This window comes from Aethalodelphis obliquidens, unplaced genomic scaffold (genome assembly GCF_003676395.1).
Source record: "Aethalodelphis obliquidens isolate GAN/ISIS:26980383/991018 unplaced genomic scaffold, ASM367639v1 scaffold70, whole genome shotgun sequence".
Lineage (NCBI taxonomy): Eukaryota > Metazoa > Chordata > Mammalia > Artiodactyla > Delphinidae > Aethalodelphis > Aethalodelphis obliquidens.
The window spans coordinates 9,116,918-9,189,006 of record NW_020838014.1 but is presented as its reverse complement, the minus strand read 5'-3'; the positions used below and the strand labels follow the sequence as shown (position 1 = coordinate 9,189,006).

At 42.3% G+C, this 72,089-nt stretch overlaps 1 protein-coding gene across 1 annotated transcript; it reads right to left on the bottom strand.

Moving 5' to 3' along the window:
• Nucleotides 1-15,039: 15,039 nt before the first annotated feature.
• On the bottom strand, nucleotides 15,040-67,537 carry GJA8 (gap junction protein alpha 8). Its single transcript, XM_027091102.1, has 4 exons — nucleotides 67,481-67,537; nucleotides 66,730-66,791; nucleotides 23,492-23,547; nucleotides 15,040-16,684 (listed from the first exon to the last, which is right to left on the bottom strand). The coding sequence occupies exon 4, from the start codon at nucleotides 16,671-16,673 to the stop codon at nucleotides 15,315-15,317; it is 1,359 nt and encodes a 452-aa protein (XP_026946903.1). The 5' UTR covers nucleotides 16,674-16,684; nucleotides 23,492-23,547; nucleotides 66,730-66,791; nucleotides 67,481-67,537; the 3' UTR covers nucleotides 15,040-15,314.
• Between the last annotated feature and the right edge of the window lie 4,552 nt (nucleotides 67,538-72,089).

Genomic DNA, 72,089 nt, shown 5'->3' with positions numbered 1-72,089 from the left:
GTGGAGGCAGCCCTACTAAGGGAGAGTCTTCAACCAGAGAACTTTGTGTCCCTGGCTACATCTATCAGGGAAGCAGTAGCATCTGTGTAGGCATATGATGAGTTAAGACTGTCATCTATCAAGACTGTGGGATAGTGCAGAATGCTGGGTTAGCCTATCAAGGCAAACAGTTTACCTTGGTGGCTTACTGGAGTGCATGGTGGGGATCAGGGTCTCAATGAACCTGGCAGCAGAAAAAGGTATGCAATCTCATTGGCCCCAGGGCTGTGTAAAACCCTGAAAGACACCATTCAGGATTCTCCCTATTGTTAACAACTGTGTCCAGGTCAAGGACAGGCATGGGTGACCCAAAGAACCACTGCCCCCTGCTTTTGATGGAATGTCTCCAGAAAACCTTCACACTAGATTAACGTCCAATTGACTGTCCTTTCAAAGCAGGTCTCTTTCCTGGTGGTGGTGGACTCCGTCACCAAGATGGCTTGTCCTCTTACCCTTACCTCAGTACTGTTCTCCCAATTCACTCTAGCTGCTGCAGTCCTGTTCAACAGTGAGATCTGCTTCTGCCTCCATGGACTGTCAAGCCACCTGGGCTCTAACTGAGCCCCCTGTTTGTATCCATTTTCCAAGGATGCTTTCCAAAATAGTTCATGTTCATAGTTGCTGACCATTGTTTACCATTCATCTAGAGATTGACAGCCAGACAGCCACATAGATCTACTCTTAAAGAGTCTGCTGACAACATGACCAATCTGTGTCCCTTGGACCAGTGTTTGTTCACATCAATTTTTTGCACTCTTTTTCATAGAAGCTACAGCACCTATCTTCTCACACCGTCCATCACCATCCACATCCTGACAGCTAACTATATTCCCCTCTTCCTCCAAATTCATACAAAAGACTGAGCCTAGGAGCTGACACAAACACTAGATCCTTGGGAAACTAGCACCTCTTCTCCTGCCCATGCCAGTGGCTGGATGACTTCTGTTAGGAATTTTCATTTTAAACTTTTTGTTGTGATATAGTAGTAGATTCACATGCAGTTGTACTAAACGTACAAACGGATTTTTGAGATATATGACATCACCAATTCCATGGCATCCTACTCCAGTTGTCTCCCTCCATGTATAGCCATCCTACCATGTAGCTTTCCTTGCTATGTCAGGTTCACTGAGACCTTGAAGCCCACTCTATACCCCAGTAATCCACCAAGGTAGGCTGACCAGGAAACCCCAAATATTCAGAGAGGAGACACTTCCTTCCCAGTGGTCCCATGGACAGCATCTATACTTGGTACCTAAAAAGTGTATAGGTGCAGTTTTCTCAAAGTGTGGTGCTCTAGCTGCTTGGGAAGCTTGTTTAAAATGTAGATTCATAGGCCCTAAGGCAGACCTGTGGACTCAGGATTTCTGAGGGTGGCTCCCAGGAATCTGCATTTTTAACAGCTTCCATACACACTGACAGAACTGGGGGACTGGTTGTGAGACTCTGCTTCCCACCTCAAAGCCCTTCTTCAGTGGGGAAAGGTCAGCTCTGATTTGCCTGGAGAAAGGGGACCGAGGGCCAGAGTGTTTTTTGTGTGTGTGTGTTTTTAAATTGATTTATTTTATTTTTGGCTGTGTTGGGTCTTCTTTGCTGCACGCGGGCTTTCTCTAGTTGTGGTGAGTGGGGGCTACTCCTCGTTGCGGTTCGCGGGCTTCTCATTGAGGTGGCTTCTCTTGTTGTGGAGCACGGACTCTAGGCATGTGGACTTTAGTAGTTGTGGCACACGGGCTCAGTAGTTGTAGCTCACGGGCTCAGTAGTTGTGGTTCGCGGACTCTAGAGCGCAGGCTCAGTAGCTGTGGCGCACGGGCTTAGTTGCTCCGGGCATGTGGGATCTTCCCGGACCAGGGCTTGAACTCATGTCCCCTGCATTGGCAGGCAGATTCTTAACCACTGAGCCACCAGGGAAGCCCCTACTCATTATTATTATAATGAATTTACATTCACAGTTTTCCTTCATTATTACTCTGTTTAAACATATATTTAAAATTTCTGGTTGCCAATTATTCCTATTGGATTGAAAAGACTGATGATTGTATATCTGCCAAATTTGGAAAGACTCAGAGGCATTATTTAAAATATATAACATTAAATCTTTTCCCATTTATTAAAGCTAATTTGGGGATTCCTTATTAATATAAGTATAATGCAGAGTTAATTTGATCCATGTAATTTGTGAATAAAAGGGAAGAATATATAGAGAGGAAATTTAAAATTGAATATATAAATTGGAATTCATGAAAAAAAGTATAAGATGTGCATGCTTTTCCCATAAGAACTGTTGTGAATTTCTCCACACTTAAATTTGGGTTTCCTGTCCTCTGGGCCTGCACAGAGCAGAAAGCTTTCCTTATCTCCCCACCACTTCCTGCTCCAGGACTAACTTCTTCTCTGGATGACTAACATCAAGAACATTCCCTCGTTTTAGAGAAGCCCCCACCTTTCTCACTGGATTGTGATTTACCATCAGGACTTTGGAAAGACAAGTACCAAGGAGCTCAATCCTGGCATATTACCAAAGTCTGAGATATTCAGTCTTATTCTTGGTTACTTTGTTATATGCCCACCCTTATGCAGGTATAATTTTTCAGTTTTCCCACAATGGATACAATGAGCATGATATTTTGTTATATACTTTTTCCACTTAGAAATATATCATGAACATATTTTCTCATGCCAAAGATTTTACATTTTTCATTGATTCAATAACATTCCAATCATCTGATTACGCCATGATTTATTTAACCAGTATGCTTTTTTGTTTTTGTTTTTGTTTGTTTTCTGTAATAAGATAATAATGTGGTGAAGAATTTGGCCCACAAGAAACACTTACCCAAGCCCTCAAGTTTCCCTGGGCAAAGGGCAGTCACCATGTCTGTGACTCAGCAGATTTGGGGCCACACACATTAGCTCCTCTGAGGTTGGCTCCTGTGGCAGCCTGAGGTGGGCCTGCAAACTTCTGAAGACTGGTAGGTGGCTAATGACTAGTAAGATGTCAGGCTTCCCTCCAAGCAGGTGTTTCCCAGAAAAAACTCAGAGGTTTTCCTTGAACGCTTATTTGGAGGGGATGGGAGGGGACACATTACAGCTCTTTATTTTCATCTGACCACTCTCTTCAAAGAATGCCTTCACAATTAAACCTTATCATTCCCTTAAATAATCTAGAGCAGATGGTGGATTAAGGGTTGCAAGACCATTTGGGGGGGGGCCACCTTTTTTTTTTTTAATAGCAGTTCTGGAATGTTTTTGCTTTGTTTCACTCTTCAGAACGTATAGGCACTGAGCATTCATCGTCCTTGGTTCTGCAGCCTTGGCTGAAACTCTAAGACATAGGAAATATTCCATTTAACATTCTGTTACATATCCACTAAGTCGGACTTGTAAATTATATTCAGGTCCTCTATATTTTTGTGTTCTATTTATTTGTCAAGAACTGAAGGAGGCATGTTAAAGTCTCAAACTACTACTATTTTTCTGTCTATATCTCCTTGTATTTCTGAGGACTTCTTACAGATGCCGTATTTTACAGTGCAAAATGATCCATACTATGTCTTTGTTCCATGTTATATTTTATATCAATACAAATAAATATTTGGTTTGGTTTAATGATTCTGCCTTCTTGTTTTGTGTGTCTGTTGTTAATTTTTCTTTTTTCTGTTCTCTCTTTTTTTCTGTATGGACTATGTGTTCCTTAATTTTTTCCCCTGGTACTTTGGAAGGCATACATTTTGTTTTAAAATAACACACGCAACCCTATATTTTTCTAACTGCTAAAATAGAGAATAAAATAATATCTTTGTTAGTAAAAAATATCAGGGCACTCTACTTCCTCATATTTCTCCTTCTCCTTTACTCCTTCCACCTCACACAGTTCCCAAGTTTATGTTGGTATAAGCTGGGATTTTAAGCCTTACTGTTAAAAAATTACTATGTGTTAAGAATTATGTATGACATTTGTATTCTGTTTTGTAACTATTCTTACTACAGTTACATTTAATTTATTTTATGTTTAATGTCTTCAGTATTCATCACCAGCCTCTTTCATACTTGGCCTTCTTAAATTCTTTTTTAAAATTCTTTCTCTTTTGGCTTGAGTGAATCGTGAGATAAATTTTTCTTTAAAGAAGGGTTTGCAGGAATTTTGAGTTTTGGCATAATTGAGAATGCCTTTCAATTGCCTTTACTCAGGAATGCCATTTGGCTTGTTGTGGGGTTCCTGGCTTAAACTTTTCATCCTCAATATTTTACAGATGTTCTTTTCTGAAATTTAATATGTTATGGAGAAGAATGAAGCCAGCCTGATAGTTTCTTCCTTTTTAGCTAACTTAATAAATATCCTGTTAATCAAAGTTGGCTCCGGAGGGACTAACTCCACATTGGGAGGGATGAGATGGCTACAGTTGAGAGCCAAGAGTTTTGCTTTCTTGTCCTCACCCTAGCTTCTCTTTTCCTTTAGAGCTATCACTGATCCCCATGGCCAACAGTGGTCTCTGAGAGAGAGGGGAGATTTCTCCTTCTTATCGCTCTAGACCAAGTGCGCAAACCCTTCTCTTAAATCTCTGTATCCCAGTTGAGTCTAAGGTGTATCATTTAATAATAACACTATACTAAATGACAGTAATTAATCACATAGAAATAATATTTATGATAATGATAATAGCTAATACTTAGCAAGTGCTTACGATGAGCCAGGTAATGTTCTATGATCTTGACGTACTAAATCACTAACTCCCTAATTTAGTCCCTGACTTGCTTCTATATGGCACACGCCATTGTTCCTTTATCTGTTGGAAGTATATTGAGCACGTTGGAACTCTTTGGATTCCAGGCTTAAGAGAATGAGGGTCAGGCAGAGAAAGGAATTCCCTCTTCTTCCTATTTAAGGCTCACCTTCCAAGTCCTCTTTTCTCAACCAAGATCTTTCCCTTTCCAGGATTATACATTGAAATATATATTTTCTTCACAGGAAACCTCAGCTTCTATTGACAAGTTGTGATCCTACTCTATGTTCACAACTGGGCAAGAATGTGAAAACTTAACTGTTCATTAGCAGTACACAAACCACAGCAGAAGTTGTTTCTTATATTTCTAAAATTGTAGAATTATCTCTTTATACTTTCAGATCACAATTTATCTAGTTTTTTTTTCTGGGTACATGGTGAATTCCTTCCAATTTGTGGTTTCAGGTCTTTTATCAGCTCAAGGAAGTTTCCTCCCATTATGTCTTTGATGATTGTGGTTCTCTTGTCCTGACTCTCCTTCAGGAGAACCAATATCTATGTATTGGATTTCTATTGCCTTCTCTCCATATCGTTTATCTCCTCTCCAATAACTTTCATCTCTTTGTTCTTCCCCTGGGCATTATGGGAGAATTTCTGATGTTGACACTTTACAAAACTGATTTGGCTTTATGTGCTCTTAATTCTGCTCTTTATTCTTCTTAAATTCTACCATGACATTGTTTGCTAACTCTGCCAGCTCCTTTTCCAATCAGTTTGTTATCTTATTATCTTGTGTTTCATCTCTTGTTTTATGGAGCCCAGGTTTTCTTTACATCTTTTTGAGAGCATAAAATAGATTTCAAGATTATTTTTGTTTTCTTAAGTAAATATCTTTTGAAATTACTATATTCTTTTATTCTTGGTGACTGCTGTTTTCTTCTCATGTTTCCTATAGCTTTCATAGATTCTAAGCTGTTAGCTGTCTCTTTGTTGTTGTTTTCTTTGTCTGTTACTCATCTGTAAAGATGAGAGTCTCATCTGTCCCGGTCTATGTATAGGACCTAACTAGACACAGTAATTAGGTCAACAGGATTTTTTACAAGTCAAGAAGGGTCTTTGACTACTGGATAAGTATATAAAAAATATTTAAAGGGAGGACAAATAGTCTGTAATTCATGAAAGATAGAGTTGTCCTGGAAATTATTGCTTCATTCTGATACAATCATGAAAAAAGAAATTGGAGAAAGTTGAGGTTCTGGTCTGAGAGACATTAGAGATGTCCCTATTTGTTGTAATGTCATAAGAATGTCCCTTGTCATAATGTCTGCCTTAAAAATGTAATTGGGGGCTTTGTTGTTTTTGTTGTTACATTATATTCTGCTGGTTTAGCTCACGTGTGTTTATTTGATCTCATCCATTTTCTGCTGGTTTTATTAGCCTAACTCAATTCCGGAGGTGCCTTGTTCTTTCTTCCATCTACAGATCTAGCCAGTGAGGAGATGACAACTGTAGCAAATGAGAAAGATAGAAAAATGCATTTGGAAAACTTAGATGAATTAGAAAAGCTGAACAGTTTTCAGGAAAGCTGAACGTTAGAGAAGAACAGAAGCTGGAGGGGGAAAAAAAAGAACTCAAAACTCTGTCCTGGCCAAAAACATTATCCTTGGCTGAGGACTTCCCTGATGGTGGCAATTGTACTGTGGTCTGGGATTTGCATTATAGTTATCATTTATGATTCTGATCCTGCCTATTTCCAAGAAGCATTTGGAGACGATTACAATACATATCATATGTACAAGGAAATCATTAAAACAGAGAAAAAGGAGCCAAAATTGGCATCTTTATCTCAAATCTTGCTCCTCTCTAGTTTATTCTCTGTACAGTAATTGGAGCAGTCTGAGGGAAAGTGACTAATAAAATGCAGTGAAACTGATGGTATGTGACTTCCAAGCTTAGGTCATAAAAGGCATTGAAGCATTTGCCTTGATCTCCTGATTCAGTCGCTCTGGGGGAAACGAGACACCAGGTCATGAGGACACTCAAGCAGACCCACGGAGAGGCCCAAGTAGAGAGAGACCAACTTGCCAGCACCAACCTTCTGGTCAAGTAACCACGTGAGCGTGTGGATCCTACCACCTCAGTCAAGCCTCGGACGACTGCAGGTCCTGTCAAAATCTGACTGCAACCTCATGAGAGACCCCAAGCTGCTCCAGAATTCCTAACCCTCAGAAACTACGAGAGATAATACACGCTTATTGTTGTTTCAAGCCATTAAGTTTTGGAGTGATATGTTACCAAGCAATAGATAACGAATACACAAATCATCACAGGTGACATTTGTACTAAATATTTGCATGGTATAGCCTGAGGCTCTATCCTTGTAACCTTTGATTTTCATTTCTTCACCACTCACTGTTCAACTGTTAAACCAAAGCCACATAGTTTATGTTATAGCCACACCTAGCCTCAATTTCTGTCAACAGATGAGATAATGCTAGATCCTGTAACAGAGAAATCTTGAGAGCTCAGAAGATTAATACAATAAAAGTTTAGTTTTTGTTTCATGTAAAGTCCAAAAGTGCAATTAGTGGGAATTGGTAGGGGTGTCGGTGGGAGGGGGGCTGGTCCTCTAGTCTACAGTCATTCAAAGGCTCTGACTGCCATCGTCAACATATGGCTTCCAAGGCTTCTCTGGGAGATGACATCCAGCAACTCATGTGAAAATTTCCCTGCCTTCCTTTATTTATGATAAAGCAAGCCTGTCTGCCTTCAGCCTGGAACTCTTGGGACCTTCACGGAACCTCTTCCTCAGATATATTGCTATGTAGTGTCAGCCTGCTCTGGTGCTGGGGAGTGCTTAGCCAATTATCTCCTTCCTGCCCTGGGAGATGTCTGAGTAGTGTTCATTCATTCACCAAACATTGCTATGTTCTAGGCACTGTGCTAAGTACCGAATATTCAGAGATATATAGTATGAAATCTCTTTTTGAAATCACTTTTTTTTTTTTGCGGTACGCGGGCCTCTCACTGTTGCGGCCTCTCCCGTTGCGGAGCACAGGCTCCGGACGCGCAGGCTCAGCGGCCATGGCTCACGGGCCCAGCCGCTCCGCGGCATGTGGGATCTTCCCGAACCGGGGCACGAACCCGTGTCCCCTGCATCGGCAGGCGGACTCTCAACCACTGCGCCACCAGGGAAGCCCTGAAATCACTTTTGATAAGTGCTATGACAGAAGTGTACACAAATACTGAGAGATCACAAAGGAGGGAGCAACTCACTTTGTATAGGGAAGTTTGTGAAATTTCATAAAGAAGAAAACTGAGCTGAATCTTGAAGGATGAGAAAGAGCTGATTACAGAAAAAAGGCAGGACAGGGCAGAGTCCTGAAATACCATGGAATTTCTTCATCACTAAGTGCCAGGCTTGTCCATATTTGGGGACCAGCCAATGTTTTTTAAGGCTGGGACACATGCATATGTGGATGGATGTGGGAGATGAGGCTAGAAAGGTGGTGTACCTACCAGTCAGAGGCTTGTAATTAATAGAGACAATTTTGGCAACATTAAATTTAAAAAAAAAAAAAAAAAGGAACTCTGGGCTGGCTTAGAGAACTGAAGGAAGGCCGATGAACCACGATCTGAAGAAAGAGGAACTAAGCATCTCCCAGAAATCTAGGTAAGCAGGACCTAATTGTGAGTCTCTTTAAGGGCTTCTGTCAAGACAAATGAATCTCAACCAAGTTTCGGTCCCTCGGTTACTCCACTCAAGATTCATATTCCAGGGAGTGAGTGTATGGTTGGCCCATTTGAGTTAAAAGTAAAAAACAAAAAATAAAAACAAACAACAAGACCTGACTCTTGACCACGGGAAGTCAGGGTAAACATTACTAAGAGTCCCACCAAGACTATATCCAAATGAGGAAGAGTATTTCCCAATAGAAGATGTTATTATAGAAGAAGGGAGAATAGATTCTGGGCAATTAAAAATAGACCTCCTCTCTAGGTGGGTTGCAATCAGTTATAAAGGCTTTGTAAGTCATGTTAAGGAATTTAGAATTTTGGGGTAAGCAATTGAGTCATTGAAGGATTTTAAGCAGAGAAGTGACGTGATAAATCTCAGGCAGAATCTAATCTCAGGCTAATTTTATTTTATCTATTTTTATCTGTAATGAATAACTTTAACTCTTTCTACAGTTCTCAGTGACATGGAAGAGAACAAATCCTATTATTTTGTCCCTTCCCAAAGCACCAAAGAAGTATACTTCGATTTTTCCTGAGATTTGTGTAGAGAAAGAGAGGGGACAAACTGACCAAACCTCAATTGATAAGGAGAGTTTCATGTTCTTTCTAAATCAGATTCTCCTCCATTCCACCCAGCTGTGTGCTGGAGCTGGCTTGTACTGGCTCGTAAGAGCCATTTGCTAAATTTCTTGGGATTTTGTGAGGCAGTTTTAAGTGTACAGTCATTATTAACAATTAAACTACGTAAACTTAAAAACGAGACAAAGGTAATGCACAGAGTTCAATCACTTCTTAATTATTTTACTATTATCTATGCTCTTGAGGTTATTTATATCTATTGTATGGTGGAAATATTTATAATTTTATGCTACTGTACATCTCTTCTCATCTCTGTGTCTAGTGACATTATGTTGGTGGGTTGAAATTGGTGATGGTGGGAGAATTTATAGCAAGGAAATTGGCAAACACTACAAACCAGGGCCTCTTTACCCTGGAAAGATCTGGTTGTTACATGTTTACTAGCATATCACTGCCCCTCCCGGTCCCCCAGTGCTCTTGTCCCTCAACCCCTTAATTTCAAAGGAAGAACACCAGAAACTGCTCTTCACAGGGTAGCATGGCTGACAGGTCAAAAGAAAAAACAAAGATGGTGAAAAGTCAAGTTAGTTTTATTGTTTTGTAACAGTCTAACATGTAACTATTAGCTCTGACATAAAGATGTGGAAGGTTGGAGAATTCAGGACATGATCCCAATAATGCCTTTGCCAGAGATTTTCCCCAAGAAGTTTGTTGTGAACATATTTCTTAGCTGAGTCTTTACTAATCCTGTTTCATAGATGGAAAATTTGCAGAAAAAGGCAGTGACACCATCTACTTTTCCCTCCAGGAGACTTTATGAATTCTTTCATAATATACTTTGTCTGCCTGGGAGAACTTCCAGAATGCATGGGGCTGGAGGCCACAGTATATCCCATTGCTACCTCGTTGGCTGCAGTGGAGTACCACTCTCTCCTGGCTTTGGGAGCAGCAATGTCTAGGGCAGTGGAGATGACTTGTCTTTCATAAAAATCTTTCCTCTTATTTAACTGCTGAACCTAGAATTTTATTTCCTTTTTCTCCTTCCTCTCCAAATTACATATTTAGTTGTAATATGATAATTACAAGAAGGAAAACTCTCCGTGCCTATTTCACTATCACTTTTAGGTACACACCTACTTCGCTTTACAGATTGTATTTATGTTTTTTTTTTTTTTTTGCAGTACGCGGGCCTCTCACTGTTGTGGCCTCTCCCGTTGCGGAGCACAGGCTTCGGACGCGCAGGCTCAGCGGCCATGGCTCACGGGCCCAGCCGCTCCGCGGCATGCGGGATCTTCCCAGACCGGGGCACGAACCCGTGTCCCCTACATCGGCAGGCGTACTCTCAACCACTGCGCCACCAGGGAAGCCCCTGTATTTATGGTTAAGAGTAGTTTCCAACCAACCAGGCAAACGTTTTTCATCTACACTTTGCTACCTTGGGTTGTGTGATCATTTGTGCACAATATGCATAGAGGGGTAACTCAGGGTTAGAGGAAGGAGACAGGAGGAGGTGTGGGGGGATGGGGGGTGCTGTGTAGTTAGTATGCTCATTCTTACCTGGGCATGCCCCAGTGACCCTCCTCAGGAACTCAGGAAGAGCAGCTGTTTACACCTGTCTCGCCCCAGGCCTTCCCCATGTCTTGGACTAAAGAGCTGCTGTATGTAGCCCTTTCAGCCTCCATGAACTCCCTTCTGCCCTGAATCAGAGACTGTCTCAGGGACTGGTGCATCTCTATACACGAGCCCTAGTAAGCTGAGTCCCTGCAGCACCACTTTCAGCAATGAATTTCTTGCATGATTAAATATGTTCTTTTTTGGCACTATAATTCTCAGGAATTTAAAACGACATAAGAATTGACCTCCCCCCACCACTCCCATTTTCTCCCTTCACTTTACTCACTGGCTCACCTTTAATCAGTCTCTTAGTTAACAATCTGTGCAGTTTATGAAAGTGGTGGCTGTTATTGCTTCAGTATACATTTTACAAAAAGGACTTAACAACAGATTTGGATAACACCTTCTTCCCTTTCATTTCCAAATGAGTGAGTTAAAAAAAAAAATCACTTATTTCTTCTAGCATGCTCCTAGTGTTTCTTTTTTCTTTCTTTCTTTCTTTTTTTTTTTTTTTTTGGCAGTACGCGGGCCTCTCACTGTTGTGGCCTCTCCCGTTGTGGAGCACAGGCTCAGCGGCCATGGCTCACGGGCCCAGCCGCTCCGCGGCATGTGGGATCTTCCCGGACCGGGGCACGAACCCGTGTCCCCTGCATCGGCAGGCGGACTCTCAACCACTACGCCACCAGGGGAGCCCCTCCTAGTGTTTCTTGCATATCAATTTACTTGATCTATCTTGTGGAGGAGGGGCAGAAATTATTACCCACAATTAACCTAAGGAGAATTGTCATATCAAGCAGGTAAATGACATCTTGGGGTTCCCAGAGTCAGAGAGGTGCAGTCCACACTTCTGATTTGAACGTCAGTGTTCTTTGTGGGAAAATCTGATCCCCAGGTTGCACTGATCTTCAGGAATGTTTGTCTAATTCTGTGTTGCATGCTTTCTCCGTGTGCCAAGTAACAAAGTCATGATGAAAAGCAGATAGGCCTTTCTATGATGCCCCAAATATGAGGCCTAGGGATTACAGAGTCAAGTTTGAAACTTTCTAACTGAACTTGAGTAACTCTACCCCTCCTGGTCATAGATCTCCCCTGATGGAGGTGTTATAACTGCTACTAGGCAATTAGCCCTCTTATTCTGGAGAGAGCTGTGCTTTTGATGTCATGCTGTCCAGTGCTTTTTTTAAATTGGTAGATCCACATACTGTAAAGGTTTAATCTAACAGGGGAAGGACCAGGATTAGGATTTAAAGCTTGGACTTCATGGAGCCCAGGGGCGATTACCATCTTGAGTCAGTCATAATTATTTGCCTCAGAAGAGATACTGAGGGATCCAGCTGTACAGAGTAAGGTCCTCCACAGACACACCACTGCCTGTGAATGGAACCTGGCAGCAGTTGTGTGGCAGCTTAAGGTGAGGCATGAGGCGACATTTTCCATGGGTAGAAAGTAATTGCCCATCTGTCCCCAGTCATTTTTCAAGGTCAAATAGGTTCCTACCAATCATATGGTGTCAAGATTCTGTTTTGAGCCTTCTCTGAGAAAATGGATCTCCTGAGTGTCTATTCCACATTGAAAAACTCTCACCAGATAACTGCAAGGCAGGTTGGGAGAGTCAGATAGAAGCTACCCACCTGCCCTTCTTCCCAGTCTCCCTGCTGCTGGAGGAATCTCTCAGACACCACTCAACAGGCTCTAGACTTGGCGGCTAACTTATTAATCCTTCTGATACCCCTGGAGGTACGTTGGTGGTAAATGCCACCTCTAGTTTGTGGACAGAAAACTGAGGTACAGAGAGGTTAAGAGATGACACAGCTACCAAATGGCAGAAATAGAAAAAAAAAGTCCTGGTCCTTTGATGCCTGTGTCTGTTTCTTCCAAAATAAGCTTCCTCGTTTGTTGGGAAGACTGAGAGGGAAAATGGCAACTTCCCCGCTGGTGGGGTAGGTACAGACACTGAAGCAGGCTGCTGCTTCATTCAAGGAAATACACTCACACACTTAGGCCCCAGCAAGACAAGAAGACAAGCAGCCTTCACCTACACCTCTACAGCTGGTTCCAAAGAGCACCAGCAGTTTTCACTTGGAATAAGACACAGTTTTTTTCTTTTCTTTTTTGGATTAAGTCCTAGTTGATATAGACACTTTATTCTGGTAATGATCAAGCTATTTTCAGCCTCTGAGTTTACAACTTCTTAAAATGGGTCTTCAGTAGCAAAACTGTAGGAGCAATAGTGCAGCCATTAGGGAGAGTGCAATGATGTCTGGTTCTCAGGCCTGGGATTTTGTTACTTCTGTCATCATACTGAAGAAAATCTGTCTGGAATAGTGTTGATTGCAAGGGGAAGGAAGATTCAAGCAGTAGCCAGAAAGTCACCTGTCTACAAGACAAATATACCTCTTCTATTCAACTGTCCATTGCCTGATACATTCCTTCATTGAAAGGATTGGATTAACCTAGGTAAAATACATTTTAGTTTGGATTAACCTAGGTAAAATACATTTTAGTTAGGCTTTCTCTTTTAAAATGTAAAATTTCCCTGGATTAATTACAAAAAAAAAATCATACCTTAGAATGAATTTCATTTTTAGACCATTTTGCTTTAGAATGGAGCACCAAGGAATGGGAATACTGTCACAGGGGAGGAATAGTTTCGGAGGAGGCTTTGCTCTAGAAAAGCATATCTAAAATGAATATCTTAAAAGGAAGGTGGTAAACAGGGCAGCACAAGGGATTTGCATTCTTTGGGATGGTGCTGGCTGGGGGTAAGATAGAATGAAGGCAGTTTTTTCTGGGTACCCTGGTGATCTCCTGTCCAGATCCCAATTGTGGTTTCTATCCCTCCTATCTTAGCCTTGGCACTGCAGCCCATGAAGTATAGCTTTGTTCTAGATGGACCAGCTTGGATATCAATTTCTCCCTCTGCTCTGGGAACTGATTGGCTCTGGGTAAAATTGCTCCCTGTGTGAAATATGTACTTATACCTGAGGATTTTCCCTGACTGGACTCTGTTTGAAGAGAGTTGGTTGGGGGGATAAAGGGTAGGAGACCTTCAAGATCCCTGTTGTTCCCTTGTTAAGCCTTTATGTCCCTTCCGGGGATGAAGTCTGGCCTGGGGCTAGACTTTGAGACCCTCGCTGTTTGTGTTCCCAATTTGTACGAGGCTCTCTCTAGTGCCGCTCTGATGGTCCTTTTTGTACATGTCTTTTGCCTGAGCAAGGCCTGAGGGTTAATCTCCTCAAGACAGGCCAGTAGGCAGGTATTGTCTGGCTCAGAGCTGGGCTTGCTCCCAGCCCCTGATGAAAGGAGGTGTAGATTTCAGGCTGAGAACTGATGTTGGAAGACGACAGGAAAGAAAAGGACCTCCTTTGCTTCAGGGAAGAAAACTGCGACCAGGGTTCAGAGCCTTTTCAGTTCTGAGAGAGGCTATGGGGTTTGTTCTCCTTTTCTGAGAGCGCCCAGTGCAGAATTCCCACCAATACAAGGGATGTAATTATATCAGAACCCAGGGGCTACAGTGACCCAAAAGAAAGGCCAGTGAGAACTCTGGACGTCTCCTGGACTGATGATTTAAACCAAACACTCCAAAATGGTGAAATGAGGTTTGGAAGACACAGGAACAAGTTGAGACCCTAAATAATATGACCAATTCCATAGGAAAGCTGGGCTCATGAGTAAAAGCTGAACTTGCAGATTGGTGCCCCACAGGTTAAATTTGGCTTGCACACATTTTCTTTGGCCCACATGGCATATTTAAAATTTAGTTGGCAACATTAAAAATGTGGGAGGGCTTCCCTGGTGGCGCAGTGGTTGAGAGTCCGCCTGCCGATGCAGGGGACACGGGTTCGTGCCTTGGTCCGGGAAGATCCCACGTGCCGTGGAGCGGCTGGGCCTGTGAGCCATGGCCGCTGAGCCCGCGCGTCCGGAGCCTGTGCTCCGCGACGGGAGAGGCCACAACAGTGAGAGGCCCGCGTACCGCAAAAAAAAAAAAAAAAAAAAAAAAAAAAAAAAAGTGGGAAACTTCACTTAAACGTTTGGATTTCTGGCTTCTCTTGAAAAATCAGATGGCCAGGTAACACTGTCTGGTTAACTGCTGCCTGGAAATGAGCAGCCGTTGCCCTCTGCTTCCCAAATTCCACAGCCGTAGCTCTCCCATGGCATTCGAACAGGCGCACTTCACCAGTTTCAACCACCGGCCCTTACGTTTGGGATCCCTGATATATGTCACATGGTGTCTGCTAGGGAAGTGCTGGGGTGAAAAAGTTCAGCGGAGTTTGTGAGCTTGAGACAAGACTGGTGAAAAGCTATGAGACAATCACAATTCTGATTGGAAGGATTTCTATGGGGACATGGGGATGAAAGCAGAATTCCCTGTGGCATAGAGGGGCAGGGCAGTCATGAGACTGGGAACTTTGACGGGACAATGGGTTCATCTGGATAGCCTTTATATACGGGAAAGGCAGTTTCCTAGTTGTACGCCATGCACGGTTCTACCGCAGTGCCTGTCCAACTAGGGTGGGTGTGAGGGGAGGGACAGAAGACTCAAAGCATGTTGGCAACTTTAGGTTTCATCTTGCCATAGGTTAGCTCGGGTGTTTTCTTTTCTTTTTTCCTTTGGCACTGCTTCATACCGTTAGATCGTCTGACCTGGCCCGGCTGCTGGCTTTGCTCAGCCTGCTCAGGGGTCTGGTGTCATCCCCAGGCAGCTCCGGACACAGGGAAGGCGCCTTCTCAGGCGGCAGCCCCTGCTTTGATACCTTCTCAGGCGTCAGCTCTTGTTTCTCAACCTCCTTCCCCACTTCCGGGGTCTCCATTTTCTCCCCGTCCAGCACGGCCAGGGTCTCCTGGCCTTCCGTGCTCACTCTCTCTGCCTCCTGCCTGTTCTCTCCCACCTCTGGTTCTGCTTCCACCTCCGGTTCTGCTCCCGCCTCCGCAGGCTGCCCCTCCCCCTCCCCTTCCCCCTCCCCCTCCCCCTCCCGGGCTCCCACCTGAGCGTAGGAAGGCAGTGTCTCTTGGTAGGCCCTGGACAAGTCCCCTAGGGGCCCGGTGCCCATCTTCTCCTCGAATTGACTGAAAGGCTTGGCAGAAAGTGGGCTGGCCTCCACCATCCCAACCTCAGTAAAAGGGAAATAATGGGACACGATTTTCTCTTCTTCGAGGAGCTGGTAGCCCTTGGCCTTCTGGATGGAGGAGACAGCAATGGAGTGGAGGGACTTCTCAGGAATCTCCCCCAGGGGCTGCTCCACTGGCTTCTTGAAGGCCGATCGGATTCTCTTCAGGCCCAGGTAACTCACCTCCAGAATATTGAGGAGGAGGGACACAGAGGCCATGGCCAGCATGAACAGGATGAAGATGGTTTTCTCGGTGGGCCGTGACACAAAGCAGTCCACCACGTTGGGGCAGGGCCACCTGCTGCAGCGATAGAGAGGCAGGATCCGGAAACCGTACAGGAAGTAGTGGCCCACGATGAAGCCCACTTCAAAGAGGGTCTTGAAGATGATGTGGCAGACGTAGGTCCTCAGCACGGTCCCCTCCAACCGGAACTTGGTGCCTTTGCTGCTGCTGCTGCCCTTCTTGATGCTGCCCTGGTCCGCTGGGACGGGCGACCTCTCGCCGCCGCCGTTGCCAGGCGACTGCTGGCACAGCTCCTCGGCCGCGCGCTCCTTGCGCTTCTCCTCCATGCGGATGTGGTGCACCGCGTGCCCCACGTACACCAGCGACGGCGTGGAGACGAAGATGATCTGCAGGACCCAGAGGCGGATGTGGGAGATGGGGAAGGCCTCGTCGTAGCAGACATTCTCGCAGCCTGGCTGCTGGGTGTTGCACACGAAGTCGGACTGCTCATCCCCCCACACGAGCTCCGCGGCCGTGCCAAGGATGAGGATCCGGAAGATGAAAAGCACCGTGAGCCACACGCGGCCGATGACCGTGGAGTGCTCATTCACCTCCTCCAGGATGTTCCCCAGGAAACTCCAGTCGCCCATGTCTCACCCACCTGGAGGAAGGAGAAGGCAAAGCTGAGCCGCTACAATGCAATCTCGACTCAGCCTCTCTTTGCTAACTCTCAGGGTACCTCTCCTTCCTGAGTGACTGGCAAGGTCAACGGCGTAAACAGCATGTACTGAGTGCTTCCTCTGTGCAGACTAGTATTAGGGAACGAAAGAAGCATAAAAGAATCTGCTTCCACTGGTTTCCTCATCTGTAAAATGGGTTCACTTCACAAGCTGCCTGAAAGGATAAATGAGGCAGTATCTGTATAAGCCTTGAACTCCACCCCAAAATAAGGGTTCATTGTTGATCATAAATAGAAACCCATGGTTACATGGATTTAAATCAGAACCGTAAGCTGAACTGAGGTTCATGAGTCATAATGCTGAAGAAATATTCTAATCCATTTGTGTCTGGGCCCCCAACAAAATTTTGCTATGTATGAAATTGCCCGCAGTCACCTTACTTTTGACTGCGTTAGGGTATATAACGATTGGATGTTGGAAGTGGAAGGAAACATTTTTTTGAATATCTACTTTATGACAGACCTTTGACATTACATTTTTTCATTCAGTTTGATCCTGCTAGACTGTAATCTTCATGAGGGTATGGACCACGCCTGTTTTATTTACTGCTATATACTCAATGCCTGTCACAGAGCCCAGAACATAATGAGAGCTTGATAAGTGTTTAACTGATTTGATTCCACCACCTGAGAAAACTGAGGCTCAGAGAGGTTAAATAATTTTTCTAAGATCAGACAGCTAAATAGTAGTGGTTCTGTCTGTCTGTCTGGGTTCTTTCTGTTGCCCCATTGAGATACATTGCCTGTGATTGGAGCTATACAATTTTGTGACCCCTGTACTCTCTCTTTTTTTTTTTTTTTAAGGGCAACGTACTAGTTTTTTCCTGCTGTGGTAAGATTACCATAAACCTAGTGGCTTAAAACAATACAAGATGATTTTCTTACAGTTCTGTGGGTTATGTGAGCAACATGTGCCTTACTGAGCTAAAATCAAGGTCCCAACAGGACCGTGTTCCTTGTTGGGGGTTCCAGAGGAGATTCAGTTTCTTTGTCTTTTTCAGCTTCTCGTGGCTGCCCACGTTCCTTAGCTTGTGGCCCTCTTTCTCCATCGTCAAAGTCAGCAATGTTGCAACTCTCCCACCTTTCTTTCTTTGTGACTCCTGTACTCTTAATTTACGTTTTCTCTTCTCTACGTTGAAATCTGGAAACCTTTCTTAATAGCTTTACAAATTGAGAGCAGTATATATATTATTATTATTATTATTACTCTTTTAAACCCAAAGAACGGGAAGAGTGCTTTCGGAAGAAATCATGTTACAGGGTGAGGAAAGTCCTCTAAGACAGTTTTAGTGTCCCACAGAATGAAAAGGGTTTAGGGTCTATAACTGGCTATTTTAATAGAGCTAAAATTTGGTCTGTAGGAAAAAAAAAAAATACCATTAAACATGCTAGTATATAATGCCCCTAGCAACAGCAATGACTAGTGAACATGGGATTGAACTGACAGGGGTGATGTGTGCAAACTGGGTCACTTGTCCAGTGCGAACCTGTGGGGCAAGCTGGTAATCTCTGAAAGACTCTGATCAAAACCTCCACCTCAGCTGATGTTCCCCATGTTGAACTTCTCTAGCGCTGTGACGTTTACTCATCACTGCCCTCAGACCAGGGCATGAGCCCATGCTAGAGATGCTGGTCCAGGCTTCTCCAGCTGTGCCCCACCTTATAGGATCAGAAGTCCGTGGGGCCAGAGGAATACACCCACCACATTTAACGACAGGGATATTTGCTAAACGCTTGAATGAGTGATGAGAAGCGGTATCTTAAATTAGGTGGGCTTTTCATCTTTAGGAGAGGATAAGCTTCCTTCCAACCTGCGGTTTGGAGCCTGGCCAGACAGAACTTGGTGACCGATACTGATTGCAGGTGTGAACAGTGCCCAGGCTATGCTCTCAGCTGTTTCTTGGTGAAGAGCAGAGTGTTGCTCCCCTTGAACCAGAAACTTCTAGTTAGGCAAGGCATCCAACAGCAGCTTCTTTCCTCCTGGGAAGGTGAGAGCAGCTGTGGCATCCCTAGTCGTGACTCTGACATTGGGAAGAGTTCCATTTAGGGATGGGGAATTGAGAGTGGGAGAGGGTCCTCTACTCAAAACCAGCCATTGAGAATCCCAGTCACATGTACGTAGTTATACTTCTACCTTTAACACTCCTCAAACTGCAGCTAAATCTAGTATTTGCCCTATTAAAGAGTGGCAGCCATTCCCATTGCCTTCTGGAAAAAGGTGGAAAACACTACAATCAGGTAAACAGCCCAAGCATAAATCCTATTGGTGGAAGAACCAGGAAAATCCAAGGTTTTTTTTTTTTTTTTTTTTTTTTAATCCAAGGTTTTTTAACCAAAAAGTTCAATCTAAAATTCATGTCAAAACAATAATTTGTGTAATTTACTCCTATGAGATCAAGTCTGGCTTTAAGGAACTCTAAATCTAGTGGTGTTGATGCCTTATCCACATTGATATATCAACTCATTTTACAATATTACTTGTACCATATTAGTCCCTTTGGGATTTTGTGTGTATTTCACTCATGTACCCACATGAATGTGTGTGGCGAGCACAAGCTCTCAGGACTGTATGTCTACCAGTCTTGTTTCCCCTTTTTAGGATCAAAAGCTCTTGGTGGACAGGGACCATTTTGTCTTTATCCTCCGTGAACCATCATGACACAGAACAAAGACCTTACAGACTGGGAGCTCCATAGATACCAGTGGATAGGCCTAATGGTAATCATTTGAAACCTGAAATTCTCAATTCCTGAGTGCATGTAATACCAGTATTATGTACAGCCTAGGGAACTCCAGTCCTCTTCACTGCAGCTAGCAGTGGGAGACTGACAACTTGCAAAGAAATGGTAAATTCCAAAAAAGAATAGTAAATTGATCCAAAACTAGCTATTTTGAGGTATTGTTTTGTATAAAATTAAAGCTATAAACTGGGGCCAATAATTCTTGACCCATGAGTGTCACGACACATGTTCATGACACATGAAGACCCTCCTGACCAACCCATTCATAATTTCCAAACTAAAGCCAGACAGAGCTGTGTCCTTCCATACCCACCCTGCAATGCTAGGATTGCTTGAGTGGTTTTCTTTCTTACTTTTTTTTTTTTTTTTAATGTCTAGTTACAAAATTTCTTATAATATAATGGAAGAAGAGAAACTATAACTTAGGACAAAATCTTTCCAATGTCATGCTATTGAAACAGGCCAACTATGGCGTTAAGGAGAAAAGCTTTAGAGGTGCTAAGGAAAAGTGCCTTGGGTTCTCCACTTTTAAAAATGAAAATTATAATTAAAGGAAGTCAGATCAGAGTAAATCTGGGCAAACTGTTCCACTAGAGCAGGGCAAAATCTAAACCAAAGGATTTCTCGTCATCAAAGAGGCAATTCTCTGTTTTATTTTCTTGTGAAAATCTATTGCAGGTGGAAAATAAGCTGCCAGAATTCAAGCCTCCACCCCCAGGGTGTCCACCAGAACCCCACTAGAGGATTATGGTTTTAAGTAATGATTGAAATAACACCTTATGTTTGGATAGCCCTTATCTATTTATAAATGATACATTTTAGCAAATCTTGTTTCAGTCCTTATAACAACCTGTGAACTATGCCAGTGGCCCTCAGACTTGGATTTCAGAGACTAGTACAATAACAACCACAAAATATGGTAACCAACATAGGGCTACTGACTCCTTAGTTTGCCAAACAAGGACCTAAAACTTATTTAATTGCTAGCTATGACTGCAGTCTATTTTCACCATCATTTCATAAAAGGGGAATTTTAATACCATAAACCTAGGCAGGACATAATTTCAGAATAAAAGACAGGCCTTTAAATCAAACACATTTAACTTGGTGAAAAATTTACTACACTGTTTACTACGTTATTGTCACAGGCTGCCGAAAAATTCATCTCGGACCGGAACTGACAGGTCTACAGATGGATGTTTGAGAACCGGGGAACTAGGCGTTATCAGCCCCGGTTACCAGAATGGGAGACGGAGTGGGAGGTTAAGTAAGTCTCCCAAGAGGGGGCTCAGCCGGTGAGGGCAGAGCCGGGATGTGAGCCCTGGTCTTCAGCTTCAAGCCCAGGGTGATTTCCAGGATAGCATTGCCTTCTCCTGCCTTTTAAGTGGCAGAACAACACATACACATTCGTGTCAACAAGTTCCACAAAAAGGATTAGAGGCCCCTTACCACTCTGGTGGGTAAGGGAGTGTGAATGCACCTCCGTGTTTCTAGAGCAGCCCCTTTAACCTCCAGCTCTTGTAGGGAGCACGGAACCTGCTCCCAGGAAGAGTTTAATGGTCCTTAGCAAACCCATCCCTGTGTTCTAGTAAACGCTCCAACATCAAGAATGCTGAGCGTGAAGCCTCTCCCACACCCACAGCACTCAACAATTATTACTATTACTCCTATCGCAGCGTTTAGGTGAAAAATTACAGAAATCTTTCATAAACCTCAAATACTTGGTTTGGGTCCTCAGGATAACCGGGGACATGTTAATTCATTCTGAAGAATGAAAGGCCTTAAAAAGTCAAGTTGTAGTTAGAATTTGGACATCTCTGCCACCACCCCACCCCTGTGACCCCAATTCCGACATTTCTTTCCCTTCCAAACCTCTGCCAACTCTTAGGGCGATTCCAAGAAGGTTTTCGGAATTGGACTCTAAGTCCAGACATCCCAGTCCAAGACCGAACTTTAGTGGCAAACCTTTTTCCTTGTGGAGAATTCCAGATATAGCCCTTAGATTAGGCTGGGAAAGGAGGGGGGCGTGGGAAGTCTGCAAACTAATATCACCCATGGAAAACTTGCCAATAGGAGTAGGCTCCCCCGGAGAAATAGGTACTCTCTTCTTCTCTTGGCGCTCAGCAGTAAAATGGCGAGCTTGGCCTCGAAATTTCCTTTGGTGCCTAAAAGCCCACCTCCCACTTCTCTACCCCGCCCCTACTGTGCTGCACGACTAAGCAGATATGACTGGATTGGCCCTGATGGGTAGGTTTTACTGTCCAGCAATATTTTAAGCTCCCAGCCAGACAGCTTTTATGAAGGGAGGGATGTTGGAAAACAATAGGAGAGAGAGAATGGGAGAGCTGCGTTGGGCACTGATGGGAGGAGGGGTGGGGAAAAGCTGATGTGGGAAAGCGTAGCTGGGGCTTCTGCAGTCTCCAAAAGTTTCTTTTAGCAGCAGACTGGCCTTCTACAACAGGAAATCTTTGGCTTCTCTCCAGAGGGCATGAGACCTGGGGGTGGTTTCCTAGTGCCTTTTTATCAGCTTAGAGAATCTTAGGGATGTAGGGACAGTCAGAGGTCACCGAGTCAGCCTGGGCCAAAGTCACCCCAGCAAGAGGTCAGTTGGCCCCTTTAAAGGATGACGTTTCATCTTCCATTGGTGGTTTGTCCTTGTGTCTCGTAACTTTCAGCAGGGCAGTCTCCCTCTTTGAAAAGGAGTCTTAATACTCCAAAGAATTCTGGCACCATTTGTCAAGGCCATGACATTTCCTACTTCGTTTCACCCATAATTACAAATACTTTTGAGAAGCTGAAGAATCAAGGGGATTATGCCACGTCAGTGACGGTTTTAGACTTTAGTGCCTCCATCTGTGAAATGGGGGTATGATGATTTTGCTTACCAAGAGGCTCTTGGATGAAACACCAGTATGGCTTAATGAGGAGCGATGCTTGGGAAGCTAGTGTGGAGGGGGCATGAATGCATGTTCTCTGCCTCTCTGAGCCTGCTCCCTTTCCACTGTCTGGGACTGTCTATTGCACTGGTATAGAAAATCGTTGTTTTGACCACATTTTCCAAAACAAAAATTGGGGCATTTTATTCCACAAGCTTACTTGTGGAAACAATGGAGCAAAAATGGTTGAAACTGGGATCGTTTTAGGAAATCTGCAACGTATGATACTAAATCGAAGGCAACTTTGAGAATAAGCCAGGGGAAAAAGGGTGCTTGCTTCAGCCACACCTCTTATTTCCTGTCCTTTCTGGTGTCGTGGGCATATTGCATTTTGACGGGGGCAGTTTGAAGGAGGATGGTACCAATGTAGTGTGTCTTAACTTCCATTTTTATTAAAACGTTCATTAGCCCACAGCCTTATTTACTTTAGAATTCTGATTTCTTTCCAACTTCTAGGTTTGAGGGCCTGCACTGATTGAGACAATGCCTTCTAGGGAATCCCTCAGTTAAAAACAGATGGTCAAGATTGTTCCCAATATCAATAAGGCAAGAAGTCAGAGATGAGAGGGAAAGAAACCCAGTCATCCTTTCTTTTGAGAACATTCAGTAAATATTGATTCCTGAAGCTTGTGCTTTCCCTGAGACATTCCACAACCTTCCAAATGAACTTTACTCATCCAGGGCATCCCAGACCAATTTGGCTACTGTGGTGGGGTGGCCCCATCTCTTGACATCATTGCGTGAGAGATGATAGTAGAGCACGTACTTGCATCTGGAAAAACAGGGAACGTCCACATGGCTCTGAACCAATTAGTTTCACAGGTTTGGATGAATCCAGCTTTCTAATTGAGCCCTTCCTTTGCTTTTTTATTCTGTTGACACTGAAGACATTCTACTAATAGTGCCCAATTGATTGAATTATTTTTGTTGTCAGCTGCAAAGTCGTTGGAAATATAAACACTTAATTCCACACCTCTTGAGGAATGTTTTGAAAGAGATGGGGAGAGAGACTCATCTTAGCTGTTGCTGAGAGTTGGGTTGTCTATTCCTACCAGGAATCAGAGTCAGCTTCTCAGGTCTTTCAGTGGGATGTCTTCTCATGATGGCCCTATTATTTTATTGGATGTAAATAAATCCATAACCACATTCAAATTCTAATTTTATATTCGGTAATTACTTAGAATAGATTGTTAACATTTTGGATAATATAATGGTGGCATTCTTTTACCAGGGTGCATTTTCGAAATAGCGAAGCAGTTACATGTTTGCAAAGATTATGGGGTTTGTAGCCAGGAGACCCGACTCTGGGTGTGGCTCTTTTGCTTCCTATTTGTGGGCAATTTGCTCAGCTTCTCTGAGGCTCAGTTTTCTCTGTGCAATAGAGATGCTAATAACTGCCGTTCTGTTTTGTAAGAAGGACTTTTTATGATGATGGTGGCTGCCGATATAGCCCACACAATGCTGTGAATCCTTGTTCACTTGTTGGTTATGTTTGCTGTGATCTCCTCTTGCTCTGAGTACGGCTGTGTCCTGCACCCTGGGGTCATGGGTTGGTCTGTTTCTAAGTGAACCTTGACCACAGGGAGTGTCAGAACTGGCAAAGACCAGAAGAGATCGCTGGCTCCAACCCCTTCATTTTACAGATGAGGAAAACCAGGCTCAGGGTGGAAATGACGCTCTAATGTTGTGGTATGTCTCAGAGGCCCAGGCACTTTCCATGGCTCCGGTGCCTCCATGTCGGGGGCACAGACTTATATAAGCAGCAGGGTTCTTTAGGGAGAACCAGGTGAGCCCTGGCATGAGTAGAAGGGCAGGCAGATACATGGGGCCTGAGGGGACTGTCCTCAGTCAATCCCAGTGACTGGAATTAGGGGACTCAGAATCTCTCTCTCCTAGCTGCTGAGGTGTGGAAGGGGAATGGGGTTCTGAGAAACCCAGGACCAGGGGCTGTGGGTGAATCGGGTCCCTTCCCTGAGTGTCTCAGGCCTGGCTCTGACTTAGTGGGCGATGTTCAGAGATTCATTCAACAAGTATTTGTTAAGCTCCCACCTTTTGAGGTGTTTGGGACACATCAGTGAATAAAACAAAGATCACTGCCACAGCAGATCTTATATTTTGTGGGGGAGGCAGATAATAGTCATTAAATACAATAACCCAGTGAATCATATAGTAGGTGAGAAGGTGGTAAGTGCTACCAAATATGAAAAAATATGACAGGATGTGTGGGGGGATTGGGAGAGCCAGTGGAGGGGAGGTGGTGCTGACACAGACCTCGCAGAGAAGGTAAGGTTTGAGCAGATGTTGAAGAAGGTGAGGGATGGAGGCATGAGGGTGTTTGGGGAAGGCACTCAGCAGCAGAAGCAGGCCCGAGGGGCTGAAACAGAGTGGGCGAGGACAGAAATTCTTGGGAAATGTAATTTTTGTCTCTTGTTTGTCCACGTATGGTTTGTTCACCCACATGTCTTTAAGACTCCAACACCACCGAGAAACGAGATGCCACCCAGCATCCAATGTGCAACTTTGCCCTTCCTTTCCACTACATACTTTAAAAACGTTTTTTTTTCATTTCAATTTTTTTTTAATTGAAGTATAGCTGGTTTACAATGTTGTGTTAGTTTCAGGTGTACAGCAAAGTGATTCAGTTATACATACATATATATATATATATATTTTTCAGATTCTTTCCCCTTATAGGTTATTTTTTCTCTTTTCTAAAAAATTTTATTTTATATTGGAGTCTAGTTGATTTACAATGTTGTGTTAGTTTCAGGTGTACAGCCAAGTGATTCAGTTATACATATACATATATCCACTGCACCCTTTTTGCTCAGCTGTCACGGTACCTGGCACTGTGCTGGGAACACAAAGATGGGTAAGGCACGGGCCCTGACAGGATGCCTACCACACATACGTCTGCTCAAGGAGAGGGGGACTGTGGGGATCTGGTCTCCCAGCCCCCAAACCCCAGATCTGGCCTTAGGGTGAGGCCTCCATCTTGTAGGAAACTGAACAGCGATGCTGTGATGCCAGGCTTTGGAATGAGACAGTCTCAGCATCGCCACTAGCCCGCTGCCTGATCTCGCGCCGGTGACTTTCCATATCTCCGCCTCAGTTGTTTCTTCTGAAAAATGGGAACCAGTGTCCACCGCAAAGAGTTGTAGTGATTAAATAAAGCAACGCGTGTAAAACTGAGTTCAATATTTGGCATTTGGAAAGCACTTGATAAATGGTAACTGCTATTCCCACTATTACGAAGAAGGTTCGGATCAAGGTTTCCTTGCTTCACCAGCACAGGGATCGATACTTCCTTTTTCTTGTTTGCGCTGCCTGGGACGGTGAGCCATGGCCCTCTCTGTCCATCCTCCCTGGCCAGCTTGGTTGTGAGACAGATTCTTCTTCATCACAGCCATTTGGCCGAGGTTCAAGGGCTCCCGTGCCCTGAGGGGCAAGGGGTGGGGTGGAGGGCGGATCGTGGGGCACTTTCACTGGGGAGAGGATTTCCCGCACAGATGAGTTGTCAGGACAAGGCCCGGCTCTCTATTGAATGGAGCAGCTCATGCATGAGAGCAGATTGTGCCAGTTCTATAGAGCACGACCCCTCGGCCCAGGCTTCTCCTGCTAACAAAGTTATCTTTCTCAATCTGCTTAGGCAGAAGGGGGACACACTTCCCGTCCTTGTGCTGAGCACACGGAACAGGCAGGACCCAGGCCAGGGCTGGGACTGGCTCTGGCTCTCAGCATGGCGCCTCCACTCCTCCCCTCTCCCGGCTCAGAGTCTTGGGTTCTCCCCATCACCTTGGCGAGAGGAGCACAGGCTGCAGAAGGTGGCCATCGGCTGGCTAGGGGCGAGACAAGGGAGTGTCCTGGCATTCTAGGTGCCTGTGGAAGGGTGCAGAGACAGCATCCAAGAAGAGGGGTAGGGGAAGAGGCTGCTGCAGCCTAAAATTCACTGGGGTGGGAGCAGTTATCGATGCTCCAGGTCCGTGGGTTCTCCAAACCAACAGCATCAGTATTGCCTGGGAACTTGTTAGGAAAGCGAACTCTCAAGCCCTACCCTGGACTTCCTGAATCAGAAACTCTGGGGTTGGACACCAACAAACTGTTTTAACAAGTCCCGCAGGTGATTCCGATACTGCTCGAGGTAACCCCAGCTACTAGAATCGATCATCCTGGCCCTGGTGCCCAGAACTTTGGTACGACAGCCCTCTCCCACATCCACCGCAGCTCCTGACACGTTGCCGCCAAAATAAGACCCTAAAAATATTTCTTTGGGTCTATCCAGAAAGCAAACAACTCTTGTTGAGTTCCCTGCTGTCTCTCAGCTGCCCTGTTAGCCCATCCGACATCTGTAATATCATAAATCAGAAGGGGAGAAAAAAAATGTTGTACTTTTATCTCCATTTTATCAAGCTCTAGTGAGGCTAAGTAATTTGCTCACGGTCACAGAAAGAAAGGGGCAGGGGCAGGACTGGAACCAGATCTGCTTGACTCCAGAGCCTGTGTTTGCTCTGGCTGCTCATCTTGTCTCCTTTAATTAGGAGATTCAAGTCTACAGCGCTGACCCTTCAGAGCATTTGGGATCTCCGGTCTTTGTGCTAACCAGTTAACATCTGGGTATTTAAAAATGTCTTTTCGTTTGTTTGTTTGTTCTGAGATACCAGCATCATTGCAAAGATTTTCTAAATAGATGAATTCACTAGGCACATATCCATATTAAAAAAAATTACAAAGGTATGGCTTGTGTACTTGCACGTCGGAAAAAAAGAAATCAAACAAGATAGGAGCCTATAGGATAAAAAGTAAAGATCTCTTTTTACCCCCTTCTTCCTATCCCAAGATCACTGTAACCATGCTTAACAGTTTGGTGTGTGTTCTTCCAGACCCTTTTTGCTTTTTTCACTTGATATATCTTGATATCTTTGAAGTACACATAGAGATCAAAGGCATCCTTTTAATGTCTGCAAGAGTATTCCGTAATAAGGACATCCTATAAATTTGTTCAGTCTGTTCTCTATTGAAGGACATTTAGGTTGCTTCTTTTTTTTTTTTTTTTTGGTTTTTAAAATTTTAAAAATAAACATCCCTATGTACATATTTTTGAGCACGTGTAGGAATATGTTTGAAGGATGTCTTCCTAGAGGTAGCATTTTTGGTTCAAAAGGTAGGTAAAATGGGAAAGTTGGCGGGTACTCCCAATTACTCTCCATACAGACTGCACCAGACTATGCTCTCAGTATAGCTTGTGATAGGGCACTTCATGATATATTCTTACCATCACTCGCTATTGTCTATCTTTACATTTATTTGGCAATCGGTTGGGCAGAAAATATTTTTTTATTTTAATTTGCATTTTTCTGATTACTGGACAGAAGGAGTGACGCATTACATGTTTACTATCCAGTTGCATTTCTTTTCCTCTGAACTGCCTACTCATATCCTTTGTCCATTTTTGATGGGTTATTTGCCTTTTCCCTGTTGATTCATAAGCTCTTTTTATAGACTATGGTTATTATTTCTCTGTCATGTATGTTGTAACATTTTTTTCAAAGTATCCCTTGTAACTTCATTTTTAGTGTGTTTTGCTATAACAGAGGATTTATATATATATATATATATTTTTTTTGCGGTACGCGGGCCTCTCACTGTTGTGGCCTCTCCCGTTGTGGAGCACAGGCTCCAGACGCGCAGGCTCAGCGGCCATGGCCCACGGGCCCAGCCGCTCTGCAGCATGTGGGATCTTCGCGGACCGGGACACGAACCCGCGTCCCCTGCATCGGCAGGCAGACTCCCAACCACTGCGCCACCAGGGAAGCCCCTATAGACTATGGTTATTATTTCTCTGTCATGTATGTTGTAACATTTTTTCAAACTATCCCTTGTAACTTCGTTTTTAGTATGTTTTGCTATAACAGAGGATTTATATTTTTATCTAATCAAATCTGTCATGAAAAAATTTATGGTTTCCTGACTTTGTGCCTCGCTTGGAAAGGCCTCTACCTGTCATTCAAATTCAGGAAACCAGTTAGAAAAAAAAATCTGCTAGAGTAGATTCTGTTTCAGTTCAGCGTTTAAGCCCGTATCCTTGAAAAAACTGAATTATCAGAGCAATGTGAGTACTGCTGATTCTCCTCCTAGTTTTTAACCTCTTTTTTTTTTTTCCTCCTGGCCCTTTTTCTTTATAATAAAGGAATTATACAATTTTTATTCATCAACTTTGTGTAATTGGCCACAGATTTCATCATCATCCCCATTTTCAGGGGCCTGTTCTGATTTGCGAATCAGAAAACCAAACCTGGGAATCATCTGTGTCCTTTTGCTTCCTGTAGGTGTTTTTGCTTCGCCTCTTTATGATTCTGGATGCCTGATTTTTACTTATATTCAGATATCATGTGTGGGTGGAGAAAGAGAGAGCAAGAGTGTTATTATTTTCTGTTTTACAGGCATATTTTCTACTCTTTTATGAGGAGGAAATTTTCTCTTTTACAGGCATATTTTCTACTCTTTTATGAGGAGGAACTTTTCTATTTTTCTTTTTCCCTTTGCCCTTTTTTTTTTGGTGGCAAATAAAATAGCTATAGTCTGGGCCAGTTACCCTGAATTCCTAAAACGCCTGACTCTTACCACTTGATTTCTTTTTTGACTTAAGTGAGGGGTTTGTATCTGACTGGATTCATCAGGAAGAATATGGTTCTGGCAGCAGAAAAACTTCATTGTCTAGGGCTTAGTCTAGTTGCTCTCTCAATCACTAAGGACTTCAGTTTCTCCATCTTTGGAGTAGGGATAATGCCAATCTCATGTAAATCATCTAACATGGCTCCTAGTCCAAAGAAGACTCAAAACAAGTGGTATTTCCCATCAAGCCCTCAGTTTCCTGACCTGTAACATGGATGAACATTGAGACACACCTTGCTGAGTTGTTTTGAGTGTTAAACCGGAGAATAGAGAATTTAACAAATAAATGGGACACAAAGGTTCTTCCGAAGCAATCTTGGTTCCTTTTAGAGTCATGCTGCACTTGTACCACTAGATGGCGTCATCAACACGGCCAGCTGGCTAAGATGGTTCTGCCTGAAGTCCGAGCGAAAGGGGATCCTACTTCATTTTCTTCCCTCTGAATGCAATCAGTGTGGCAACAATTATCACGGTTTAGCTTTCATGTTTGCTGTAAATCATTTATTACTGTCAGACCTTTTCTTAGGCAATAGGCTTGCCCCGAGGAATGGTTGGAAGTGGGACCCAGAAGCCAGAGAGGTCTTTCTGAAACACAAACTTGACCTGCCTATACTAAAAACCCTTCTGTAGCTTGCTATTACACACAGAGGTATTGTTCAACATTTTTACTTCAAATTAAACCTTACTCTGGAAATGAGTATGTAAAATAAGTCACTCAGGTGGAGGGAGACGGGCCCCAGATCCTGCCTCTCAGGAGCTCCAGGAAACAAGGCTCATTAACCACTGCAGGATGAAGCTTGTACCTTTTAACAAGGCGTATAGGGCCCTCTGCTGTGTGGAGCCTGCCTATTACTCCAGCCCATGTCTTGCCACTCATAGCTTTGCCCTTGACCCTCAGCATCCATGATCTACTGAGTTCCCTGTACATGTCACCTGATTTTTGCCTCCATTCCTCTGCCCACGCAGTCCCCTCTACTTCAACCTCCCTTCCCCAACTGACTCATCTGTTAAGGCTCAGTTTGGGCTTTACTTTCTCAAGGAATTCTTCTCTGACCTTATCTAGTTTGTTTTCCAATAGTTCATTTATGTTTCTGTCTCCCCCACTAGTCTATGAGGTTTCTGAGTGCAGGAGATGTGTCTTCCCTGTGTCTATTGTAGGGAGGCTGGGCAAATGAAAGAACTCAATTTGTTTTCAGTAAACAAATAAATGAATGATTGTTGAGTAGAGGGAGAGCAGTTCAGGTGGATGAGATGGCAGGAGATGAAGACGTAGAAGTGGGAAAGGAAAAGGGTGCTTCAGGGAGTGGATGGCTTGAATCTGGGAGTAAGGGGAGCACTTCCCAGACTCCAGGCTGAGCCTCCCCCGGGAGACCAGGGTGAGCTCTCTCCTCTCAAAGCCCCAGTGGTAGCCCTCATGAGGAGTCACCGGGGGTGGGGGATTGTAACTCCTTCAGCCATACGGAAGCTGTAAGAGAAGCTGCAGCAGTGGCCTCTTCTAAGAATCATCTTAAGGAGCCTTGGATTGAGGGTCTAGAGCCATATAGGTTGCACCTAAAAGCAAGGACCCTGCCAGGGATGACCCCTGCCAGAATTCTCTTTTCCCTTCCTCTTCTGTGATAGAAAGGTACCTGAGGATGTCCACTGAGGGTACCTGAGAAGGATAGGAAAAAGTCCCTCCAGGTTAGTGAAGGTGACCTTTCTGTGATGGGCTGATATAGGGGAAGCAGCCAGTATAGTTCTGGGGGAAAATCCTGCAGGGAAAAAGGGGCAGAGAAGCAGGCAGGTGATTCTGGTTACTTGTGGTTTCAGGTATGGGCATCAGTCCTGAGCTAGCGCTGTGGGTGGGACCCAAAAGAGCTGACCACAAAGCTGTCACCCTTCGGTCTCTAGCCTTACAGGGCATGAAGCTTTCAAAGCACTGGGAGATTTGTTTTCCCCCTAAAAACAGCAATGGAATTGCCGTACTCCCTTGGTTCCAGGTCGGCCTTCTGAGGTATTATGTCACCTTCCCGTTGCCTTGTCCTGAGCCTTTCCCATGCGGACGGCACCACAGTGTCCTGTCGTCTGGTCCCTGAACGTGGAGTCTTTACTTGTTCACGCCTGTGAGGTTATAAATCCCTGCAAAAGCTTAGTTTGAGGGTCTCTGGCCAACTCGTTCCCTACCCCACCCTCCAAGGTAACGCGGGGAAAGAGGCTGCCCATTTCCTGAAAACTGGCTACCTCAGGGCTCTGTACTTCCTCAAATACTGTGGCTTCTGAGGGATTTCCCTCAACTTTTGTGCTTCTGACATGACTCGCCAAGGCCAGTCTCCCAGGTACCTGGCCCTTTTTCTCCAAGCTGTTCACCAAACTAGGTCAGAGCCAGGTTATACTCTCACAGGCATGAAGGGACTCTGGACACGTAACAGGGAGGGTGTGGGAGCCCCAGAGGAGGGACCTCTAACCCCCCTGGCATTCCTACAGTCAGAGGGCTTCAGATGTGCCCCTGGGACCCACTGAGGCATGTTAGTTGCTCCCCCAAACTGTGTAGGGGGACATCCTGGTAACAAGCCCTGTTTTACCTTATGTGTGAGAGCTGGCAAAGGATAGAAAAGAGTGTTGAGAAAGCAGAGATGGAAATGTAAATCCTCCAAAAGGAGGAATTCCGCTGGTGGGTAAGTGCAGCTCATGGCCGGCTTTGCTCACATTAACCCAGGGCTCCAGGGAGGCAAATGCCTTCCTCTCTCAATTTCAAACAAGAACCTCCCTGAAGGGCTGAGGGGGCTCTTGGCCTGAAACCAGGAGGGAAGCCACTTGGAATTTATTTTTTGTTGAATTTTTTCTTCCTTTTCCTTCTGAGAGGGTCCCCAGGCATCCAACACAACAATGCCTCTGCAGGCAGCCTGACACGGCTGTCATCAAATGCAACTGAAATCCGTATCTATGGAAACAGGCTGACTCCTTCTGCCTCCCTCACTCCCCGCTTCTGCGTTGGCCAGGATGGGCCTAGACTATGGGCCCTGCGCTCTGATGTAAGGGCTGCTCCAGCCGGTGCCCTGACCATCCTCTGGGGTCCACCCACCTCTTACCTTCTCCTATCAGATACAGACGAGGTGCTGGGAGGAGGGTGACCTCAGTGTGGCGGCAAAGCCTCAGACGGTGCCAGAGAGACGGTGCAGAAGGAAGAGTGCTTGTGTGCAGGGATTCCAGGGAAGGCAAGCAGGGCAGCTCCGTGGAGACAGAGCAGACCTGGGTACCCAGAGCTCGATGCTCCTATCCTGGCTTCTGAGCTCCGGGCCCAGACATTTACGCGGTCAACAAAATGTATTCCCTGCCTCCTTCCACTCCCTCCCAGGCTTGGCTAGCATTCTCTGGGCCTTTCTTTCCTTTGCCTAAAAAGGTAATTCATTATTCCTTAGGGGTCATATGTGATGGTGTTTGGCTTGAGAGGTTTATTTATTTATTTGGATTTGAGACAAATGAAAAACAGTCTGCTTCAACTTGGCCGAATGGACCGAAATGGAAACAAAGACAGCAGAACTCTCTTTTCCTCCCCAGTCCTGATCTGCTGACTTACTAACCCACAAGTTTTCTTGCAGAGGCAGCATACCTAAGAATATGATACAAATGAATTTATTTACAAAACAGAAGTAGATTCACAGACATAGAAAATAAACTTATGGTCACCAAAGGGGAAACGGGGGAGGGGGAGATAACTTAGGAGTTTGGGATTAAAATATACACAGTGCTACATATAAAATAGATAACCAACAAGGACCTACTGTATAGCAAAGGGATCTATATTCAATATCTTGTAACAATTTATAATGGAAGAGAATGTAAAAAAAGAATATATATATTTATGTATGTATAACTGAATCACTTTGCTGTACATCCGAAACTAACACAACAGTGTAAATCAACCACATTTTAATAAAAATTTTTAAAAAACCAGACACTGCAAACAGTTTTAGTTTGTGCGGGAAGTTGGTTGGGAGGCGGGGGGTGGGCAGGGTGATGATATTTGGAGACCTCGCCATTCAGGCAAAACATGTCATTTAACAGTCAGAGGTTCTAAGGAAATTATTTCGATTCCATCTGCGTGCCTCTGCCTGGGGAAGTCCAGGAAAGCTTCTAGAACTCCACAGGTATTGGCCTTGCGTCACTAGGGGGCGATGCTGTCTCTCTTTTGCTCCAGGCACAGTTTTTAGGACAACTTCAGACAGTGGGCCAAGAGAGAAGCCAATTCCAGGTCTGTGAGGAAGTTGAGTGAGCCTTAGTTATCACACCAGAATAGATGGGCATGGTCTCAGTGGGACAGGCTGAGATGATAGGAAATGCAAAGGGGCAAGACCTGGTCCTTCTCTGGGGTACTGTGTATTGTGTGACCACATTTCCTGGGCTAGTCTTCTGGTGCCCTCCCTGGTGGAGCTGGATGCCCCAGAGGACATCCTCCACCCACCCCCTGCCTTCCTTTTCTTCCTACTCACTAGCCCCTTTCATCACTGAAATATTCGTCCTGTCTCCCACAGTCCCCCAAACCCCAAACTACCAAACCTCAGAGTTTCTCTGCTACATCTCCCTTCCCTCTCCCAGGCTTGCCCCTGTGTCCTCTGGTCCTGCACAATTCTGCTATATCCCTGATTATACCACGGGCAATATTCGATCATAAAATGGCAAAAGTTGGGCTTCCTTGGTGGCGCAGTGGTTGAGAGTCCGCCTGCCGATGCAGGGGACACGGGTTCATGCCCCGGTCCGGGAAGATCCCATGTGCCGCAGAGCGGCTGGGCCCGTGAGCCATGGCCACTGAGCCTGTGCGTCCGGAGCCTGTGCTCCACAACGGGAAAGACCACAACAGTGAGAGGCCCACGTACCGCAAAAAAAAAAAAAAAAAAAATGGCAAAAGTAGATTGTATAGAGTGTTGGTTCATGTGATGGCAAAGCGAAGGATAAACTTGAGCAGATGGCAGACCCCGATCTCGGAGATTAGAGGCACAGGAGATAGAAACATTCTGGGGCCATTCTGGTTAGAGTAACAGAGAGTCCATTCTAAGAGTCAAGGCTGAGACTGTGTGAATTTAACTCATCCACCTGAACGCTACAGGAAGCCTCTGTTGCTGGGGGCAGATTTGGTAGATCTGCTGGGGCTGTGGAATGTGGTCGGAGAGGACTTTCTCTGCTGTGAGCTACCTACCATTAGCCTTGTCCTCCAAAAGCCTGCTGGCTGATTACAAGCGATAGCTTGCATCAACAGAGACTCCAGGCACCTACTTGGGAGTTCATTCTCCCCTTGGCCTGTCTGCACACCCCTTAGAGTAGAGACTGCAGAGGAATTTCTCTCCTCACCAGATCCAGCAAGCACATTTGCACCACCTTCTGCAGGATGAGGGAGTCTTGCACGGAAGACCCCGTAGTTAGAGTTCATCATTGGCTTTCTCAACATGGTCCAGTATTTTCTTTGTTCTCAGATGCTAAAACCAGACAGCCTGGCTCTGAGCCTCCCACTCACTAGCTATGCGATATTTGGCAGATTAACTCTTTGAAGTCTCAGTTTTATCATCTGTAGATGGGGATGATTGTTATGGGGATTTAATGAGATAATCTCTGTAAAGTACTTGGCCCGATGGCTGGCACAGAAATGGTCGTTATCATTATCTGGAAATGCAGTAGAGTGTGGTGGCTAAGCCAGCTGGCGCAAATCTGGACTCTACCACTTACTAGCTGTGTGATATCAAGCAAACCATTTAATCTCTCTGTGCCTCAGTTTCCTGGTATATAGAATGCAGTTTAATAATAGCACCTACGTCATAGAGTACTTGTTAGGATTGAAGAGCTAATGCACGTAAAGCACTGAAAACAGTTCCTGGCACATAGTAAATACCCAAAGGAGGCTATAGCCCTCATTGCCTGTGGAGCGGTGGGTTAGATTATCCAAAAGTGATCTGCATCTGGCTCTGGAATGCTATGATGTGTGTGTTAGGAGAAGTATTTCAACTTACTTTGCACTAAGATGAATCTGTGCTTGTTGCTTATACAGCTAGTAAATGCTGGGGCCAGGGACTCAGTACACAGTTGAGGGAAGCTTGTTAGAGATACAAGATGTGACACAGAGGGTTCAGAAAACGGATCATTTTGAGGTGCTTGCATGGCACCTTTTCACCAGTGGTCCTGGATAGTTTATGTTTTACTATATATCCACGTGGAGAGACAGATTTTATTGTCATACCAGTTTTGCAGGTGGACAGATAGGTGAAAGAGACAGATTATGTGCCCTGCTCCAAACTTGCAAAGGCAGGATCTGTACTCCACCCACACACCAATTGCATTTAAAAATAAAAATTAATCAAAGCCGCTTTTGGCATTGCCTGACAAGACAGGTCATCTACAGTGTGTATGACATGTCATTCAGCCCTGTTGGCAGCCTCAGGCACAGCTGCAGTGCATCTGGGGTAACGCCAGGAACGAAGCACGTCTCAGGGCTTCTATCACACATCCCTGATTATTTATTTATTTTCAGAGTCTCCAATAAGAAAATGTTAAGAAAAAAAGAAAAAAAAAATAAAAGAAAGAAAGAAAACCTATGGGTAGGAATCAGGAAAGCCCAATCTAGAGCAATCTAAGAATTTCTTAAAATTTTTTTAAAAAATGTAATGAATTTTAGGATGCTTTCTAGGTCCTGGACCACTTTGATAAGAAAATCTCTAAATTATATTGTTATCTTCTAGGAGGAAGATATTGAAGAATAGAAAGATCAGAGTGGGGGTGATGTGCCGTCAGTCGTTCTAAAAAAGTGAGCAGAATTAATCTGCAGAAACAACCTATTAGAGTCGACAACTGTTTAAGTAAAACTGATGAAATGGAATTGGGAAGAAAATACTCTGCTGACTTCTTAAATGAGATGATGATTCATTAGCAGAGAGAGTTAAGGGGGTCTATAGTCCTTTTCTGATGATCTGTGGAGCAGTAGCCTGGATTATCCAAAAAGATACTTACTTTTGGCTTTGGGAAATGTCATGACATTTGTTTTGGCAGTAGATTAATTTTCCAGCTAAACTTGTTAGCTTGATTAAAAATATTTTATTGAAGATTGATGGGCAGGGCTTCCCTGGTGGCGCAGTGGTTGAGAGTCCGCCTGCCGATGCAGGGCACACGGGTTCGTGCCCCGGTCTGGGAAGATCCCACGTGCCGCGGAGCGGCTGGGCCCGTGAGCCATGGCCGCTGAGCCTGCGCGTCCGGAGCCTGTGCTCCGCAACGGGAGAGGCCGCAACAGTGAGAGGCCCACGTACCGCAAAAAAAAAAACCAAAAAAAAAACAAAAAAAAAACCCACTTTGTGCCAGGCACTGGGTTAGGAGCGGAAATACAATGTTACACAAGTTAGACATGGTCCCTGTCCTCCTAGAGATAGACATGGACCAAATAATATGTATAAGTAATGGGTTAATTAATATTTTCTCAATGAAGAAGACATAGGGAGAGTTAAACATACATACAGTGAAGAACTGGCCTTCCCAGAAGGTTAGAAGTATGAAAGCCCTTTGAAAACTGTGAAGTGCTAACTGAAAGATGGAGCAATCCCCTGCTCTGTCTTTGTCTAGACTCATGGTTAGTCTCTGAATGGACACAAGTTTACTCCTGCTTAAAGTCTGGGCCACTGTTTCTGCTGGAACTTTCTCTCTTGAAGGAGGCCAACTTCCTTCTCCAAACACTACATGGTGAATGTGAAAGGCCCCAGGGTTGGGTGGGATTAGGTTAAGAAATTGTTCTGTCCATTACTGGAGCAGAAAGATCGGTTCAGCTGTATGAACTCATCACCCAGCTTGGCTGGAAATCTGACACACAGGAAGAAAGCACAACAACTTCTCCATCAAAATTATAAGTTGGAAGTTCTGCTACTGTCCATCACTCATGCTATAAGGGACTGACGCAATGTAGTTCTCATTCACCAATAATATTCTAAGAGTTAGACATAGTGGATGTGAATGTCAATGTTATTGTGAGAATGAAAACAGTACACGCCTAAAATTCAAGAGTCATTTTTTCTAATAGTTAGCACTTACTAAATATACATTAAATGGCTTGCACGTTTACATTTAGCATTTCATTTAATCATGGAAGCCCTATAAAGTAGCTATTTTATTCCCATTGTACAGATGGGGGAATGGAGGTTAAATACATTGATTCACTTGTCCAAGGTCACAGTGCTAAGAAGTGACAGAATCAGGATTTATACTCAGTTCCCCCTGAACTTTAAAGTCTGTTTTTTCCACCACGTGGTACTTGTCCTTTGGAGAATGTAGAGATAGAGATAACAGCTGGAGTTCAAGACCCTGGTAACATTATTTGCTTTCCCTTGATACAGAGACAAGCAGGGGAGGGGAGGAAAGAGTCTACAACTGAGCTTTAAACTGGGGATTAGTGGAAGCAGATCCTACATCATTTTAAGTTCAGCATGTTTTATTGGGTGGGCCCTGGAATGAAAGGCTAGGAAATAAGATGTCTGCTCTGAGATGGGGGTGGAAGATCCTGTACTCTCGCATGCCCATTAAAGTGAGAGATAAAATATAATCAGTCAGGAGAGGGCTTGGATAAAAGAAACCGAGACACATAACTGGCAAATATAAAAGAGCATAAAAGGGACCAAGACGCAGAGGATCACAGAAAAAAGGGACACATAGCTCATCGCCAAGCTCGAGTTATTTCTGTTTAGAGAGACACCAAAGTCCTCCCCTTCCTCTTGTCCCTTAGTCTTGGGAATGTGAAACTCTGGGGGTCATTCATGCCAACTCCATCTCCTTTATGGCTCCTTGTATAATTAGATCCAACCTTTTAAGGAAGAGGGCCCTGGCAGATATGTCTCATGGTTTATGCATAACCCAGTATCTTTCATGTTTCCTGCTGTAAATTTTTGCTTATAAACTGCATTTTTGAAACTCTATTGTAGCCATTCCTGGGGGTGGGGAATTCCTTTGTAAACAGGCCAGTCAGCTGCTATTTGGCTGATTGCTAGAGTAGATTGGAAGAAGAGGCAGTAGAAGAACTGTGCACGGAGAGAAAAGTAAGAACCTTGAGAAGGTTAGTGTCTGGGAATTTTTCTTCTCCAATCTTCCTTCATTCTGTTCTGTCCATAAGAACTCAACCTTGGGGGACTTCCCTGGTGGTGCAGTGGTTAAGAATCCTCATGCCAATGCAGGGGACACAGGTTCGAGCCCTGGTCCAGGAAGATCCCATATGCCACGGAGCAACTAAGCCTGTGCACCACAACTACTGAGCCTGCGCTCTAGAGCTGGCAAGCCACAACTACTGAGCCTGCATGCCACAACTACTGAAGCCCACGTGCCTAGAATCCGTGCTCTGCAACAAGGGAAGCCACTGCAGTGAGAAACCCGCGCACCGCAACAAAGAGTAACCCCTGCTCGCCCCAACTAGAGAAAGCCTGCGCACAGCAACAAAGACCCAACACAGCCAAAATAAATAAATTTACAAAAAAAAAAAAAAAGAAGAAATCGACCTTGGACTGCCTTCTCCTCTGAGTCCTCTCCATGTGCCTTATAAAATGTTAAACTTCCAACCGTATGATTTTGCCTGTTGCCATTTCTTCTATTCTTTAAAACGAAAAAGCTTTTGCCCCAAAGGGATCTTTTTTCTCCCTCATGTTAGTTTTAAGTTTAATAATTTTTATAACCTCTTTAAACTGGCCTTTTTTCCACTAGCATAGTCAAATAGAGTTCGTGATTATACCTGCTTAGGAGTTAATTAGCTTAGCTTAAGAATGGACTTAATGTGGCTCTAACTTAAGAACCACTGAAATAATGACCATAATAATGATAACACTGAATATAGTCAATGAAAGAAAATTGTACTGCAATAGGGGATAGTGGCTGATTCATTTGTAGTATTTGTTTCAACACACTCAGCTGTTGGTCTGACAAAGATCTAAAACCCATCATTCTTGACAATCTGTTCAAAGTCTGAAAGTGTTTACAATGAAGATGATCACCCTTGTCTCTTGAAAAACTTGAAAAAACAATTAGTTATCCCCTTGTTTTGTTGGGATAATCCCATCCTAGCCATACCTCTCTTATGCAGTTTATTAAATTGCATTATAATTATTGGTTAACTTAGCTAGCACCTCCAATAAAATGCAAGTTCCTTGAGGGCATATTAATTAAAATTCATGTCAGTAAAATTTCACTGATCCTTAAATAGTGTCCAAAAATTCCTTGAGGGCATATTAATTAAAATTCATATCAATAAAATTTCACCGATCCTTTAAGTAGTGTCCAAAAATTCACTAACAAAAAAAAGAGGGGTCAAATTAATTAGGTTAATGAAATAATTGGGGCTAGCCAGTGCAGTCAGCCAGCAGGGAGTTCCCATCCAAATTTATCACCACCTGGCTGAGTTTTGGCAACTCCTGGTGGCAGTTATCTTTTCTAGCTTAAATATTGATGGGGATGCTTCCGGGTCCTATTGTTGAAATTTCTAGGGCAAGAGCAATAATTCTAGCAATGTCCTGGTTAGTAGTGCCCATTTGTTGGCCCAATTCAGGTAGATACATCCAGAAGATACTGGGGATGCTGGAATTCATTCTCTACTTCTCTGCTTCCAAAGGCAAATTTATCTATTATTTCCCCAATTTTTCCCCATCCTGCCTTCACTTTCATTCCACATTCCTTCTCTTTTCCCCAAATTAAAAACAAAAAATATTAGACTACCATATTTGAGAATGGGGGCTGGATGGAGGATAGGAGCCAACGTTCAATTGTCTTAATCTAGTTCATTGTCACTGCAGGAATTTTACTGTACTAGGTGCTCAAAAATTGTCAAGCAAATGAATAAATGTAGTTTGTCTCACTTAACATCGCCAAGCACTAACTTGAACTTCTTTGAAACTTAGACAAAAAAAGGTATAGATAACCAATAGAAGAAATCAACGTTTGGCCCCATTAAATCTTGGGTATCTAGAATACAGACTAACCAATAAGGTACAATGGCATACCAGCAAGTCTAGATTTAAAAACCTGAAAGAGCTACGTTGCATATACACCAGATTAGCCTAAATTCTATAGTCAAAACTGTGCCTAATTGTAGCCTAAAGGGAGGCTTGCATTTGGGTGGAGCTGAAGGTGGCTGTGGTTGTGACTCTGGATTGGATAATTGGTGCCAAAATAGAGCAAAGTGTACTAAAGCTTCCAACATGGTTGATGGCAGGAGCAGAAAATAAATGGCAAAGAAAAAGTAGACATTTAATTTTTGAATATATATTATTAGATCCTGGGACCACAGCATTCATCAAATTATGTTGGCAAAGACTATGTACAACCATTTGTACATAGCGTGTTGGAAAAAGCATGTTCAGATGTATTGGAACAGTGTCATCATAACAGATCAACAAATCCTGGCCAAAGATGAACTAGTTTAACAAACGATGATGAGACTTAGTACTAATGGTTAGCAGGTAAATTGTCTGTGGTATAAGAAGAAAAGCAAGAACAAATGTGATGGCTGAGACATGTGGAAGTATTTCCAATGATCACCTGGGTGACTACAGTGGTTTTGGCTCCACTAGGTAAGCAGCTTTGGGAACTGGGGTTTCTTTACATGATACTATCAATTTATACAATATTCCTTTAGAATCATCCACATATTTACCACTTCTGTTGCCTCTTTTCCTTTTTGCATCTCCAATCTACCATCTGGGATAATTTTATTTCTCCCTAAAATACTAACTTTAGTTTTTCTCTCAGTGCTAGCCTACTTTTGATGAATTCTCTGTTTTTGTTTGAAATGGAAGAATTTAAAATTCATTTTTGGTGATGGATTTTTTTTTTTTTGATGGGTTATAGAATTCTAGACTAGCAGTTATTTTCCTTCAGCACCTTAAATATGTGATTGCCTTCCGGTTTCTATAGTTTCTGGTGGGAAGTCATCTGTCAGTCTTATTTTGCCTCTTTGTAGGTAATGTGATTCCAACTCCCCCTTCCCTTGCCCCCTGCCACAGATTCCTTTAGTTTTTTCTTGATCTCTGTTTTCAGCAGTTTTGCTATAATGTGCCTAGTTGCAGGTTTTTGTTTTTTCTTGGTTTCATTTTGTTTTTGTATTTATGTTGCTCGGATTCATAGAGATTCTCAGTATGGGGTTTGATGCCTTTAATGAGTTTTGGAAAATTCTCAGCTATTATCTCTTTGAATATTGCTTCTTCCCCATTCACTCTCTCACTTCCTTAAGGACTTAAATATCATGTCCATTGGACCTTGCACCATGTCCATATGTCTCATGCTCTTTTTCATATTTCTCTCTCTCTCTCTCTCTCTCTCTCTCTCTGTGTGTGTCTGGAAATTTTCTATTGATTTTTTTCTAGTCTGTGGATCTACTTTTCAACTGTGTCTAATGTGCTGTCAAATCTGTCCATTGAATTCTTAATTTGAGTTATTGTATTTCTTTCAGTTTTAGAATTTCCATTTGATTCTTTTAAAAATAGATTCCAGTTCTCTGGAGAAAGCTTTCCATCTTATCTATTTTTTGAATATATTATTCATAGTTATTTTAATTTGATAATGTCAAGATCTGATTCTCTCATGGGTCTGGGTCTGGATCTCTCATGGATCTCTCATTTTCTGGGTTTTTTCCCTCTTGTTTTTCACATATCTGGTCTTGTCTCCTGATGCACCCATACCTTTTGTTTAAATGCTAGGCATTGTGTATAAAATTGGGATAATTTGAGGCTCTTACTCACATTATTTTACTTCAGAGAATATATACATTTGCTTCTAGCAAAAGTCTAGAGGGAAATTATCGCAATCCAATTGATGATTGAGTTCATTGAGAACTGAGATTTATCCTTTTTGAGATTTATCATTTTTTGTCTATTTCTAGTTCACATTGAATCCTAAAATGTAGCCTTTCAGAGGTCCCAAGTGAAAGCCTAGGGTGTTATCCGAGCTTCTCCTCCTTGGTGGACTCTGACCCCAGTTTTTGTTTCCCCAATGTTTAAGGCTGCCAATGTCTCTGCTCAGTCTCCCAGCCTCACAGACAGCACTTTTGAATCAACAAACGTGTCTAGGAGAAGAGTGAAGCTGAACGTTGTACTCATCTCTCCCTTGTCAAATTCTTTGTCCTCAAGTGTTTGATCCCTTGGTAGATCTCTGAACCTTCAAATTGATGTTTTTCTTTCAAATATTTTATCCAAATTTTCTATCTGGAAGGAGAATTGATCTGTACAGTTCCAGTCACAGCTGGAAATCTCAATTATGTCAATTTCAAATATGAATTTTCCAGATACCTTTGATGTGGTCAGTCTGTATTGAGCTCAGCAGTAAACCTGGCTTATAATGCTTATATTGCATTAAGAATAAACAACAACAACCCAACAACAATAACAACTTTCTTTAGGTTAGGTGCCCAGGGTAGCATGAGGATGGTTTTTCATGATCCAGTAATCAGTATGATCCCCCACCCCTGGTCCAAGGTAATACTGCAAGGAAAGAGAAATCCACCTCCCTTTCTGTACCCTCTTCTCAGAAAATCTACAATCTCTCCATCAAGGTAGAATCCCTGCTTGATTTATCCTTGTCACCACAGCACTTACAGTATCTTGCACAAGCCTTGTGCACGTGTTCGATGACTTACCCCTCCATTACTTTCTGTTACATAGTAGCTGGAGCAAGATCTCATTATCCAGTGCAACAATAGCAGTCTGGTGGTTTGCAGACTTGTATTCTTGCCACTGTGTGACACAGGGAAAATAATTTCCTCTCTCTGGGACCCAGTTTCCTTATCCACAAAATGAGAGGTTTGGACTAGATGCTTTTAAAGAGACAGCTTAAATTGTAAATATTTATAAATATAACCATCCTAGCCATATTTCAATCTTTAAAGTAATTTTTAAAAATGAATTTCTAAGTGACAGGATATGTGCCGGATGATTTTGAAATAAGAATTCCTTCCCCTAGGAAATTGTTCCCATTATCATTACCTCTACTACTTCTACCTGGAAGGAAGAACACTTACTGGGAGCTTGCTGTGTGTCAGACACTGTGCTAGTGATTCTCAGCCTTCATTTCTCCACTAGAAACTACTGTGGAAATTTATACACTGTCCAGACCACATCCCCAGAGAATTTTTTAAATGACCTAGGTGGGGCCAGGGATTAGTACTTTTTGAAAGCTCCCACATTCTAATTCTAATGTATAATCAGGATTTAGAACCACTGTGCTTGGCACAATGATGCTTACTGCATCCTTACAACAACCTGATGAGGTAAGTGTTACCAACTCTATCTTATAAGTAAGGAAACTGAGCTCCATTAAAGAAAAGAGTCTGGTTCATGGCTACACAGCCAGTAAGTCTGATCTTTTGATTGCAAGTCCAGAGCACTTTCCTCACTCAGCAAACACTGATCGAATATTTTGCAAGTTCAAGATGCTAAATTAGGTACTTGGAGGGATGCAAAGATGATAGGGATATGGTCTCTGCTCTCCAGGTGAAAGAACCCTGGGCCAAATGCCTATTAGTTAATTAGTTAGGTGTTTTTATACACATTGTCTCTTTTAGTTCTAAGAATTACTCTCTAATGGGGAATATCATCAACTCGAATTTAATACAAGGAAGCGGAGAGTCAGAGAAATTCAACAATTCAGGAACTTGCCTAACTCCAAATAGAAGTAATAAGTGATAGAGCCTGGATTTGAATCCAGATCTATCTGTCTCCAAAAGCTGCTTCACCAGGACTTGTACTTTAGTAAATAGGTGGGAAACATACACTAATAACTATATTATGAACTGGAATACAATTAAGTGTAATAATAGAGCACAACCTGGGTTAGGGAAGGTTTCTTGAGGGATGTAGCAGTGCTTTGGTAACTGACTTCTGAGGGATTTCCAGCTCTGCCTTCTCCTGTAGAATGTAACTACCAGGATATTTTGAAGAGTATGATAAATGTAATCATGTCAATAGTTTCCTATAGAATTGGTAAGAAGGACAACCCTTTAATATCCAATTAGCAAGTGGAAAAACATCTTCTCCAGCAAACCACAGGGTGATCCTGGCATCAGAAAGCAAGTCAGTGTCACCCTGGTCAGGGGATTAATCTATACTGCCTCAAAACCCTGGAAGGAGGCTGGACCCAGCCCGAATGAAGACTTTAATTGGCAGTAGTATCCATCTCCTCATCAGGAGCACTGCAGCTCAGTCATTTGAGACATGTTGCTTGGCTCTGAAGGCTCAGGGTTCTGCTATTCTCTTCTCTAACCTGGTAGTTAGGACGCTCCATGTTCTGGGCCAAGATGTGTCTTCACTGAGTGAGAGAGCATGCCATGGATGTCTCCTGGCCAGCAGAACCTAGAGAATTACAAACCCAGTCACTACATATACTTTGTGTATGATCATACTATAGTACAGTGATTAAGAGAAGAGGCCTTAGAAACAGATCTGGACTTGAATCCTGATCTTGCTGCTTACTAGCAAATTACATTTACTCTCTGGGCTTCAGTTTTCTCATTTTAAAGTGTTAATAACAATACCTAGCCATAAGGTTGTTGAAAGGAATGAATAATATAATGTATTTAAGATACCTAGGTCGGTCTATACATAGCACATAGTAGATATTCAGTAAATATCAATGATAATAAAGTATACTTTTCTAAGTCTGGCTTTTAGTTCTGGGAAAGCATTTCATCATGCTCAGTTTCCATTTTAAAAAGAGGGAGAAAGAGATCTGTCCATCTTGTAAACCTAGCTTGATTGAGATAATTGGTTCACAAGAATAGAGAAGATTTCAAGTGACTATATAGTTCATTCCTCTGTCTACAAGCATTGCCTGATTACATTTTAAAATGTCCCAGATAGATGAGAATCTATCCTATTTTAAAAGATTTACAGGAAAGGGATACAAATTACAAAACTGCTGTGTTGAACAACTGAGCAAACCCTTTCTTGGAGCTATTCTAAATCCTTAGTGCTAAAGCCTAGATTTATTTCTTCTCATCACTTTGCTAGATGAGTAAATTCCAGACAGAAACCATGTCTATTTTACTCACTGTGTTATTCCTAGCACTTAGCACATAATAGGCATTTGGTATTTGTTAAATAAATGAATGGATGAAAGAGAACCCCAAAATTTTGAAATTGAATTATAGAATACTAGAGTTTGTTGAAAACATAGATGTTGACTAGCCCATCCCTAGGCCAAAGACAGAGCCATCTTCTCCAGATTCTTTGTAAGGACTCTTGCTGCTCGTATTTCGATACTTCAGTGATGGTTAACTCACTTCTCTGAGATAGCCTATTTCATTATTAAACAACTCTGATTATTAAAATTTTACTTAGGTAGAGCTAAAAAATTGATTTAATTATTGTTAGGTATCTGTGCATTTTCTCTTCATGAGTCCTTTCTGACTCCTTATCTTTCAGTATAATAATACTTTAACCTTTTCTCGTGGCTTTTTTTTTTCTTGCCTCCTTGTTCTGGGTATCTAATCCCAATAATCTCCAAGGTCTTCAATGCCTTCTTAGCTGGGAAGCTGGGAAATAGGCTAAAGTATAAGAAGAAATGTTTCCAGAGATTTAATCTACAATCTGAACATGCTGGTCCAATTTCAGTGTTCATCAATTCAATTCCTGTTCAGGAAATTACATCCAACTGATGAAAATCCAAAATAAACAGAAAATTTTAAAGCATCCAGATGCAGGGAGTGGACAAATTAGATATAGGAGAACAAAGAAAAAATTAGAGTTGACTTCTCATAAGAAACAATGGAGGCTAGAAGAAAATGGAATGACATATGTAATAGGTGGGAAAAAAAAAACCCTGTTAACCAGAATTCAATATTCTGTGCTAATATCCCTAAAATCTGAGGTGGAATAAAGCCTTTTTAGATAAATAAAAGCTGAGAGAGTTTGTTGCCTGCAGACCTGTATTACCAGAAATGCTGAAGGATACTTATTAGGCTAAAGGAAAATTATACCAGATGAAGATTCAGATCTACAGGAATGAATAAGGAACATAAATACGTAGGTAAATGTAGAATACTATCTTATTTTTTTCTCTTAATTTCTTTAAGAAAAAAGTGACCACTTAAGACAAAATGAAAAAATATATTGTGGGGTATATAATATAAGTAGAAGTATAGTATATGACAATAATAGCACAGAGAATAAGGGAGCAAATGGAAACAGAATGTTGTAAGATTCTTATATTTCATGTGGAATAGTACAATATTAATTCTAAGTAGACTATGATAAGTTAAGGGCACTTATGATTATATCTAGAGCAACTACTAAGAGGAAAAAAACCCCAAAGAAATAAAGCTTAAAAGCCAATAGATGAAATAAATTAGAATACCAAAAATGTTCAATTAATCAAAAAAACTAAAAGGCTGGGAAGGAGCAATAGAGAGGGAAAAAATCCAGATGGGACAAATAGAAAAGAAATAGCCAGTGGTAGACATAAACCCAATGATCTTGATAATTACATTAAATGAATATGGACTAAATACTTTATTTAAAAGATAGAGAGATTTTTTCAGATGAGAAAAAAACCCAAGGCTCAATTATATATATCTAGAGGAGACACAGTTTAAATACAAAGAACACACATATAGATTCACAGTCAAAGGATGGAAAAAAAGATATACAATTAAACAGTAGTATAAGCAACTTAATGTGGTTATATTAATATCAGTAGACTCAAGTCAAGGAGTATTTCCAGAGATTAAGAGGGATGTTTCACAAATGATGAAAGGGTCAATTCATCAGGAAAACATAACAATCCTAAATATAAATGCATCTAATAACAGAAGCAAAATGTGGCAGAACTAAAAGGACAAATGGAAAAATATCCAATTATAGTGGGAGATTTTAATAATATTCTCTAAGTAATTTATAGAACAAGTAAATAAAAAAATCAATAAGGATAAAAAGCTTAGAATAACACAATCAACAACTTGCCTTAATTGACATTTATAGAACACTCCACCCTATTACAGCAGAATAAACATTCTTTTCAAGAGCCCAGGGAACATTGACCAAGTTGGACCATAAGCTAAGCCATAAAATAGATCTCAGTACTTTGAAAAGATTACTATCTTACAGAGTATATTCTCTGACTATAATAAAATCAAATTAGAAATCAATAACAAAAATGTAACAAGAAAAATTCTCAAATATTTGAAAATTAAACAACACATTTATAAATAATCCGTGTCTCAAAGAAGAAATCACAGGAGATACTGGAAAATAGTTTTCACTGAACGAAACAAAATGTTGGCATATATCTAAAGAAATGTTTGAAGAGAAAGTAAAAGCTTTAAATACTTTTGAAGAAATGTTTAAAATCAGTGGTGTACATTTCCACCTTAAGAAGCTAGAAAAAGAAGAACAAATTGAACACAAAGAAAATAGAAGGCAGGAAATAATAAAGAGCTGAAGTCAATTAAATAGAAAAAAAGGGGAATAATGGAGAAAGTAATAAAGCTAAAAGTTGGTTCTTTGATAAGATTAATAAAATTCACAAATCCTTAATAAGGCTGATCAATGAAGAAAACTCCAAAATTAGGAAAGAAAGAACATAATTACAGATGCTACAGATATTAAAAGGACAATAAGAACAATTTTATAGATAATTTATGCCAATAAATATGACAATTTAGATTAAAATAGATAAACTCATTGAAAAACACAACAAATGGACTCAGGAAAAACAAAAAAAATTGGAAAAAAAGAAAAAAGTTCTAATTATAAGCCTTTTCATGAAGAAAACGTCACGTCCTTATGGTTTGATGGTGAATTTTATCAATCATCTAAGCAGGAAAAATACTATTCCTACATAAACTCTTTCTGAAAACAGAGGAGGAGAGAACACTTCCCAAATTATTTTATGAAGTCGGCATTTCACTGATTCCAAAATCAGAAAAAAAGACTTCACAAGAAAGGAAAACTGAAGACTGTTATCTTTCAAGAACATAGATTAAAAAAAAAATCCTCAACAAAGTACTGGCATACTAAATCCAACAATGTATGAAAGGATAATTTAAAAAAAAATTTTTAAGGTTAATTTATTAAGACCAAGTGGAGTTTATCACCAAAAATACAAGGATAGTTTAATGTTTGAAAATCAATCAGTATAATTCACCACATTTAGAGAATAGAGAAGAAAAGTGATATGATCAACTCAATAAATACAGAAAAAAATGGGAAAAAATCCAACACTCATTCACGATTAAAATGCTCACCAGAGAAGGAACAGAACCTCTTCAATCTGATAATAGACATCAATGAAAAATTCTACAGCTAACATCATATTTAATAGTAAAATATTGAATGCTTTTCTCCTCAGATCAGAAAAATGCTCCCTCTACTTCTACTCACTATTATATTGAAGGCCCTAGCCAGTACAATATGACAAGCAAAAGAAATAAAAAGCATATAGTTTGAAAAAGAAGAAAAGAAGCTATCTTTATTCTCCAATGGCATTATTGTTGTGTATTCTAAGGAACCTAAAAAAAACCCCAAAACCACAAAACCCTACTGGAACTAAGAAGTGTACTTAGAAAGTCATAGAATACAAAGTCAATATGAAAAGATCCGTTATGTGTGTATATACTAGTGGCAAAATATTGGACAATAAAATTTTAAAATATTGTTACAATAGTGTCAAAAACATCAGTTACTTAGGAATAAATTTAATAAAAGTGCAAAATATCTACCCTGAGAAGTACAAAACATCACTGAAAGAAATTAAAGAAGACCTAAACAAATAGAGAATGATATCATGTCCATGGACTAGAAGAATCAGTATTGCTAAGATGCCCATTCTCTGCAAATTGATCTATAGATTTAATATAATCCTAATCCAAATTCTAGTGGGTTTTAAAAAAAAGTAAATTGACATGTTGATTCTAAAATTTACATAAAAATCCAAAAGACTTGAATAGTCAAGATAATATGAACAAAAAACATCCAAATTTGGGAGTTCCCATTATCAGATTAAATATTTTAAAACTATAGTATTTAACACAGTGTGGCATTGATATAAACATAGAAAAATAGATCAATGAAAGAGAATATAGAGTCCAGAAAGAGACCCATACATATATGGTCAATAGATTTTTGACAAATTATCAAGTCAATTCAGTAGAGGAAAGGAAAATTTGGGGACTTCCCTGGTGGTGCAGTGGTTAAGAATCCGCCTGCCAATGCAGGAGACATGGGTTTGAGCCCTGGTCCAGGAAGATCCCATATGCCACGGAACAACTAAGCCCGAGTGCCACAATTACTGAAGCCCGTACACCTAGAGCCCATGCTCCCAGCAAGAGAAGCCACCGCAGTGAGAAGCCCGCACACTGCAACGAAGAGTAGCCCCCACTTGCCACAACTAGAAAAAAGCCCACATGCAGCAACAAAGACCCAACGCAGCCATAAATAAATAAAAAGGAAAATCTTTTCCCAAATGGTGCTGGAAAAGCTGGGTAAATGTATGAAAAAAAAAGAACATTTACTCTTCCCTCACATTACATGCAAAATTAATCTGAGATGGATCATAGACCTAAACATAAAAGTTAAAACCATAAAAATCCCAGAAGAAAACATGGGAGAATATTTTTGTGACCTTGGAGTGGAAAATATTTCTTAGAGAGGTCACAAAAAGTGTTAACCAAATAGAAACAAAATGTCGATAAATCAGATTTATCAAAATTCAAAACTTCTCATCAAAAGGCACCATTAAAATGAAAAGGCCAGCTACAATCTAGGAAAAAAAATGGAAAAATATATCTGACAAAGAATTTCTTTCCAATATATGTAAAGAATTCCTACAAATCAATCATGAAAAGATAATCTAACAAATAGAATGGGCAAAAGACTTGACACTTCAGAAACGAAGATGTGTAAATGGCTAATATGCACATGAAAATGTGTTCAACATCATTAGTCATTAGGAAAATGCAAGTTAAAACTGCAATGAAATATCACTACATACCCACCCGGATGGCTAAAATTATAAAGACTGACAACACCACATGTTGACAAGGATGTGGAGCAACTGGAACTCACATACATTGGTGGGGGGAGTGTTAAGTGGTACAACCAATTTGCAACAGTGTTTGGAAGTTTTTTAAGAAATTAAACATACACCTACTCTATAAGCCAGCAATTTAACACTTAGGTATTAACCCAAGAGAGGTAAAATCATGTCAGCAAAAAGACTTTTGCAAGAATGTTCATATCAGCTATATTCATGAAAGCCAAAACCCATAAACAACCCAAGTGTCCATCAACGGGAGAATGATTAAACAAATGGTGGTATATCCATACAGTGGAATTTTATTCAGCAATAAAAGGAACAAACTACAGATATACAAAACATAAATGAATTTCAAAAGCATTATCCTAAGTTAAAGAAGTCAGGCACAAAGGACTATGATTTTATGATTCTGCTTATATGAAAAACTAGAACAGGCAAAATTATAGTGAAGGAAATCAGATCCATGATTGCCAGGGGACAGGAAATGGGGCAGGGGGAGGGGGTTGACTGTAAAAAGGCTGGGGGAATTTTCTGGAGTGATAGAATTGTTCTGTATCTTGATTGTAGTGGTGAATATATGACAGTATACCCTTGTAGAAACTTAGCGAATTGTATGCTTTGGTGGGTGAACTTTATTGTGTGTAAATTATATCTCACTAAAGATGATTTAAAAACACAATCTTGTGAGGATAGGCACTATTATCCCTATTTTACAGATGGGAAAACTGAGATCAGAGAGGTGATATTAACTTGATTAAGTTCATACAGCAAGTAAGTGGCAAAGCCAGAGTTTAAACTTCCATATGTCTTTTATGCCAAAGGCCAAGATCTTTCTGTTACATAAAGAAATTAAAAATGATTTGTGTGTGTGTGTTGGGGGGGTTTATACATGCAGGCATCTTCTATTTCTTTAACTAGCATGGGAGCTCTTCAAAGGCAGGGGCTTTCATATATTCCTCTTTTCTGGGTCTAGTTTGCATAATGCTCTGTAACAGAGTTAGAAAGTCTGTAGACATGAGCTTGCCCATCACTCCTGTGTGCAGTGACTTTGAATAGATCACAGGTGTGTCTCAGGTATTGATACTCTTTTCCTACGGGCATCTGGGGACCCTGGGCTAGTTGCCCTGGCTGAGATCAGCTCCGTGTGTTTAACCCTGGGTGCTATACAAATATTTTTTTCTATTCCATGAAAAAGATAAAGAAACACCGACTTAGGAAGTGCTGCTGGGATTTAAAAGTGAGAAAGGATAACTCTGGCTGAGATGCTCTGAGTCAAGGACCCATGGGGAAAAACTTGCTAATCAGAGAGGAAGGGAAGGGAGTAGGTAGAAGGGGAAGAGAAGGTTAGACTGGAGCAAGACTGGGCTTGACACATGTTTCGGGACAGTGAGCAGAGCCACTGGGTTGGAGCTGGGCTTATGGAGATGTATTTTAGTGAGAGAGATGGATGCTTTTCTGGTGAGGGTCTGTCATCAGGTCTAAGGAGCTGGAATGTGCTTTGCAGTACAGAGCTCCCTGTTCAGATTTCACACAGGATTTAACTTGTGAGGCTGGGGGTAGGGAAGGAAAAGTGTGCGTTTTTAAGAATAACATGCTGTTCCTGTACTTTGTGGCTGAGGGTCCTGCTGGATGCTGGGAAGGGCCAGCCCCTCAACCTGGAGCCTCTGGTGTAGTCCAGCTTTCCTTTCACACAGCATTTGTTCCCAGCCCCTGGCTGCCTCCCCAAGGGAGGACATCCGTGGGGACAGTTCCTGTTTCCCTGCCTTTGCAGCCCTTGCCTTCCTGAATGTGATACGATTGTTTCTCTGGGCACGGTGAAAAGATGCCAGTGGAGAACGGAAGTATCTCATGCCTCAGCAATTTTTTTTAAGGCAAAATAGAAAAGGCTATTGAACTTGGGAACCCTGGACCTGGAGTCCTCTCTTCCTGGTGTGGGAGCGGGGACATTGTACGGAGTCTATCTATCAGCCCTGTGGGCCAGATACCCAACATGGGAACGATTTGACTCCCATCCATCAGCTAAACGGTGACAATAGTACTACATTCTTTCTTGCTCTCAAACTGCTATATTTATGCTCTTCCCCTTGGGAATCTTGGGACATGGAAATGGAGGACTTTATCCTCTGACCCCTCCCCCTCCTCTCTTTCCACATCCTCATCCTCTTTAAATATTCTTTCATTCACTCATTTATTCACTTGTTCAACTAATATTTCTTGAGTATCTATTACGTGTGAGATACTGTGCTAAATATTGAAAAAAAAGCATTGCTTAAGAGAGACCCCCATTCTTGACCTCATGCACTTATAGTCCAATGGAAAAGATCCTCCACTGTGTGAAGGTATAGTTATCCCAGGCATGGAAAGACAGAAAATACAGAAAAAGAGAAATGACAACATAAAGGAGTATATCTCAAAGCTCTTTGAAGGCCAGGTTTTTGTCTAATTGATCTTTAACCCTCTTGTAATACATACATGCATTGCACATATTAGGTACACTATGATTGTTTGCGGAATTAGTAATGACAAAGTGGGTGAGAAATCACATAATATAAAAAGAACATAGGCTCTGGGGTTCCACAGACCTGATTTGGATGTTCAACTCTACCACTGCTGTGACCTTGAAGAAGTTGCATAACCTCTCTGGGTCTCAATTTCCTCATTCGAAAAATGAGGATGACAATACTATTGCTAATATAATATACTATTACACAGTAATAATAATATTACTATGGGAATTTGGTAAGAATCAATGAGTATGTAAAGTATGTAAGTATGGAAACTACCTGGCATGCAATGATCAGTAAATAGCTTACATAATTCTTTGGTGTCATCAACAGTGAAGAATAAAGGTGAAATGAAGAGTAGAGAAAAAACGTTAAACGTTATAGAAATACGGAGAAAGCCCTCTGTGGTTACAGAGGGCTGAGGCTCACATAGAGATGGAGAGGCACTGAGCTGTGCCTGGAAGTTCACCCCCAGGTGGATAAATGGAGAGGAAGAACGAGGTAGTGCAAAGGTAGTGCATAGGTCATAAGCAGCAGTGAGGTGCTGGACATGATCATGGCAAGCCTCTGGGACATGGCAGAGGAGGGGGTGGACTAGCTTGGAGGGCTCCTTCAGGACTTGGCTCCAAACCAGTGGAGTCTTAAAGGTGGAGCTGGCATGTGCTAAGAGGTGTTTGGAATAATCAACCTGGAGCAGCATCTAGGGTACCTAGAGAGGAAGGTGGGGAGAAGTTAGGAGATTATACAATAATCCAAGTGGCATGGGGGCCTAGATTCAGGGGACAACAGAATAAAAAGGAAAGTGTGGATGTGACAGAACTTGTGGTAGAACAATGAGCAGGACCAGCTTTAGAGAAGCTTGTCTAGGGTCACAGAGTCAGGAGGTAAAAAAAACTCCTCCTCCCAAAGAAATGGAGTTCACCAGGATCCTTCAGAGGTCTTTTCCAAAATCTCTGCCGTATTGAGTCTTGTTCTGATACATTTTTTAAAAATTTAATCTCTTCAGACTATGTTTTTCTACCTCTAAGTATGCCTTGTAATTTTTTTTAAAAGGTTATATCATATAGACTATATTTTCTGTTCAAAATGCAGTTAAACTAGAAATCAATAACAAATTACAATATATATTTGGAAATTATGAAACATAATTCTAAGTAACTCATAAGTCAAAGAAGAAGAAATAATGGAAATTAGAAAATATTTAAATCTTAATGATAATGAAAAATACTGCCTATCCAAATTTGTGGGATTTAGTTAAAACAATATGTAGAGGGAAATTTATAGCATTTAAATGCTTATGTCAGGGTAGAAGGGCTGGTGACTAATGAATATATTATAATAGTTTCTACTGTTGCAAGACGAATTACACCAAAAGCTAACGGTGTAGAACAACAATGAGTATCTATCCTCATAATTTTTGTGGCTCAGGATTTCAAAAGCATGGCCACGTGGTTCTGGCTTGAGGTGTCTTGTGAGGTTGCAGTCACATCATCTGATGCCTTGTCATTTTTTGTTGAAAGCCATATGTGATAAATCTGAGGAAAAGGAACCAAGGTAGATTGGTCTTTGGTGTGAGGCTTTATGTTTATCTAGTGAGGAGTTAGGCTGTGTTGACTATTTGCTGTAGCTTCAGTGTCAGAGGATAAAATGTTCTCTAGTGTCCTTGTTTTTGTCTCCCCTGTTGTCTCTGGGTTTCCTTAGAGATTCTTCCCAAATAAGGTCATGGAAGTTTCGAGGGGGCAGGAGTTGAGCATTTTCCTTCCCCAGGTCAGTTAGGCTCTGGTAAAATAGCTTTCCTTGAGGGAAGGCCTTATTAAGGAGAACAGAGAGCTCTGGGCATATCTGAAAATGGTTACTTTCTCCACCCTCCACCCCCTTGCTGGAAGAATGACGAGATTTTTCTCTAATTTTCCCAGTGAGAATCCAGTGAAACTCAGGAAAGTGTGGGGGACCCCTTAAGACTGCCATCCCTTCAGGTTTTAACTCTCGAGCTATTCCTCACTACACCTCCAGCAGTTCATCAATTGTAATTTAAGTATTGGCTCCATCTATGGACTTCTGCTCCTAGTAAGTGGTGATTCTCTGTATCTGCCTAGTAGCCTCTCCAGTTTTCAGGGCAGTAGTTTGCTCTATGACCTCATTCTCTGATGGATCTGAGAAGAGTGATTGATTTTCAGTTTGTTCACATTTTTTTCTTGTTGTGAGGAGTGGAGTGATGACTTCCAAACTCTTTACACATTGGACGAGAAACTGGAAGTCCCAGGGGTCTTTCCCATTTGAAATAAACTTACTTTTGACCGGCTGGTCTGAAAGCCAGAGAAAAACAGTTACCGAAGTTTTTAGAGGCAAAGGGGAGGAATCGTTTTGTTTTGTTTTTTTTTAATAATGATTATTCATCATTCACTTATTCAAAAACATTTCTTGAAGGCCTCAGAGTGCATTGCATTGTGCTGGGAGTAATAAAAAACAGTAAGATGTGGTTCCTGATCTAAAACTCATGATATCCTCCCAATTTCATTCTCCCCACCTAAAGTTGTCTTCCACGTCTGAAACTTGTTTTTCCTCTCCATTTCAACCAGTGTAGCATAGGAACTAGCACATTATTGGAATCAGAGGGATCTCAGCCCAAATACTAGCTCTGCTACTCTTCAGCTATGTATCTTGTTTACATTTCTTAGCCTCTCTCAGGATAATAGTCCATATCAATGGATTTTCATAAGGATTACTTTATAACCACATGGCATGGAGGAGGTAGTTAGTAAATAGTAGCTATTTTAATTATTTTCTCTGATAGTACCAGAATGCTATCACGTAAAACACACACAACATAAAATTCACCATCTCAACAATTTTTAAGTGTATTGTTCAGTACTGTTAAGTATATTCACATTGTTGTGCAACCAATCTTGAGAACTTTTTCATCCTGTGAAACTGAAACGCTATAGCCATTAAACAATTCTTCATTTTCCCCTGCCTTCAGCCCCTGAAACCATTGTTATGCTTTCTGTATTTATGAGATAGCCTCTTTTCTGAAAAAACATGAATATGAGTATTCATCTTGAATGGGCCTCTGGAATGAGACCTGAAGACATTACATCATTCCCTGGGCTGGCTTTTGGTATATTCATGCAAGAAAACTCTACCCTTTTCCCAGCTGAATCATGGGCTGAGCACTGGGTTCTCCCAGCAAAATGCCAGGCTCCCTGGAATCATCAGGAATAAGCCAGTGATCCCCCACATTGTGATCTCCATGATTTCAAGATGAAAAGGGTGGGGACACAATCCCTGAGCTGCAGCTCACCTTCTCATGCTGTGTGTTAAGATCGTTGCTGGGCCGCTTGAGCTCTGATCTGCAACCCTTGTCCCCATTAGGAGCAGATTCTGACCCTCATGTAGGTGACTCCAAACTTCTGGCTTCAACTTTAGTCTTTTTTTTAAAAAATTAATTAATTTATTTGGCTGTGTCAGGTCTTACTTGCAGCTCATGGGATCTTCATTGCAGCGTGCAGGCTTCTCTCTAGTTGCAGCATGCAGGCTCTAGAGCACGTGGGCTCAGTAGTTGTGATGTGCGGCTTAGTTGCCCCGTGGCATGTGGGATCTTAGTTCCCCGACCAGGGATGGAACCTGCATCCCCTGCATTGGGAGACGGGTTCTTAACCACTAGACCACCAGGGAAATCAGTCTTGAGTATCAAACTCTTTAAATATTTCACTGGCACTTTAAACGTAACAGGTCCAAAGCTGAACCCGTTATCTTTCCCTCAAAATTTTCTGTGCTTTTCTGTCTGTGCTCTTAATCTCTATAAATGATATTTCCATATTTCCAGCTTCCTATTCCGTATTCTTTGGAATCTTCTTTTAATTCCCTCCCTCTCCTTCATCCCTACATGCCATCAAGAGCCAAGACCAGGTAAGTCTACTTCACATCTTCCCTGTCTTCCCTCTCCTCTCAATGGCACTATTCAAGTCTTTGCTTCTCACCAGGGAATCATGTGTTCATCAAGAGTTTTGTATAATTTCTTAACTTGGGAGTCTTCATTTTCCAGCTCCTCTTGTGTATCACTGCGAGATCAGTGTTTGAAAACCTGTTTCTGTTCACAGCATTACTTATAATCTTTAATATTTCACAATTGCCTATCAGATATTGGCAAGATATATCAGTCATAGGTCAGACATATCAGTCTGCTATTGAATGTCCTCCGAATCTTGCCTCCAATCCTTTCTATGTATATTAACCATCTGCGGCTGCATAACAAATTATTCCAAACTTAGTTGCTTAGAACAGTGCATATTTACTATCTAACAGTTTTTATGGGCCTGGAATCTGGGTATGGCCTAAATGGGTTCTCCAGCTCAGGGTATCTCAGAGACTGCAATCAAGGCATCAGCTGGGGTGACATTTATCTCCAGGTTTGACTGGGGAGGATCTGCTTCCAAGCTCACCTGGTGGTGGTTGGCAGGACTCAGTTCCTTGTGGGCTTTTGAACTGAGAGCCTCAGTTCCTCATTGGCTGTAGGCCAGAGGCTGCCCTCAGTTCCTTGTAAATTGGGCTGTTCCATAGGGCAGCTCATAACATGGAAGCTGGTTTCATCAAATTGAATGAGAGAGAGAGGAGAGAGAGAGATGATGAACAAGATGGAAATCAGCCCAGTCTTTTATAGCCTATTGCATGGTGGGGGCAGGGAGGGATTACACAGGGAGGGAGTGGATATCAGGAGGCCATCACTGGGAACCATTTCAGAAGCTGCCTATTCTACCAGCCTTCTTGACTGCTCCTCCACTGTTGATGCCCTGGGTTCTGGCCCAAATCTTGTGCTGGCTGAGACTTGAATACCTCCCACTCTTTCACACCTCTATGCCTTTACTTAGGCCATTCCTTCCACCTAAATGCCCTCTCTACCTCCATAGCTATCTATTAATCCTTACGAGCACAATTCAAATGCCACTACTCCTGCAGAGCCTTTTCTGACCAGATCTAGAGTAGATCTTCCACTTTGGAGTCCACTTTAGGAGCACCCAGGGACACATCTCTTTCTTGGCTATTATCACGTTCTGCTCTGTGGGAGACTGGTTTGTTTAAGTGTACTCCTCAACCCTCAGTAAGCTGAGTTCTTTGAGGGTAGAATTATGTCTTAGTCAACTTGTAAATCTCTTTTGGCCCTAGCACAGTTCCTGAAACACAGTAAATAGTCAAACATTTGTTGAATTGCGTACAATTCTGAGGCCTGAGAGCCCAGGTTCTATGCTGTTAAAAGCAGTGGCAGGAGAAAGAAACCCCAAGCTTCTCAGAAAAGCAAGTCCTGCTGCGATTCCAGGGATTAGTCAGGGACTGTTCTAGTCCCCCACAGCCCATGGTTCCTGCAGATGGATCTGCTGGGGACTAGAAGTCACTGATATCTGATCCTGTATAGGAACTCATGAAGAATAGAGTCAGGTTCCATTTAAAGAAACTCTCCTCATGACCTCAGCAAAGCCAGTGAACCTAAATACAGGACTTTACATTTATCTTGATTATATTTCATCTTGTTATATTGGGGAGGTCATTTTGGATCCTGACTCTTGTCAATCTTTGTGTTTTCTATTCTCAGCTTCATTTGTGCTATACATTGATAAACATATCCCTGTGTTTCCATCCAATTTATTGTTTTGAGTGGGACAGGGATGAGGCCAGTGGGCCGAGGCAGACAGCAGTGGGTCTATAATGTCTGGGTACAGCCCTCTCCTACAGCAGCTGGTAGGGCTTGGCAGGGACACCTCTGGTAGGCACAGTGACACACTTGGTCCCCTCCACCCAGAGCGGTCAGAGCAAATGAAAACAACCACTTTCTAGTGTTGTATAAGACTCTGCAACAATAAAAACTCACATGTCTGCATTTTCTAATTGCTTTCACACTGATTATCTTGTTTAGGCTTCACAAAAACCTCATGAAAGAGGGTGTAAAAATATTGCTAAACTGAGTTTCAGAGAATTTTGATGAAATTAAGGCTGTCAGAAGTGACTTCCTGAGGCTCATGTAACATTAAGCAGGAGAGCTGGGTCTCAAATCCTCTTCTGACTCCCAAACCTGTGATTTTTTTTTTTTTACTTGTCGAATAATAATAGCCATTTTCATTGAAAGTTAAAACTTCTTTTTTCTCTCTTATTGTCGCTCACCTCACGTGTAAGGACTGGCTAGTTGTGTCTCTCCACTAGACTCTATACCGCATGAGGGCAGGGACCATGCTGTCCTGTTTACAGCTGCGTCCTTTGTGCCTAGATGGTGGTCAGCACAGTGTATGTGCTCAATGAATATGTGTTAACAAATAAATGATTAAACACAAACTATTATCTATAATGTAATTGTTAATAATACCAATCTTTATTTTATTTAGAAAGGCTAGGGTTTAAAATTGCTCCCTTCCACTAAGCACTGAATAAATACAGCAATAGGGCTATACCCTGTTCTCTTAATAAAGAACTCAAGACACTTTCTAAATACACTCTGTGTATCCTCACGTGCACCTTGACAATAGGTGTGGGGTAGAGGTGTTATCATCATATCATCCACAAGAATAGAGAGATCCTTTATCTCACCGAAGACTGCACAGACATTTTCAGAGCAGCTGTTAATAGATTTTATGTTTCTTTATCTTCAGTCCATTGCTGAGGCCACTAAAGCCTACTAAAGCTATCAGGCACCAGAGCCTTAGGCAGCTTTTCAATTCTACAATTCTCCCAAGTTCATTCACGGAAATGGCTGCAGGATTGTGCAAAAACAGCTGGTTACCTCCCCGCAGAATTAGCTATAACCAGTTTAGTCACTTGCTGAGAGAACGCAGGAAATCTCATGCAAAAGTCAGCAACATTCCTCATCATATAATAGCAAGTAAATCTATTTCTGAGGAGACCCAGGTGCCTGGCTGGTTGAGGAATATTCAAGGGCAGACAGAGATCTGTAATCTAAAGAATGGGAGAGATTTTAGAGCCAGAACTGGGTCTTTGATTTGGTGACTCTGGTATAGATGGGCCAAATATTTTGAGAATGGTGAGAATGATTTGTCAGTGAAATTACAGCAGAAATGTGGACAGATGGAAAACCTTGAGCCCCACTCAGGCAGCGGCTGCTGTGCTGACAATAGCAGCTCCTTTCCCCAAACTGAGATGGGCAGCAAACTATTGCTCTCCATTCCCACAGGTCGGTGATGGTTTGCAAGGCAGAGATGGAGGACAGTTGCCCAGGGGGAGTCAGACCATAGCCTATTTTTCAATTATATATATACGTATATGTTTTGTTTTGATCTTGGTTTATAATTCCTAAAAGGGTTTGTTTTTGTTTTTTAATTAATTAATTTATTTATTTTGGGCTGTGTTGGGTCTTCGTTTCTGTGCGAGGGCTTTCTCTAGTTGCGGCAAGCGGGGGCCACTCTTCATCACGGTGCGCTGGCCTCTCACTATCGTGGCCTCTCCTGTTGCGGAGCACAGGCTCCAGACGCACAGGCTCAGTAGTTGTGGCTCATGGGCCCAGTTGCTCCGCGGCATGTGGGATCTTCCCAGACCAGTGCTCGAACCTGTGTCCCCTGCATTAGCAGGCAGATTCTCAACCACTGCACCACCAGGGAAGCCCCCCTAAAAGGGTTTTTTAAAAAATTTTTATTGAACTATAGTGATTTGCAGTGTTGTGTTAATTTCTGCTGTACAGCAAAGTGACTCAGTTATACACACATTCTTTTTCATATTCTTTTCCATTATGGTTTATCACAGGATATTGAATATAGTTCCCTGTGCTATACAGCAGGACCTTGATGTTTATCCATCCTACATATACTATTTTGCATCTGCTAATCCCAAACTCCCAATCCTTCCCTCCCCCATCCCTCAGTAGCATTATGTATTTTTTAATTAAATGTTTTGGAAAGAATTATGAAGTTCCAGAAAAGCTACAAGTACGGTAGAAGTAACTATTTTTTCTTAACTGTTTGAGAATTGGTTACCAACCTGATTCCCTATTACTCTGAAAACTTTGGTGTGTATTTCCTACAAATGAAGACATTCTTCTATATACCAACAATACAATGAACAAAATCAGAAAATTAACCTCAAAGCATAACTGTCATCATACCCCATTTAAAATTTGTCAAGTGTTGCAGCAATATTCTTTATAGCAAAAGTATCCAGTTCAAAATCATGTGTTGCATGTGTCAAATCTCTTTAGTTAACTTCAATTTGGAAGGATTCTGTGATCTTCCTTGACTGTCATATCCTTGACACTTTTGAAGGATTATAGGTCAGTTGTTTTATAGAGTGTCTCTTCATTTAGGCTGTTTCCTCAGATTAGATTCAGGTTATGCATCTTTGGAAGGAATAACACAGAAGTGATTCTATGTTCTTCTTAGTGTATCATACCAGGTGATACAAAATTTCACTTTTTCTGGTACTGACGATGTTAACTTTGGTTGCTTTATTAAGATGATGTTCCCCAGGCTCTCTAGTCTTAAGTTACTTATTTCCTTTTTGTAACTAATAAATATTTTGTGTAAAAAAAAGTAAAACTATGTAACTATCCTATTCCTCAACAAACTTCCAATTTATTCATTTACTATTTTACTTCTGTAAGGATTCACTGTTTCTCTCCTAATTTATTCAATGAATTATAATTTTTACTATCATTATTTTGACATTCAAATTGTCCTAAATTTGACCACCGGAAGCCTCTTTAAGCTGGCATTTGTGTGGTTTTTACATATCTTTATCATTCTTTGAGTACTCTGTTGTCTCTGGCCAAAAAAAAAAATGTTATAGGCTCATCTTATATTCCCTGCCCCAGTCTTCAACTCAGACATTTCTCTAAAGAGCCCTAGTTCCTTTAAGTGGAGAATGATACTTAGAAGCCAGGATCTGGGCAATAGGTGTGCTTATTACTATGGGGTGTTGCTGCTCCCAAGACCCCTCAATGGAAAGAGCTAAGGAATATGTGTGTATATATATATGCACACACTCAATTCTGTATTTATATGTATAACTATATATATATTGCAAATTATACCTCTACTTCCAATCCAACATCACAGAGTTTATTCTAATTTTCTTCTTTTCTATATTTGTAACTTTGTTTTGTGATGATGAGAAACCTGGCTCCCACTGTCTATAACATATATATATATTTTTTTATTTTTAATAAATTTACTTATTTATTTTTGGCTGCACTGGGTCTTCGTTGCTGCACGCTGGCTTTCTCTAGTTGTGGTGCACAGGTTTCTCATTGCAGTGGCTTCTCTTGTTGCGGAGCACGGGCTCTAGGTGCGTGGGCTGCAGTAGTTGTGGCACGTGGGCTCAGTAGTTGTGGCTCGTGGGCTCTAGAGTGCAGGCTCAGTAGTTGTGGCACATGGGCTTAGTTGCTCTGAGGCATGTGGGATTTTCCCGGACCAGGGCTGGAACCCGTGTCCCCTGTATTGGCAGGTGGATTCTTAACCACTGTGCCGCCAGGGAAGCCCCTATAACATATTTAATTACTTGATCAATACCACTGTGTGAAGCCAATCTCCCATCTCCACGGCCATCCCCTCACCTGCAAAGATGCTCTCCTCACTCTACTCTAGCTCTTCACACAGGCTAGGAAGATGGTCCTGAGCCTGGAAGGAGACTCATAAAACTACTCAACTGCAAATGTGTGCTACCTTGGGTGAAAAAGGAAGTATGACTCAGAGTCCAGAGAGTGAAAGGCTATAGAATATTTATTCCCATGCCTTGAAACCTAATCAAGGAAGTCTAACATTTGAGGATTTATTCCCATGCCTTGAAACCTAATCAAGGAAGTCTAACATTTGCCTAGCTTAATGTCAGAACTGTCATGGACCAGGGACTTATTTTTTACCTTCTATTTTCCTCATATTTGAACCAGAATGTCTATAGATATCATCCTATAATGGCTCCACTATTGCATGTTGGGAGTTGATAATTGGTCTCTTTAGTTTCACAGGTCCTTAAATGGAGAGTAATTGTGTCCAGGAGTGGTACTTAATAGGTTACACCCAGGATCCTCATCAGCACCTGATTTAAATGATTAGATTTTGGACTTTGAGATGATGAGATTTAGATTTGGATGATGAGATTTTGTTGATGATGTGATGGGATAAGGATCATGGGATGGTGTATTAATCAGCCAGGGCTGCCATAACAAAGTACCACAGACTGGGTGGCTTAAAAAATGGAAATTAATTTTCTCACAATTCTGGAGGCTAGAAGTCTAAGATCACAGTTCAGCAGGGTTAGTTTCTTCTGAGGACCTCTTCTCTTGGCTTGTAGAAGGCTGTTTTCTCTGTCTTTACATGGTCTTCCCCTGTATACCTCTGTGCCCAGATTTCCTCTTCTAATAAAGGCACCAGTCATATTGCATTGGGACCTACCCTAATGACCTCATTTTAACTCAAGTTACTTCTTTAAAGACCTTATCTTCTAATACAGTCATAATTCTGAGGTACTGGGTGTTAGGACTTCAACATATGAATATTGGAGGGGTACAGTTCAGCCCATAGCAGATGGGCTATTTTGTATGTGGGAGGGACATGAATCACTGGGGACTTGAGGGGTTGACTGTGGTAGGCAGAATTCTAGGATGGTTCCCAAGATTCCTGCCCTCCCTCCCTGGGGTGTATACCCTGTATAATCCTTTCCCCTTGAGCATGAGTGGGACCTATGAATATGATTGGATAGTCACTCCTGTGATTACCTTGTGTTGTATAAGATTCCACTCTAACTGACTGGAGAGAATGAGATTTTCCTTCCATCCTTGAAGAAATAAGTGGCTAGGTTGTGAGAGAGCCACATGTCAGGGAACTGCGAGGACCTCTAGGAGCTGAGATTAGTTCCCACTGACACCCAGCAAGAAAGCAGGGACCTCAGTCCTACAGCCACAGGAATTGAGCTCTGCCAACAGCTGTATGAGCTTGGAAGAAAAGGCAGAGCTCCATAACAAAATGCAGCCCAGCTGACACTTCAACCGCAGCCTTGTAAGACCCTGAGTAGAGGACCCCACTAAGCCATACCTGAACCCCTGGCCCACAGGAACTGGGTGATAATAAATGTATGTTGTTTTAAGCTAAGTTTCTGCTAATTTGTTACATGGCAGTAGAAAACATTACACCATCCATAGTTTCTAGCCCTTGTCTGCTATTAGCTGTCATTCTCTGCACTTGCTACACTCCCAAGATCTAACCAACTTTGGACTTCCTACCAACAAACAAGCATACAAACAGTTTTTGCAATAAGTATTGGGATTCATTAAGTTCATTTTTGCTTCTTGGGAATCTCTAGGGTTGGGTTTCATGGAAGGAGCCAACAGCTGGTACCAGTTTGTTATCCTGTCTCCATAGTACCCAGATATGCATTTGAAGAAGATTGCCCTTGATTCTATGTGGTGAGTGAATTGGCAAGACCAGCTGCAGAGAGCAATTAGGAGGCTGCTGTAGAAAGCCAGGTGAAAGAGGATAGTGACTTGGTGATGGCAAGGAATATGGGGAGAAGGGGTTGGATTTGAGGAAAGGCAGTAGAAGTCACACTCAACCTCAGTTCCCAGAGATAACCAGTGTTAATATTAATATCAACCATGTTAATATTTTGGTGTATTTTCTTTCTGTCTTCCTTTTCTAAATATCAATATGTATATATGTAATACCCTATTTTTACAATGATGGGATGACATTGTGCTTATAATTTTGTATATTGACAATTATCCTTATCTTGTTGTGATCCATTATCTGAAGAATTAGATATTGTTTTAAAATATTATATTTAATAAGTGATTGTCTTTTTCATGGCCTCTGGGGCCACACTAAAACATATTAATGGAAAACACCTAGAAGAATTTAGGAGGGGGAGAATGGAGTGAATGATGCTGAGAGCTAGGGGGAATATACACCCATAGATGCCACTGATTATCTTACTGTGAGAGAGGGTAAGAGCGGATGCCATCTGTATTGACCATAAAGCTGGGAGGTGTGGTTTGGGGAGCAGCCCGTGACAACGGTACATCCCACCCACTGCATCAATCATAGCTCACTGTCCCCAGCTGCCAGATGCTGGTTATAACCTACAACATCCCATACCAGTCAATGTTTGTCATATTGTAACTACTCACTGGGTGCTTAATGTGATCTGGAGTGGATAAGGGTAAATTTTCAAATGACCTTTTAGAAGGGAAGCAGGAACAAGTTGGATATTAGGAGAGCAACTAGCTGTTAAATTAAAAAAAAAATCCATTAAACGACAAATCAACTATCCCTCGTGAACCCATATGTTCTACTCAGGTCCCACCAACTTCCCTGCAATCTTCTTCTCAGAACTTGCTTTCTGCTTTCCAAGAGTCCTTACATAGGTAACACAACACACACACACACACACACACACACACACAACCTTCTGCCTCTCCCCTGACCCTCCCCCACGAGTATGTAGGAGTGCAGGGCAAGCAGAGCAAGTGGTCAAGTTAGTGAAGACTTATCTTTGGTCTCGTCTAACAATTCTCCCTTCCCACTTTTCATTCTCCCAACCTATCTCCACTCTTCGCCTTCCCTTACCAGGGACAAAGCAGGGTCTCTTTCCCACACGCACTTGGAAAGTTGTCAAATAATTTAAGCCAAGGTGTTTGCTGATAACAAAGGTGCTGTGGCTGATAAGGAAAGTGTTAGCTGATAGGCTTAACATCCCAGAAATATTTGCATTTTCATAGGGGCCTTCTGAAGGGAGAAGCTGTCTGGGGCCTCAAAGAAAGAAAACACGTTGGGATGGCTGTGGGGGCCTGAGATTTGGGGGCACAGTTCCCTGGCATAGTCTCAGACCATGCTAGTCTTTGTTGAAGTGTTCCCCACCCACCTGCAGCATCCCTTTCAAATAAATGTCTAACTGCTCCTAGATGGATAGGCAGAGCAGCTAGCTGGACTCCTGCCCTGCCCTCCAGTTCTGCTTTCCTCCTGGTCTCTCTGGGAGGTTGGGGAGTGCTTGTTTCACCCAAAATTGGGAGATGTGATATTAAAAGATTATTTCCTTTGTTGGCTGCATAGGTATATGGGAAACAATTTTCTATAAAGACTGAGATTTGAAATGAGCTACTTAAACAAGCTGGACTATCAAACTCCACTTCTTATTGCGCTGTTGAATATAAATCTCCAAACGGGCAAAAAATCACATACAACTTAGTATCATAAAATAACAATTGATCTTGTACTTCTCCTGTGTTTTGTTGGTATAGGTTCTACATAATCTTTCATGGGAAGAACTTAATTTTATTCTGAGATTCTCTCCTATGCTTCTTTTTTTAAATTATGCTACTATTTTTTAAAAAATAAAGTTATTTATTTATTTACTTTTGGCTGCGTTGGGTCTTCATTGCTGCCCGTGGGCTTTCTCTAGTTGCGTTGAGCGGGGCCTACTCTTTGTTGCGGTGTGCGGGCTTCTCACTGTGGGTGGCTTCTCTTGTTGTGGAGCACAGGCTCTAGGCGCACAGGCTTCAGTAGTGGCACGCAGGCTCAGTAGTTGTGGCTCGTGGGCTCTAGAACACAGGCTCAGTAGTTGCGGTGCTCCGCGGCATGTCAGATCTTCCTGGACCAGGGCTTGAACCTGTGTCCCCTGATTGGCAGGCGTATTCTTAACCACTGCACCACCAGGGAAGTCCTCTCCTATTCTTTAAAACATCCTTCTTTCCTGTGTTTGCTATTTTTCCTATGTTTGGTACTATTATTTCCAACCCTTTCTCTTGTGTTTTATATTATTATTATTTCTATGTTTAGAAGTATTATCTATGTATGGTATTACTATTTCCCATGTTTTTATATTAACATATCTTTTAAACATCTTTTTGGTATTAAAACATCCTTGGTATTAAACATGATAAGTGATAATGACACGAGGCAGAGGCTTGGCTTTTTTCACTGCTGTGCCCCCAGCCCCTAAGACAGTGCCTGGAACATAGTAGACACCAGTGAATATTAATTGAATAAATGCCTATATGAATGATATATCTTAGAAATTATTTTCTTATCTGTCACAAGATTGGCGACTTTATATCACTTCCTAAATTTTTAAAAAGTTATTGATTCATAAAATCCATGGATTTAGAACACAGAATTGGGAGTCAGACTAACCTGGTTCCACTTTGACTTGATCTTGTGCAAGTTGTTCAATCTCTACAGGCCTGTTTCCTCATCTGTGAAAAGGGAGTAATGCCAATAGTTACTTCACAGGGTCATTTGAGGGTGGCAGGAGACGGCACGCAGGTGCTGGGGGGTGGGGGGTGGGCCTCCGGTCGGGATTATCAGATTCCACCCCGGGATGGGACTGGGTGCTCATCACCCCGGGCAGTGAGGTGTGACTTTGCATCCCTGTTTGTGCTTGGCTAGCCCTTTGGAGGCAGCTTATCCCCCAGCTCTAGTAGCTCTGCTCCTTACACCTGAAGACCTTAGTGGTATCTTGATGGTAGAATTACCGGACACTAGGCTTTCCTTAGTGGTAGATAACGAGAGTAAATTGAGCATGCTCTTCAGTGAATTATGATTTTCTTTCTTAAAAGTTTAAAATTTAATTTTTCAATAATTCCTATTTTTATTACTCAAAAAACTAAAAACTTAATATTAGCAATTTTATTACCTAATTGTTTTTTAAACTCAAAATAACTAGGAAGTATTATTACTATTTTATGGTTATGGAGACGGAACTCAGAGAGATTAAAGAGCTTGTTCAAGGTCTCTAGTTAGTAGGTCAAAGAGTTAAGGTTGGACCCTAGTTCTGCTTGACTTCCACAACTGTACTGTAACTACATGTGCTGCTGCATGGTAGAGAGAAAACACCTATTGTTTATTTTAGTGGAAATTTTGGAGATAGGACTCTCTTTATTACCTCCCTTGGTGAGATGAAAGTAAAATAATCCATTCAGCCTTTTAACTAAATCCCTTTCCACTCTCAGCGCTAAAGAACAAGCCTTGCCACTTACTAGATGTGTGACTTTGAATAAATTACATACCCCCTCTGAACTTCAGCTTTCCCCCCTGTGAAGTAGGAATAGTAACTCCTGCTTCTCTCTCTAGGTTGTTGTATGTGAAGATACCTTGTAAAGTGCTATATACACCTGAGGTCTTTTTGCTGTTGGTGGGTCCCCATGATTTCCTAGCTGACTTCCTCTCTTTCACAGAACTGTTTTATTGATTAGAGTCCCTTGTAAGGCTATTCCTTATATATTTTTAATTAACTGGTTTCTACTTTACCCCTAATTGTCCACTTTCTTCAACTTTCCCTTTCTTTTCCCCCCTTGGACTGTCTTTCCATTACACTCTGCTGATTAGTCAGGGAGCAGAAGTTTTTCAAGTGCCTGGTATTTTGGTCTGTTTCATACTCCCCCACTATTCCCCCACTAGTTCCCAATCTGCCGCTGCGCTTGGCTTTCAGTTAGTTGTGCTTAAGTAGTCTCCAGAGGCTTCCGATGCATTACTGCATTTTAAATTCTGCCTTCCAGTATTTTCCTTTTTTTTTTTTTTTGCGATATGCGGGCCTCTCACTGTTGCGGCCTCTCCCGTTGCGGAACACAGGCACCGGACGCGCAGGCTCAGCGGCCATGGCTCACGTGCCCAGCCGCTCCGCGGCACGTGGGATCTTCCCGGACCGGGGCACGAACCCGTGTCCCCTGCATCGGCAGGCGGACTCTCAACCACTGTGCCACCTATTTTCCTTCTTAATACTCCCTGTTTTGCTACAATTCCTTTTTCCAGGCGAGACAGCTGATTGCACTGCATAAACGGTGGGGAACAGTGGCTCCTGACCTTGGACGGTGGCGTGGCTAAAATAGGTGATGTTGATACAGAAATGTCTCAACGTTAGGTGGGATTCAGTCCTGCTTCTAAATGGGTTTCAGTGGTCTGAGTCTGCATTTAGGATCGAAAACGTAGAGACATGCTCCCTTCAAAATGATCCTTATTGTAAGTGTTAAAGAAATTCTCGAGCCACCACCCTCCTTTCATCAGAGAGCGACCGCGCCGGCTGCCAGGCTCTGTGTGTGTGTCAGGAAGGAGGCACAGTCCCTGACCAGCAGGGCGACTGGGGGCCACACCCACAGACAGCAGAGACACGAGCAACAGCTAAGCGGAGGCATTCATCCCCGCTGGGGCTTCTTGCCTTGCCCCAAAAGGGGTCAGTGTCAACCTGAACTCTCCCAGCCTGTACAAATCCCAGGCTTCTGGAGACCTCACCAAAACAAAAATGAATTCCTCCTTTTCCTCCTCAAACAAATGAAAGTCAATCTCATCACAGTACTTCCAGGCGTTCATATGTAACCTCCAGTATCTACTCGGAGCAATCCTGTCTAAGGACGACCTCCCGAGTAGAGCCTGGTCTCAGAGCCCCGATCACAGCTGTGAGTTCGCCCCAGAGAAAGGCCTGGCCTGTGTGGGCCTTATGTGTGTCGGCCTCACGCTCCTGCACCCTGTCCCCACAGTGCCCCGGGGAGTCAGGCTGGATGAGGAAAGCAGGTGTTCCCTGGATGGGGAAGGGAGGAAGACTTTTCCCATTTGATTTCTCCTAAGCTCTGACCCAAGCGCCGCCCTTACTGCATTATCTCCCTGGACTTAGCTGGAAGCCTCTCTCCAGAGGCTGTGTGGCATGAGGAACACGTCTTCTATTTCCTGATAGGCCCAGGCCACTGTGTTAGTTTGCCAGGGCTGCCATAACAAAGTATCGCAAACTGCATGGCTTAAACAACAAAAGTTTATTCTCACAGTTTTGGAGGCTAGAAGTCCGAGATCGAGATATTGGCAGAGTCGGTTCCTTCTGAGGGCATGAGGGAGAAACTGCTCCATGCCTCTCTCCCAGCTCTGACAGTATTTGGTGATCCTTGGCTTCTAGACCTATGACCCCAATCTCCGCCTTCATCTTCACGTGGCGTTCTCTCTGTGTCTATCTCTGTGTCCAAATTTCCCCTCTTTATAAGGACACAGTCACATTGGATTAAGGCCCATCCTGCTGACCTCATCTTAACTTGATCATCTACAAAGATTCTACTTCCGAATAAGGTCACATTCACAGGTACCAGAGGTTACGACTTCAACATCTTTTGGGGGAGATACAATTCAACACATAACAGCCACCCATCTCAGATTACTCAGCTTCTCCTCAAAATTCCTTGGTATTTCCACACTCTTGCCCCTCTGTGTTCCTGGCCCAGGCTAACTCCTTCCCTGGGCCTCCTAATTCCATCCTTTTTAACTTCCTCCTGAATCCTCCTATGTCAGTTAGCCTGTCTTGGGCCCCTCTTTAGGATCTCCCAGACTTATACATTTGTTAGGCTTTATGTCTGCTTCCCTTGGCCCTGCCATTGCTGTTTTATGTTCTCTTGTTTGTTTTTTCTCCTTCACTACCTTTTGTGTCCACTTCCCCATAACTCACTCCCCGCCCCCGCCTCCACCCCCCAAACTTGCTCTATTGAAACAACACTTGTAGATGCAGTAGAGCCTGGTGGCCAAGACTTCAGGCTTTGGAGTCAGACTTCTTGGGTCCAAGCCCTTGTTCACTCAATCTCTTTAACCTGCAGTTTGGTTCCTCTGTAAATGTGGATAATGACAGCGTCTACCATAAGGGGTATTGAGAGGATTAAATGAGTTAATGCATGTATTACCTTAACACAGCTCCTGGTACACAGTGAAGTCTCAGCTATGTGCTAGCATTTCAATTTTTGGTGATTTCAACTACTCCTATTGCTATGAAGATGATAATTATGTCTATATATTCAGTTGCAATTTATTTACTTTCTATATTTTAACTACCTGCTAGACAGTTTATTTAGATACATTACTAACATTTCAATACATCCCCAAACTAAGCCCTCTCCTTGCATACTGTCTCCTACCATACACAGTCCTGAACTTCTATCTGATTTTTCTATTTCTGTTAATGACACCGTTACACTTTTATCAGTTCTGAACACAAAGACTTGGAGTCACTACTCCCTTTTCTGTACTAAATGTATCCAATCAATAGCTACGTTCTGTAAGTTTTATCAATGAAATGTTAAAAATTTCTGTATCTATGTCTATCCCCTCCTTCCATTTCATTGCCCCAAGCCTAGTTCAGGCTATTGCTCCCCCTAGACTATTCCAGTAGCCTTCTAACTGGACTCCTAGTCTCCAGTCCCTTCCCATCAGGATTTCTTACACACACTGCTTCCAGACTACTCCTTTTAAAATGCAACTTGATCATAAATCTCTCCTTCAGGAAAACATTCAATGGCTCCCTACTGTCTGCCAAATAAAGCCCAAACTCCGGCACTCAAATGCCTTTATTATATGGCTTTTCTTCCTTCTAGCCTCATCTCCCTGAAGCCCCCTAAGAGCTGACTACACAAAACAAATTGCAATTGTTTCAAACATGCCCAGTGCTTTCCCACTTGTGGATCTTAGTTTAAGATACTTCTTTTTAATTGGAGTACTTTATCCCACACCTTATCTTTCAATGGTTTTCTTAAATATACTTTCCTTTGGTAGGCTTCCCTGAGCCACTATTACAGGTGAGTTTTCTCCTTTTGCTGGCCCTCAATATCTTATTTAACATCTACCCCTCCTGTGGCCCTTAACACAATCTGTCCTGTATTCCCTAGTAGGTGAGAGGACAGAGACACTCCTGTCTCATTTTCATATCTCCTGTACCTTCTAAATCAGCGCCTCATACCCATAAATGCACAGAATTGTTAGGACTCCTGAGCTGACTTGAAGAGTACTCAACTTTCCACATCAAGTTTCTTTTTCAAAAGGACTTCAATGGGCTAAGAGTGACAGAGCAAATGTGAATGAATACTGCAATGAAGTGTAAAGGCAGATCGTTACCCTACCCATCACCTTCCAGTGGTATAAATGAGTAGAGTCTGGGGCTGGGCTGGGAATGAGAACAGGGAGAATCAGGCATTGGCTGGGGAAAGGCTGGCCCACTGGGCTGGGTCATGGCCCCTCAGGCTTCCTCTTTGTCATCTCAGTGCCTTCCTCACTAACTCAGGACCCTCAGACAAGCAGCAACTTCTCTTTGTCCTGTTGGCCTGAGTTAATCAAGAACAGAGAGGCTTTCAAAGCCATGGCTTTATTCACAGAGACCTGTGGAATGCAAAGTACTTTCTTCTTCCATTTTCAGAACAAACAGCTGAGGGTCAGGAATTCTGCTCCCCACCCCCCAAGCCCCGCTAGCCATCCCTTTCCTCCCCCTGGTGTCTCACCTCCAGATCCCTCTACCCAACAAGTGCACTATCATATGACTGTGGGCACCCCCAGGGAGGTGCAATTTAATCTTCAACCTGTTTCTCCAAGGAGATGACTTTTCTGGAGCACATTTTTGGGAGACCATAAATGTTTTAGGTCTGATCGTCCAGCATTCCTTTTCCTGCCCATGACCAGCCACTCTATTAATGCATGTCCTTGCTTCCATCAGCAGTCTCTTTGTAAACTTGTTTTGATACCTCTAGCTGCACTAGTAACCC

Coding starts and splice junctions, on each gene's coding strand:
- GJA8 (XM_027091102.1), bottom strand. CDS start 16,673: ATGGGCGACTGGAGTTTCCTGGGGAACATCCTGGAGGAGGTGAATGAG.